Source organism: Strigops habroptila, chromosome 7, assembly GCF_004027225.2.
Source record: "Strigops habroptila isolate Jane chromosome 7, bStrHab1.2.pri, whole genome shotgun sequence".
Lineage (NCBI taxonomy): Eukaryota > Metazoa > Chordata > Aves > Psittaciformes > Psittacidae > Strigops > Strigops habroptila.
Window position 1 is genome coordinate 23,934,922 of NC_044283.2, and position 60,948 is coordinate 23,995,869.

The following is a 60,948-nucleotide window of genomic DNA, read 5'->3' on the forward strand; positions in this document are numbered from 1 at the left end:
GCAATTTAGTATCTTCAGATGCTAATTCAATTCTGTTTTGGAAAGATGCAAAATGAGGACAAAAAGTAAATGTAAATCCGTTTGTAGCTTTGGTGACCTCCCACTGAATCTGGGACTTGATATTGAAACTTAAGTTTCTCAAGACTAATTACTGATTTGGGGAATCTAATTGCCTTACTGGGCTATATAATTCCAAGGTTTTTTGAGACTGTAAGCAGAAAATTAGGTGCATACATTCTGTTTTATAATTAATCTCTAATTGAAACAAAAATTAATCTTTTTGTTTTCTTTTCCAGATTGCTATGTGAGAATGGGACAGGAATGAAAAATCCTCATTTTCTAAGTTAAAACAGTACAAATCACAAATGACCTCCCCACCTCTTTTTTCCTACTGGTATTTCTCCATTTGCTCCTAGAAGCTAAAGGCACAACCTGTTGCTGTTATTGGCCAGAAACAGAATCTCAAATAACTCTATTAAGCAAATATATAATATTAATGGTCACACAGTGAGGAAAGCTTTTCACCTCATGAACCTGGTTATAACATATATAGCTTATAAATAAGGGTATATTGCATAGCAAGCATACTTCTTATCACAGAGCATTCAGGTACTTTGAACCAAGCCTAAATCAGCATAGGTTCTCTGAACCTAATGGAGATGTGCTAGTTGAAATTAGTTGAAATAGGTTGAAGCAACTCTCTGACAACAGCAGAATCATAACCCTCCTGTCTCTTTCCAAGGGACTTCCCAGGGCTCAAACAGTATGATTTACCTTTCTATAGGAGGCCCAGGCAATCCTTATACTGCATTTGCAAAGCTTTTTGGTCACAGCCATACTGCTGACAAACGCATTATTTACACTGACTGGTCTGATAAGAGAATGTAAACACCTTAAAAGTGCCATTCCTCTTGCACAATTGGCTCCTGGCTGCTGAATCAGCGCTCTGGGGACAGCACTTCCTGCCAGCTACCCAGCCTGTTGTTCAGCCCACACCTATCTGTGCTTCCATCGCACCATCTCTCTTTTTCAGTGCTCCACATGAGCCTCCGAGAGCCTAGCAAAGCCTTTTGCCAGTCAGCACAAAATTGACATGCTCCTTTTGTAAACCCAGTATCTCATAAACTAACAAATCAGAAGATGAGCCAGCAGTGATTAACACATGCTCCTTTTCACCAGGGCAGGAATAACTGGTGAGAATCCTCACTGTGCACACATTTTCTTTCAAGTCAACTGCACTGGTTTTGAATTACCAAACCAACCCCCCCTGATTAAAATATGAAGAATCCTAGTAATAACTATTGATTTGCTTGGAGTATTTTTTGTTTAAGTTTGTAGGTTCTTGCAAAACCCCAATTACTCCAGACAGTAAACCACTGTATGATTGGGGCAGAGACAGACATATTGCAAAACACACAGCACCACCTAAAATCCTTCATCCATAGTGGGCAAAAATCAATGGATTTGAACCATGGATAAAGTTTTCTCTTTGATTAACTTGTAAGAGATAACAGCAAAGCTGATGAAATGATCTGACAAGTGTTTGCAACAATATTATTGTATTCTATAAGTTGCCTCTCCACAAGCGTCAGCACATCCCTACACCATAGCTACTGTGCAGGCTGCAAGGCAGTAATGTTCAGTCTGGGTGCTGTTAACTGGTTAAAATGCCTGCTAAAAACAGATTGCACTTAAACCATTTGGTGAGTGCTCATTGCAGCTGTGTGATGGGAGGGTGCAGAGAGGACAGAGCCAGGCTCTGCTTGGAGATATACAGGGGCAGGATGAGACACACATGCTGTAACATGGGAAATATCAATTAGATACAAGGGAAATATTTCCACTGGGAGGGGACCAAGCACTAGCACAGGTTGCCCAGAGAGGCTGTGGAGTCTCCATCGTTGGAGATCTTTAAACATGGCCTGAGCAACCTGCTCCAGCTGACCTGCTCTGGGCAGGCAGGGGTTGGACTAGATGATATCCAAAGGTCCAACCTCAATTATCCTGTGATGCTGTGAGCCTTTGGCCACTTACTGTATTTCAGTTGAGGGAGCACTAGTTAACAGGTTATGAGGATTTTCACATCAGTGTAACTATCAAGGGAAAGTAGCAATAAAGAATGAAACAAAATTCAGAGACAACAAAACAACTATTTTCTACAGAAAAAGAAATGAGAAATGTAGAGGTTGGAGAGGTTCTCCCCAACCAAATTACCAGCTGGCAGCACAGCTCCTCAGGAAATGGAGTTCATTTAGACCAGGGGCATTTCCAGCACACCAGAGTCTGTTTTCAACCAGATATGAGAGGAAAAATACAGATGATATCTTTTACAGGAAAAATCAAAAATATTTCAGTTAGTAAAAACTGTTAATACTGTTCAAAGATTCTCACATAATACACACGTATACATACATGCACGCGTATTAAAAAAATAAAATAAAATTGAAAGAGAACAATACCAACACTGAAAATTCAGGAAAAGCAATGTAGGAGAATCAAAACAAAACAAAAAGAATATCCAAATGGTATCTCACATTTCAATTTGGAATTTCTTTGAAATTTTCCCATTCAAAAAGCCAGTTGTTTTCAACATTCTGCTTTGTGAAGTACATTTTGCACCTAGTGGAGCTGCATTTTCCAAAGGGAAATTCCCATTTCAGAACATTACACCAGATCTCTTCAGCTATTCTTCCAACAGCTGGTATCTTTGAGGAATATGGGCTTTCCTCACCCATACAACTTCATTTTTCCTGAGACAGGATTTTCCTTTCCTCACAATAAAGCGGTCAATTCTTCACATTTGATACACATTCCTGTAGTGTTTTACAAAAAGACATCTACAGATTTCACTGCCCTGTTTCTTTCCGGACCACCCTAACAAACAACTTCTGCTTTATTTTTAGAAGTAGCCCTTCTTGCTGGCTTTTATTTTCCTGTGCAGCCCTAACATGATTTACTGTAGTTCAAATTTAACTATTAGTTTGCTGCACTGTACACCTGATACTATGGCATGAATAATACTTACCTATTTCTCTCTCTCTCTTTGGGTATTTAATGTCCCTCATCACTTAGGCTATTTGAGTATTCCAAACATTGACAAACAGAAAGAACATAAATAATGCAACTTTCTTACTTCGAAGTGTGGAGGACAGGTAATAAGATTAGCTTCCCAGCGATCCCAGCAATCAGTCCTTTCTGCATTAAAAGCTGTGACACTGCATTATGTTCCTGGGTGTGAGCATATAACATTTATGGAGATGAGTTACAGCCAAGAAAGGAGCTTTGTACTTCTAGTGATATAATGCCACTAAAGGTCATGTTAGAAGAACCAAAGAACTCTGCATTACAAAGTTATAAAGAACCCTGATGTTTCAAACTGATGGCAGAGAAAAATGAGACTGTTTGAGGCTACCACACAGTTAGCATACGAGGCAGCTGCAGCTTCACCGTTGGTCAGGAAAAGGTTAAGATTTTCTGGAAGTGGCGTGTCCACAGATGGCAAATTCCTCTTTCTGTTCAAATGAGACTGTCAAAACCAAAACAACCTCTTTCCCAGAGAAAGCAAGCTAATTTTCCACAAATTCAACCCTTACTTCTTCCTCCATTTCCTCAGCTGTTGGTTCACTGCCAGCTCACTGCATCCTCAGCTCCCAGTGGTTCTCAGAAAAGATCGTGTTTGTTGCTTGCTGCTGTTTCCCAGCCCTGGTTACCCTACTCTTGCAGTGGACATTACATCCCCTTTTCCCCTGCTCTCATTGCTACTTTTCCCTCTTGCCCACGTGGTTCCATCCCCAGGTTGCAGTATCATGCCCTGTTTGAGCAAAAGACACTGCCTCTCCCTATAAAACCTGACTCATTCACACCTCTGAACTCTTGAAGTTAATTGCCTCAGGGGTTTATTTATCTCGACAGCATCAAGCTAAGCCCATTCTCCTGATGATTCAGCTTCAGATCTATGTATTACCAGCTGCTTTTGCAGATCTTGTTTTTCTGTGATGGTCTTCATTTGCTTCACTGGGATCTTCTTTAACCTCAGCAGACTTCAGGAACCATGGTTGGTAGGCTTTGGTTTTTTTCTTTCTTTACCTTCAGCCTTCCTCCAAGGCTCAAAAGGCTTCTCTTACTTTCTCCCTGTTTTTATTCTTATCATGTAAGAATTAACTGTACCTCACTAGTAGGAGCTCAACCATCAGAGTTAAATATCTTAACTAACCCCTGTATCCTTCTCTGAACTCTCATCTGTGAGAATGTAGATGTACAAATTTGCCATTTCTATGAACTTGAAACTTTCTCAGAAGCAGGCCCATTTCTCCAGGAGGTGTTCTAATTCTGTTCATATTCTTTGGTTCTGGGGTATCAATAACTTATACATTACTGCACTTCCAGTCAAAGTTTCATACTTTCACACAGTTATACAAATAGAGTTTTTATATTCTAATGAATTATGTAAAAATATGCCCAAGAATATAAATAGCCTTTATTAGGTGAACAAGCCAGCAGGAAAACAGAATTTTGCTTATCATAACTTGATGTGGAAAAACACATTCATATGAGAAGGCCAAATTTTCCATGAATTTCCAGGAAATTCCTGAATCTCAGACTTTTCTGCAGGTCCTGGCTGATGTGCATGCAGATGGGCACTTAGCTCATATCTGCATACACGAATCAGATGGCAAAACTGGAGCTGCACACTGGTGTGGCAAGGAGGGACTGCTGGTGGTGTGGCTGGCTCTAGTGTTTTCATCATTTTCAAGCAATATAACCTCATATAATTGCTTTGTTTTGAACACATACAAAAACTACAGCAAGAGCTGAGGAAGAAGATTCCCGGCCTCTGAACAGCCAAATGATTTGTTCCTGCAAAGGAAACATAGCAGATAGCCACCTACACAGCCTTTCAAGCCACCTCATTTCAGCCCTGTGCTAACCCATTGGATATGCCACTTTCAAGCATTTATTCTGTCTGTAATTCCCATGCACTACACTCACAGTGGCTCCTTTTCTAGTCTCTCTCTCCAGCTAAATACAGCCAGATAACAGAGTCAAGACAACTATACTATAAGAACCATGTAATGGGTATGCACACAAAGGCTTATTATTTGTTTTAGCTCAACGTTGTACTTGTTTAGCTGATAAGTAATTTAGGGGTGCATATATACAGAGACTTCGTGTGCTTCGGAGATCAGTTAAACTGTAGGCCTCTCCAAAAAGTTGTGCTTTCAGTATCAGGAAGCTAGGGCCAACTCTGGTCTTAGAGCACCTAAGGCACTTGTAACAGAATCTTCTGTGAGAAGATCCTACACAAGGCACCTACATCCAGGAAAAGATAAATACTTCCCATAGGAACCCTGCAAAATCCTTTAGTGATGAAATATTATCACATATTTTCTAAGTATATGGCACATGAAAATTATTACTTCATCATCTTTTCCTACTGCCTCTCTATGCTTTTAACTCCTCTTTCGCCCTCCTAATTCCCACCCTCCCTAATCAACACCTCTCCCAAAATCAGTGATCTCTGCCAGTGCCTGACCACCCAAAGTGCCTCACCACCCAACGTGCCCTGTGTACCGTGCCTTAGCTGACTGGTTCACTGATTACTGTGCCAATTACTCCCGCTTAGTGGGCAAAAGGAAGGGAAAGTGATCTCTTGTTTTGCTAATCATGATTCCAATTATGCAAACAGGATCCACTAGCGTTTCTCTTACACGTTTTCATGGTAATAGCCATGAATTTTCACATAGCCTTTGAGAAAGCTGTGCTGCCTGGCTAAATATTTCATTATAAATACCATCTAGAGCTGTTGATACCTGCGCTTTCCCAACAAAATCAAGGGTGAAATCTAGCTTGCTCAGTCTCAGCTAAGGAGTAATCTGTTTGCCTAGCACTCAAATGAAGTCAAGCCAGCCAGTTTTTACATCAGGAAATCCTTACAAAACATGCCTCTAGAAATTCCCAGGAGTTTCTTGGTTGTTAAATTGAACTATACCATGACAAATTGGTACTTTTAAACAAAACGCATTCTCATAATTCTTACATTTCTGTACATAAATGTTAAATGAGAACAATGTGGCGAAATTCCAGGTAGCTTGCTGGAAAGCAGAAGGGTTAATTAATCCTCAGTGTAGTTTCAATCATGAACAAATACAAATGTTTAAAGAACTCCAGGGTTTAGGTTTCAGCAGAGGCTGCTACAGTACAGCAAGGCTACAGTGCTCTTCATCAGCATCTGGCGCTCCCCAGGGATTTTTCTGTATAAATCTCAAAATTTAGGATTTGAGTTTTATTCACATGATGGGGCTTAAGCTGAAGGGCTGAGCCAAGCTTACCAAGATGTCAGGGCACCCTTCTAGCTTCAGCTCCTCATTTCTCCCCTCTTTCCTATCTCTCCAGCATCTGATTTCTTTTCCCTTAAGAGACCCCTGTTGTAAGTCCTACGCCAGACACAGGCCATGACCCCCAATCTGGCATTTCTTCCCACTGCTCACCCAAGGGTGTGCTCCACAGCAGGAATTTGCCTGTTAAACACTGTGTCCAAAGAGACCTGTGACATGAAAAAGCCTTACTCTTCTGCCATGGTTTCCCATTCTAGGCACTATATTTTCACAAAAATCTGACTTGTTTATAGAAAAAAACAGGCATTTTGCTCATTATAATTGGATAAACATTTAGTGAGAGATCATCATTTCTAGGAGACCTGCATATTGATAGTTCTGATCCTACACCAATCAGGCACGTCAGTATCCGCTGCTGTCTGTTAGGGTGCATGGCATATGAGAAATCAGACCCGCAGCTCCGGTACTGGGGAGCTCAATACTGAGTACGTGATTCAAGGACTCGTGCAGTGAGCGTGACAAGCACAATGACTTACAGAACAAGGTGGCACACCCAGTATCAATGTTTAAAGAGCTGAAACCTGATCTGATACCTTTGCAGAAGGACAGAGAGGTAAAGGACTATTAATATGTATTAGGAAAGGGATGTAAATTAGAGCTGTGAAATCTTTCCTTGTAGAATAAAATGGTGAGACAGGCCACAGCCAAAACTATAGAGCTGAGTTTTGCATTTCTCTGGTATGGGAAACTAGAACCTCGAATACAACTGCACCTAAATCCAGAGATTAGGACTTTGGACTCGATATAATCTTTCCATCTTTGTACGTTTTTCAAAACAATGTTCGGATTTGATCTAACATAAATTCTGACCCACACACAAAATCTCAATTCAGGCTCAACTCTACTGAAATGAGTTACCCAACTTACGCCATTCAAATCCAAATTTGTCCAAATTCCTAGGAAGTTCAACTTCAGCTAAACTGATAAGTTCTACAGTGAAGTTCAGATTCAGATGCCTGAAATGTCTGGAGAAATTAGGATACCTAGAGTAAGAGGGAAACACAAGGATGGAAATAAGAAGCAAAATAGTGAGAACAGCTGACTGCCAAGAGAGGAATGACACACTGAGAGGGGAAAGGAGACACTTGCATAGCTCTGTTCACACTTCCATCACGACATCAGGACATAAAAGCCAGTTCTAGTGGAAACCGTGGAGATGGGTAGGCATGCAATGTTGACCTATCTCCATGGCTCGATCTAATGTCCATTCCAGTACATCTTGATTTTCAGGTAGACTTGCTGGAATGGGAACACTCCCATCCTAAGCAGCAAGGCTAGGACTGGAGCTGACTTGCGCTTCTCTTAGAAACAGTGGCACCTGACCGCTTCCACCTTGTGAGCAGGTATCTGGAATTTTAGATGGCTGATACACTGGCATGATTGTGTAGATATGACACAATGGAGTAACAGGCCCAAGCAGAAGTAATTTAAATCAGTACCAGTGACATCTCTTCAGCTGATTCTCATATCAAAACAAAACTTTGGTTTAAATGTAGCACTTCTAAACTGAAATGGTAAAATACTTACTCCAGCCCTGAGGTCATCTCCATAAATGGACCCACATGTGGAATATTGCTGTTTCAGCTTTGCTATTCTTGATAAAGAAGGAAACCACAAATCCTTGCTTGTTCTGTACCACAGAAAGACAGAAAGAAAAACACCTGGCAATGCTCAGTGACCACTTGATCTGCAAGCACAACCTGAGATGAATGCAAAAGTTGGTAAGAAATAAATCTGAAACAATGCTGTTCCATTCTTCGCAAGACCAAAGGTATAAACCTCCTCACACACAGTGTCCTCTTGATCTGTAAATCCACATGGGTTCTTGAAGTCAGTAGAAACTGCTTCGTGTTAATGCTCACTCTTGACTCTTGTGCACTCACTACCAAAAGTAACTTCCTTTGGTGCTGCACAGAACCAAAAAGGTCATTATTCAAACAAGAGAGGTACATCAAAGACACGTGCAAACAGCACCTTGCCACTACTTTACAAGGGCAGTGACTTTGCAGAAATTACATAAAATTATTGTGCCAAACTCAACACGATTTTGCGGGGTTGGTCCTTTTCCATTATCCACATTTTTGTTTACCTTATCGTGTGCATGTGTGAAAACTGCACACACAGCCACAGGTGCAGTTACAGCTCTGTGCAAAGCTTTGACACACATGAGCCAAGGACAGATTCCAGTGAGACCCACACAAAGCAGTGATGGTTGTGCTGCAGAAGCACTCAGGGGTAACAGCAGGGCCATGCAAGGAAAGGCAGCCCAGGCTACACGTCAGAGATGCCTGATAGGGTAAAGAGGTTGGAAATCTCAGTCTGGCTCTGTAATCAGCTAAGACTTGCATGGGGCTGCAGTGAACAGAAAATTGGAATGAATAAGGTCTCCCACAAAACAGAGAGGAAATCCTAGCAGTGTTTAAAAACTTCATGAAAAGGAGAAAGCAGAAGCAGTAGCTACAGAAGCAAATGAGATCAATAGTGGAGATTTTTTTAAGGTGGAAGAGACAAAAGCTTGCTTGTATTATAGGGCAAAAAACAGCAGAGCAAAAAGAAAAGAAAAGAGGAAAGTAGAAGAAAGTAGGTATGGGAGGGGTTCAGGCAGAGATCTGCCTCCAGCAGGAGCATATTCCCTGCCTCTCACCCCATGCACACTTTTACCAGCCAAAGGGTGCCTGTAGCTTGTACAACACTACCATATTCCCTGGACAGCAACTTGACTACTGCCTGATCATATTCCTCATTAACCATATGTGCTTTTAGGACCTTTTGGCTGGCCAGATCTACCCACATAACATTGTTGAAGTGGGTCAAGGAGCTATAATGACAAATCTAAGCTTGGCTCTTGCATCTGTGAGTGTGGGCACATAAAAACTTAGGGCATGACAACAGGCCCAGGCCTGTGCTCAACATACACTAAATTTTTTGAAGCATTTTTTCCCCAAATTGATTGCATAGCCCAGGAAATGAACACCGGTCTCCAGGGCATTATGCTGGGACCTACAGTGCATTTTTTCTTCCCTGCCACAGGCATGGTAATTTCTAGATCTATGCATGACTGCTCGCATAGTGAACTGCACACCTTGACATTACCCACACAGCAAATGCTGGGAAGTATCTTCTGAGTTAAAACATTAACCATTCTTTGACAGGCCTGTAAGGACTTAAGGTGCAGCTTGCTTTCCTTTTGTGAGACATTCAGCCCTTGGCTAAAACCCAACATTCTGTCAGATGTAATCAATGCTCACTTGGGTATACAAGACTTCGAGGTTGTTGGGCATCCCGGAGAATTGGGGACAAAAATCCAAGGATAGACGTTCCTTGGGAAATCATTTCACATTACCTTTAAAATTATAGAGCAAATGGCAACAATAAAACAGGTAATAAATTACTATCAGAACCAGAGCCCCATATCTTCCTATAAGCAAACATCTGAGTGAGACCAAACTACCGGCAGTGCAATAAAACACAAAGGGTGTGGAGTTTGTGTAACATGAAGACATAATTTCTGCTTCATGAATCTACTTATAGAAAAGAGGAATGAATTTCTGGGAAGTAAGCAAGTTTGTTTAAACAGAAAATAAACTTTAAAGAAAATTATAAAAAGGGGAGAGTAAATGCAGAGATTACTTTGTTTTGAACTCTGTACAATTGCTCAATAAAAGTGCCTGCTATTCAAATTTCATTTTTGGTTTAAACATTATAGTTTCCTTTGCTACTCTTGCAAAATGCTGTCCTTATCCTGGAGGCACTTCCGTTGTTACTCTTTTCCTTAGGCTCTGACTTTGAGGCACCACAGGGACACCAGAGTTCATTCCCACAGATTAACTTCCAGGACTGGGGGTTGCTTATAGCTTATCGGAGGGTGTGGAATGATGTTTTTCAGATATGGACACCAAGGTTTTCCTGCAAAAACAGCACAGGTTAGCTCAAAGTTGGAGAAACTGGCTGTGTCACTACTGCAGGAAAAAATAAAAAAATCCTGTTCTTCATTATTTCTTCTAAAACTACAGTATAAATTTCAGCTATTTTTTATTTAAAATTGCACATTTTTAAAGCTATGGGGGTAGCTGGCGAGTCAGACATTGCTTTCTCTCTGCCTCTGATTGCAATTCCTCAATCCTCTTCAGCAAGGTGTATCAGACATTTACCAACCAAAGAAAGAGATGTAGAGGCGAAAGATGGCATTTCTATTTACTCACATGCTCTTTTTGGGAAGGAGAAGGTGAGATTCTCTGGAAGAAGGTACGCTTCAGCAATACATACTCTTCTTTTTAAACTGGTATGATTTCAATTTTTATCAAATGTCATAGCCGTATTTTACCCACAATTTCTTTATTCTCCTGAGAGCTGAACCAGCTGATGTTTATGGCCTTGACTGTTAGCATGCTGTATGTGATTGATACATCTTAATTCACATATGCACTCTGAACACAGTGGGAAGGATTGACAGAAGGAAAAGCAATTTTTAACAATTAAACTTCCTATGGCTTTTAGTGGAACTAGCTCCCATTGGGGCCCTACCTTCTTCCCCTGCCTTTGAAAATCCAAACCAATATTAATATTTAACAGTTTTTATAGCAACCCTTATTCTAAGCTTTTAACATTCTCTAAGCAGGTTAATGAATCAAGCCTTTTAATATCCAAGAAAGACAAGTGGCATTTGCACACAACAGATCCCAAAGACTTCAAGAAGATTAAAATCCAAAGCCCACTGGAGCCAGAGGAAAGACATGGACTGACAGCAGGGACATCAGGATCATGGTTTTGGCCAGCCACTGCACTGAAAGCTGGAAAGAAAGGAAACTCCCCTATTTACTCACGGGCCTGTCCTTCCCATATGAACATCGTACTTACTTGGAGCCTGTCCTGGCTTCAGCTGGGATAGAATTAATTTTCTTCCTAGTAGCTGGTGCTGTGCTGTGTTTTGGATTTACTAGGAAAATAATGTTGATAACACACCAATGTTTTAGTTGTTGCTAAGTAGCACTTACCCTGGTCAAGGACTTTTCGGTTTCCCATGCTCTGCCAGTGCGGAGAGGCACAAGAATCTCGGATGGAGCAGAGACAGAACACCTGACCCAAACTAGCCAAAGGGGTAACCCAGACCATAGAGCACCATGCTCAGTATATAAACTGGGGGGGGGAGAAGGGGAAGGAGGGGTGGCCAGGAGCCACTGACCGCTGCTCGGAGACAGGCTGGGCATGGGTCAGAGGGTGGTGAGCAATTGTATTGTGCATCACTTGGGGTTGGTTTGTTTGTTTTACTCCTCTCTCTCTATTTCTTATTATTATTGTTGCTGCTGCTGTTGTTATATTTTACTTTATTTCAAGTATTAAACTGTTCCTATCTCAACACAATGGTTTTACGTTTTTTCTGATTCTCCCCATCCCACCTGGGAGGGGGAGAGTGAGCAAGCATCTGTGTGGTACTTAGTTGCTGGCTGGTCTTCAGACACAACAGAGCACAAAATGTTTCTGGAAACTTGGGCATTGTTTTGGTCTGGTTAATATTGCTTTTTATAAAGTTTTTTATCATGCTTTTCAAACAGTGTTAGCACTAAAATGACCCGCCACCTTTTATTTTTAAAGAAGTATTAGTGGTCAGATTCCTAGGAATAACTATTGAAGCCAGAGGGCATGTGGTAGCCAAAGATCCTCTACACTTGGATAACCAAGTACTTCTATAAAACATTGCTTCAAGTACAAAAAATGTGGTAGATAAGGCATTGCTGGATGACAGTTACATTTTCCTCAAAGTATGAAAAACAATGTCGTAGTTCCCAAAGGCCCTATCTCTGTAGGCTTGAAATATAGGGAGAAAAAAAAATGTAAGCACAGTTTTCCATTTCTCAAGAACTGCCAGTAATAAAAAGACAATGGATAAGCCTTTCTTGCACTGTATACAATATTTTTGCATCTTCATGAATGTTTTGTATACAAAGTACGCATGCACACAAATACACAGAGATGTCAAAAAAGGAATGCCATAAATGCAACCACAGAGTTGAGAAATCAAACATTTCAAAGGCAGGAAAATGCAGCCTTAAAATAAAATGCTCTCCCTGAACTTTACTCTCCCGTATTTATTCTAAGATATTGGATTTGTTATAGAAATGACCAGGAGAAATATTGGTGATTTCAACAGCACAAACAACATAAATCCACTTTTTGTACAACTCAGCATAATATTCTCTACCAAAAGTAATGTTTAGCCCATCCAGATCTATAGGCTGGTGAAGTACAGCTCAGCTAGTTTTCTGCAAACTTGACATACTTGAATTGCAAAGGTCTATTAATTAAGCTAACTTTGGTTAAACTGCCTTATTGCTCAGCTATCCTTGCACAAAAAATGTGGTTTTATCTAGGGAAAAGTTATTTAATGCATTTGGAATGAAAAATGCAGTAAATGAATGCATTTTCCTTGCTGCAATGAGAAAAACTATGAAATCAAATTAAATTTGGTAAAATTGTGCTCAGCTGGGATAAGGATTTAGAAATTTAAGCTGAACATCTCCCTTTAGTACTCGATATTATTATGAATATATTTTTTAACCCACTCAAATGCTAATGCTCTCATAAATTAGGCAACACACACTTCAAATACATATAATTTTTCTTTATGTGAAATACAAATAATAATAATGAATTAATTAAATCTCTGCATTGTATCAAACCCTGACACTTCATGAAACGCTTTACAAATTCAGCACTGCACAAAGTGCTACTGTAGGTTAAAATTAAATGAAATGTAATATTAATTCCTGCACCGAGGGATTAGAAACAAGAATTTCTGCAGCATGGTGGAGGTTATCAACTGGAAACACAGAAGAGAAGACTGTGGATACCAGGATCACAGGATGCCCATTAGACGCAAATGTAATTATGAATTAAGTAATATGGTCCTGGGATATTTCAGACAAAACGTTTTTACTAGAAATTGAATAACATTATGGCAATGTGCAAAGCCCTGCTGCACCTTCATCTGAAATATTTTGCATACAATTCTGATCACCCATTGTTCAGGAGGAATGAATTGAGGATGCGAAGACACTGCAGATGACTGGCATGAGCCAAAGAACAAGTAGGCTACCACACATAAGAATACAATAGCCTCATTTGTTTAACCTAGTGAAATGAAGGTCAAATAGGGATACAGAATAAAATCCAGAAAGCTAAAATAACTTTTTCAGCTACTGGGTAATGCTGACACTTGATGGAAATTAGAATTACAAAAATTTCACAATAATGTGGATTTTTAACCAGCAAAGAAATAGGGTTCTGAAACAGACAATAGGGAAAGTGGAAACAGAAACCTGACTGGTTTTACAGAGAAACTTGATTAACTTGTGAAAGGGATTGTACAATACAATTATCTGCAACAGGTGAGACATTGACTTGATAATCCAAAAGGTCCTTTTGAATTGTATCATCCTACCTGATAGGTATTAATCCTAAGGGATAGTATGCCCCACAGGTTTTCTGGGGTTCAGGCACCCATAGAAGACTGGGCATCACTAATGTTTCAAGGACTGCAACAAAGAACAGGAACTACCACTTCAACACCACTTTTTAATTTAAATCAAGAGCTCTCAGGCAATGCCTACTCACGATCACTATTTTCCTGAAAACGCTCTAGGTTACTACAGCTACAGATGCACAGCTGGCAGTCATCACTGACGAAAGCACCTTCAAGTTCATAGGTTATCCAAGCCCATGCTGTGCCTGGTCTTGCCCTCATCCCTGCCCAGGCTCCTCTGCTGAGCACTGCCCAGTGACACATCCCTGCTGCAAATGGTCACACGTTGAGAACTCGGAGAGCTGGAAACCCTGCACAAACTGTGCAGCAAACCCAAAGGGCTGTGTGAGGAACCAGCAGCGTTCAAGCAGCTAGGATTTGGAAATCTGGCTCTCAGTAAGAGGACAGTTTGTTAACATGAGCTGTGGGTCCCAGAGCGTTCCAAGCCTGACTCTTTGACTTCAGCCTGTTTTCATCAAAGACCATCTTTTCAGATGGATGGGATGGTCCCAACCGGGGGCTGCCTTCAGGTGCATCTGCAACCTTGTGACCACAACGATTTGGAAAACTGTAGCTATTGTATACTGAAAGGAAGCCTTGCCCACCTACAGCCATCACCTGCTATTCCTCCTGCAATCTCATTAAGCTGTGTTTTGCTTTGCTGACACCAATGCTGCCAGAGATCAGCTGGCGAAGGAGACTGTATTAGTAATGTGGCTGGCACTTTGCCTCCTGCAGCTGAGATCACTTTGAGCACTGACTCTCTACTGGTCCACTCAGACGGATGGCCCAAATCTCTCTCCCGCTGTTCAGCTTCCCAAGATGTAGTGTGCTTGCAACTGGGATATTGCACTGCCTTGCTCCATAGCAGTGATAATATCTATAATTACTATTTTTCTTGCCTTATATCTTCTTTTCCCTAGCCAGCTACCTGAGCTGTTGAAATAGTTGGTGAGCCTGTGTACCCTTCTATTCCTAAAGCTCCAAGCAGCCCCATTACCCATTCATCTTCACTCATGGTAATATCTCCACTTTGCTGGAAAATTTTTACTTAAATTGTTTCTAATTTGGGTTAGAATCTTGTTTTCCAGGCATTTTCTTGTGAAACACTCACATCTCTCAGTCACACGGACCTTTTTATCTTGGAGATCGGAGATGTGAAGTGCAAACTCTGTTTTCTTTGCATACTGCATAAACAACCCTAAATGTAGCAAGCACGATGGGATCAACTTCACTTCACCTTAGCCACCTAAAATTCAGCCTCACTCAATCATCTAGATTCCTTATACAATGACTGGAAAGGGGAAATTTCTTTTAGAAGAAAAATTTCACTCACGCTGACACATGGGGAGGTCTCACCCTCTGGAGAGGTCTTTCTCCACCAAATGCAGAGCATGTCTAGGACACCTAACACTCAGAAAACTAAAGGTAGATGAGACTGATGATTGATGTTTTACGTCTTGACAGTATTTTGTAAACAGAAACTAATTATTTCTGGCTCTTAAAAGCTAAGTAAAATTTCTAGCCCATTTCAGAGAAGGTAAATAGAAGCACATAGAGAATATATGACCTGTCAAAAGCCAGACCGGCAATCACTGTCAAAGTCACAGGAAGAAAACAGGAGATCCTCAATCACAGTCCTGTCCTAAGACCATTAAACCATGCCTGTTTCAACAAACATCTTTCTACAAACGTCCTTCTACTTGTTGCCAGCAAACATCTCAATAGCAGTTTTACATGGGTTATTAATTGTTTGTAGTGCCTTGCCTTTGAATAGCAATAAAAAGTGGTCACACACAAAGGATTCTCTGGAACTGGGTGTCTGTCTTCTAACCCCTTCAAGCCAGCTTGAACAAAGGAGCCAAGCGCAGCATCCAGAGCAGTTCCAACTGATTCTACGCTGCTCTGGATTCAGTAAAATTCTAGTGGAGACACAGCTGTACCAAAAGTTTTTGGGTTTGCTTTTCCCCTCCCCCTCCCCCCCAGGAAAGAAAAGATATGAGCAAAACAAATCTTTCCTCTGATCATAACTGTGGAAGGCTTACCAGCTCCAATAATATTTTCTACTGTAGAGCAGACCTCCAGTCTTCACAGGTGCTATGTCATCTCCTATCCATAAAAGTCAAGCCAACGAACCTTCAAGATCACAGGTTATCCAGACTACTATAAATATATATCTATGTGTGTACCTGTATTAATATATGGACATATGCATATTTGGGTGTACCCAGGAGTGTTTGCATGTGCATGCAGACAATTTTATAATTTTTAGGAATTAATTCTTGATATTTAAATATTTGGTCTTACTAATAATGTATCACCTCACCAGAAATTTGTATGCGCCCATATGGGAACTCTAAAGAGATTTTTTTCACTTTATCAAGCCAGACCCAGCCTTCAGAGCACTGAAGAGACCCACAACACCAGGAAGGGAGAGGTATGGGTATAAAGCCAGGGTAAATAATTACTGGTGCAATGTAGTTGTAAATTCACTGGCAAATACCCACTGTCTAGTCCATCAAGCTGCTGAACTCCCCATGGGCTGCGGAGGGCATGCACAGAGCAGTTCAGCTGTGTCGTACAAGAGGCTGCATGGGAGTCCCGAATTCTTACTGCCAGCTTATCAGAAACAACCCTAAGAGAAAGAGAAGGATTTGCTCTTTTTCAAACAGTTCAGTAACTGAGAGCAGAAAATAGCGGGGTTTTTTGTGGTAAAAGTAGCAGTATATCCTGCACTCACTTTGCTACTGTGCAGAAAGAGAAAACAAAGCAATAGCATTTTAATTTCAGGTTGTAAATGCTATACCCTGCTCTGCACACCCCAATCTTCATGCTGAGGAAAAGCTGCAGCAAGCCAGAAAGGAGCTCTTTTCAATGAGCAGAAACAAAACTGAGGAAACTGGAAATCTACATTATTTACTGCATCTAAACCTCTTTCTTACGATAAGCAACAGCCCCGGCCAGCAAGCCGCAAACCAAAAGACACCTTAATAGTCCAGGAAGTTCAGATATCTTTGAGTTAAATATTGAGCAATGCAGGTGCAGGCTGCAGATGGGAGGTTTGGGTGTGAAAGCATGCCAAGTGCATAAACAAAACTCTATTGAAGGAAGCCAATTTTAAGATCTCAGTCTGAATTCATTGCACATAGATGGCAGGAATTCCACAGATACCCTGTCTGAGAAACAAGAGTTTTCAAGGTTCCTCAGTGTGCAAGCCACTGGCATAAAAAGGAACCTGCTTTCCTTTCCACAATTACAGCTATCATTAGGCATGCCCAAATATACCTTCTGTTAAATATGTGGGGGCAAATAACTTCTTCATGCAATTCAGCTGAAGTGAGCAAGGAATTAAGTCTGTATTCAGGGAATCAATGTTTTTTCAAGATTTGTGTCTAATTATTTTAGAATATAAGAACTAAAGATTTTGCTGAAAGCAAGGAGGCAGACCATCTGTGTTTGAATTATTTCCACCTTACTTCTTCCACTCATCTTTTGTACACTTTGTGTTCCCCTCTCCACTGGGATATGCAAGCCATTTTTTAAGACTGAAAGAAATCCTGGGTTAGTGTGTTCTCCTCTATCTGTACAGAAACAGGAGCTCTAGTCTATAAAATTTACATAAGTTCAAGCAATAAATGAAATTATAAAAAAAATGCTGGGAGGGGGGTATTTGGAGAGAAATCAGCTTGGCCTGAAAAGACTGGATGCTAATGTGCAGACAGACTTTACCATGTCTTCAAACCTTGAATTCTGCAAAACAGCCCAATTAATAGTCCACCATCTAAGGAGAAAAGATATCACAAGGAAAATACAAAGCTGACATAGCATCTTCTTAAAGTAAATGATCCTTGCTTGGCTACACAGCAATGTTCAAGCAATGCCTACCACAAGTCTTAAAAATGGCAACCACCCCAGAGAAATCCACCTTGTGTGACATACTCCACTGAAGGCTCAATGGCCTTATGGTGAACCTACTGGCTGAGGGTTTCCTTGACCAGGGTTTTTGAAGAAAAAAAAATAATCATCTGGACATTTTCTTCTTCAACTGCACAATGTATCTCTATTTACCATGAATTTTAAAGTGAAAAAGCTGTAACGCCAGCTTGCCTTACTAATGCCTGGCTCCATAGCGACATAAAATGACTTGTTTGATTCTTAAGTTGTTTTCTCTTAGCTTTGTTGAGATGTTTACTAATAAAAAAAAGAAGCCAATATCCAGTTCTTACTCCATCATGCTATAGGTGACTATAGGTAAACTACAGGTGATAACAACATAGGTGACTGCTCCCTGCAAAGCTTAGTGAACAACAACCCTACCAAAGTAGCCCCTTGCATTTCCTTGGAACCACTGACATGAATATTGCCATTTTTGGATCTGGACTATTGTTCATACAGTGCTTTTGATACAGAAAGCTTTATGCATATGCTAACTATTCTGCTACTGTTGACACATACTTAAAACAGAGATCTTATGATGTATTCTTCATGTCTCACATTTCTTTGCTTAGGTTCTAGTTCTTCCTAACCTTTACAGCCAGTATTTTAAGTGTTCACATTATTAGTTATTATACCAAAATATTTGCAGTATATTAGATTAGGCACATACGTAAGTTTTTTACAAAATCCAGGATACTTATTAATTCACAAAGACTGAAATTCTCTCTTCTCAAGTATGCCTTTGAAATTACTCCTAAACATTTACTCCAACTTAAGGATGTAAATGGGATTTATGCAGGAAATGGGCTGTTGCTGGCTGTTTACACATGGGTGAATTTTGTCCAGTGGGTGTGTATGTTGATTTTCCACTCTAGAATTTCTGATCCTCCCAATTCTTCATTACTACCTGCCAAAATCACTGTTGTTAGTTTTGGGTTTTTGTACATTTCAAGTCAGTTTTATGAACTTCATGGTCAAAACATTCCACACCTGATCCTTTTTCCATTCACCTTTAACTCTTTTCCCCAGCCTTGATCACCACTGCTTAAGAAGGTTTCAATCAATCAGTGAATCAGTGACCTTTTTATTAATTACTCATGTAACTAAAAGCTAGTTTGTTAATGGAGTAAGTCTTGGAGTACCGTGGATTAACTTTCTGGAGTTCTGTGCGAAAAGTCTGTCACTGAGTACTTCTCTGAGTCAATAGCGCCTGTGTAAGAAGTTCTAACTTTCTCGAGTGCTTATTTCTGAGAACTTCCAACCCCAAAGGACCAATGTTTATCTCTGCAACAGTTTTCTTTGGAAAGATTTGAGGATTTAAAGGCTTCAGATTTAGAGTCAAAATCTGCATCAAGTAAATAGCCCTTTTTGAGAGAAGCATCCATTTGCATTTTTAATTATACAATTATTTTCTCCAAAGCAATAAAATTATCTGCTTCTGAATATGAATGTTATTTTACCTGTGATAATTTTTAAAATATTATTTCCTTAAAGTTCCTGACCCTTAAGTTTAAGCAGATTTTCTATTTCCACTTTACATCTTCAATAACTGAGACATTTTATTATCCTCTCTGAAAGCCAAGAAGTAAAAATCTGATTTGAGACTTCTGTATTCTGAATTTATACTTAACCTGCCATAAGCACACTCTAAAGAGAGATGTAACTTTGTGCCAGAATGTAAACCTATAATTATATCACATTTCCTCTTCAAATGTCAAGCATTCAAACACAGTAGGTGGAAAAAAAATTGAAAAAAAAAAAAGAAGTAAGTTGCGTTGGAAGCGAGAGCCATGAGGGTTATCCAAGAAAAATACCTCTTTTCTGTAGAAAACTGGAGGCTTCACAAGCCCCAAACTCTACATTTCCAGCTGTTCATGGAGTATGCGGCTGACCAGTAGCAGTTTGTCCAGGCCTTTTATTAGAAGCATGCACAATATATTGCCTTCTCCTGATGCTCTCTGCAAAGGCTCCATGAAGAGGAGAGGTGGCAACAGGCACAACAGTACAGGCCAACAGAAGATTTTGGATATTGTATGTCCCAAAAAGACAACAGAGCAGATTGGATGCCTGCAGAAGTAAAACCAGCACAAATGCCCTTTGAAAGTGTGTTCACAGAATAAGCATGAAGAAATGTGAATGCACACTTTTTTGTGCTCAACAATGAATACTGAGCATTTAAGAGTACTTTAAATCATGTTTCAGAATTGCTAGAGCAGATTTTTATGTGGTACCTCTAAATAACTGTTCACCAAAGGTTGAATTTCTCCACTGATGTGAACCTGCTTTGGCCATGCATCACCAAAGGTTTTGGTGGAGTTCTTTTGAGATCTTTTGATCACCATAGAGGTAGCTCTGCTGCTCCTAAGTGATCCAAAGAAGCGTGAAGAGAGCATGTCTTCAGTGTAAACAGAGGAGGGTAAACTTGGCTGAAAAGCCATCCTCATATTCTTCTAATCTTGGTCTTCTCAGTGCCATGTAATTCAGACATCCCAAACCGACTCTTCAGCTGGCATGTGAGCAGCAGTGCTCTCTCAGCACCAGTACACTTTAAAGTACAGCCATTATTAATGTCCCCATGGCTCTTCCCACTCCCATCCCTAGTGAAACCTCTTACCAAGCTTCTGAAAGCATGACTGGAAAGTGGCCACATGGCTGTCTTCCCCCGTTCCCATTCCAGATCAATTGTCTCCTCTCTAAAGACCTTCTCCTCTCTTCCACCTCTCTTGCAGACTGTGAAAGGAGACTATAGGGATAAAGATCTCATCTATGGTTTATATAGATCCAGCAACCCATGTTTTGCTGCCTGTGTGACACAGGAGAGGCAAGATCTCATTTCTGGATAGTTTTCAGTAACTTTTTCCTGTTTCGGGAACTGTTTTATTTCTGTTTAAGTGTTACTATAGATACTGGAATTCAGCCTTGCAAAGTTACATAACCAGCCTCAGCAGAGGCAAGGGCAAGGACGTCAGGAGGGACATAACATCCTCCTATGTGAACCCTATGCAGAGGAGAGCGTTCGAAGAAAGAGCACTGGGAAGGAAAGGTAACCTTCACACCTCTCTCCAGGCCTGGGAGGCTGCATGGCTGCCCTCAGGCCCATAAGGGACTGAACATGGCTGAAGCATCTGGGAATGATTGGGTGAAGCTAGTCATAGGACAGTCACTAAAAATATTAAATGGGTAATAGCAGATTTTGTTCAGACGTCAAGAGATGGCAACATATACAAGCAGACATTCCACAGCTTGGAATCAGGAATGAAGGTACCTTGCATTTGTCTGGACTGTTCAGGGATGTGCACAGAAACCAACCCACCTTGGAAGAAGCTAACTCCTGTCCCAGAGTGCTGGTGTGGCCACACACCCTGGCTAAGTAGCCCAAAAAGGAGAGCTAGTCAGTTGTCATGTCAGCACTGTCTCAATGCCCAAGACCTGCAGTGGTGGCTGGCTAAGCACAGTTCAGAATTCACCAGCTTGCTCAGAGCAAACTGAGCACTTACCTAATACAGTGCTATGCTCATGGCCTCAGGCCTTTTCCTGTTACTCACGAATATTTATTTCCCGTATGGAAGGGAAAAAGAAGTTTTTAAACTAACTTGCAAATGTGTAAATACGTTTGGCTTTTTCACCATCATGTTCATAATTTTGGAAATTACTTAGGAAAAGTCCACTATTCTCTATTGCTCCACCAAATACAACTGAATTCCAAGTGGACACTGCATGTAATAAGGGAACAGGTGGTTCAGTGATTTCCCAATGTTTTCAACAAAGCTGGGTTCAGATCTTGACTCCTTGAAACATCAAAGTCTATGTCCATATTTTCAAACCAAGATAGGCATTTGAACGTTTAACAGAGAATCTACTTATTCAGACACTGTCATTTTTACCCTTCCCTGCTAATATTACCTCTGTTTTCCATGAGTGAAACGGTGATCCTGCTTCCTTATTTCACAGAGATGCAGCAAAGAGAAATTCCCTTAGCGAGTATGTGATACTTATCATCAAAGTTTGAAGAACAAGACAGCTGAAATGGAGATTCCCTACATCGCAGCCATATAAAATGCCCAACTGTTTTTCATTTAACCTAGCGTCAGTTGTAATCTCACCTTTCTTGACAACTACTATGAATGCTCCTTTTACAGTCAGTACAGATGCTGATGCTACTGCTTCAGTGAAACAAGAAGAGAGCTCAACAAGGCAGAGACATCAGGCATTTAGGACCAGAAGTGAGTAAGAATTAACATCACACGGCAATATAGGTAGGCAGAGTTTGTGAACAGAAGCCCTGTTTCACCTTCCCTGTTTTTTTGCATATACCTGCATAGATCACACACCTCCTCAAGTACTGGATACTGGAGCTTTTATCCCATGTGTACTTTTTAATTAAACAGAGGCCATTTAGATACTCTTTGACGATCCAAATATTTGCAAGCTACATGTGCGGTACTGTACTTGAAACAGTCTCTTACACCATTCTAAGCAAGTGTACAGTTAGTCCACTTAAGTTAGTAGAGTCTTCCCAAATCGTGAAAACAGGTCAGACACAGGTCCATTGCACTCGCACACTTAAAGGACAGGGTTTATGTAAATATAGAAAGATATTAAATCATACAGCACTGAGAAGGCAAGTAGGTGGTCATGACTCCAGTGCTTGTAGTGCATACATATATATACAAACATTTCAATTCTATTTCCTTCTTCAGCCACCAGAAACAATTTAAAAAAAAAAAGCCAAACCAAAACCAAACCAGTTTGCCTTGAGAGATGCCAATGGAGAACAATTTCTAGGATGTACTGACTCCCACACTTTCTCACAATCTGATTCCTTCAAAAGCATCTCAAGATGCACACTAACAACCTGAAGACTTAAAAAGGACCTGGTCATTTTTGAAAATATAATGCTAACATGAAGTGTTGTAGATTAAGGAACAGAAATGGTAAGTCTTAAAGCTTAGACTGGAAAATGTTTTTCTGGTGCTGGTTTTATCTGATTAATGAAAGATTTCAAAGGTGTTTGGCAAAACACACTGTACAAATACTTTTCCTATTGTACTGAAAAACTATGAGCACAACTGGAAGACTTGCACATATTGTGAAATAGTTTCTTTGCTTTCACGTCATTTTAATGTCACTCAATGTTTCTTAATGAAATCCTGAACAATAAACTGATTTGTAGGCAGGATATCTACGTAGTACTCCCCCTGCCTTTGGATGTTCTGAATGCCACACCCCCTTCTATCCCAGCCCCTTTTCTTTTACAATCCCACAGACTGTGCTTGAATTCTAACTACTATCAGAGAATATCAAAGAAATTCAGGCCACTTTAGCCAATCAGTTCAGTTTGGCTCTTTGCTCAGAAATGCCAGTGTGACCTTACCTTTTGCTGGATCTGTAAATAAGTAATTATTTGGCTTGCTTATTAAGGTAACACACCCTAGCTAGGATGAAAAACCAGACCTACAAGATAGTCCTCATCTCAAGTTTCTGCTGGCTGTACTGTCTCAAAGTATTTACCCATATTGTATTAGTGAAATTTCATCCACACTTCATACTGTAGTTGGAAGTGTGAGGAGGCACGGGTGGTCAAAGCAATAGTCATCAACAGTTGTTTTCTCTCATTAATTTATGAGATTACAATCTTGTTCTGCAGATAGAAAGATATCTGTCCCTTACTACAGAAACTGTATTGCTAAGTATGTAATTAAAATTTTCTGTCAAATCACTTTTCATTAAAATATGTGGATCAATAATGGTATTACTAGGTGTCTCTGTAGAAGGCAAAGAATTACATTTCATACAAGGGGATTGTATTTCACACTATAGTTGATATCACCCAGAACATTCATCTCTTTTTTTATACATTGAAATTCTAAATAACATCCCTTTATAAAAGTAATTTGGGAATATCATGAAAAAAGCAGTTACATTAAAAAAAATGAAACATTTTGATATAAGAAATAAAATATATTTTTAAAATGATGTATTTTCCCAAACACTTTTTTGCTTTTAATAGTTAGAATAGGCGGTAAAGAAAAAAATAATAAAAAATTATGGTATTGCTGGCAAAAATAGAGAACAGCACCTGTTCTCTGTTTTTAACCAACAGATATCATTCGCGCTGGAATATATATTCTACATACAGGTATGGAAGATGGTAGCCACTGGCCATTCCTTTACTTTGTTGTTAATGTCTGCATTATGGTAATTTTAACTGGCAATTTGTTTTCATTCAGGTTTTCTATTTAACAAGTACAACATTTTATAGGTAGTGGCTGCCATGAACAGCCTGATTTTAAAGCACATAATGATTCTTATCTTCCCCTACAGGTGGTAATTAATGCAGAATCACAGAATCACAACATTGATCAGATTGGTAGGGACCTCAGGAGGTCATTTAGCCCAATCTGCTGTTAGGTTCAGCTCTGAATTCAGAACAGATTTGTCCACTCAGATACCCAAAACCTTGCTGAAAAGATTTAAGAGTCCCTGTGGGCAACCTGTTCCAAAACTTCATGGCAAAAGACTGTTTTGTTCTTGTTTTGGCTGGAACATCTTGCCCCCCTCACCTCCTACTCCCATGGCTTTATGACCACTGCCTCCCATTCTCACACTGTGCTCCTCAGCTTCAGCTTCTCAGTAACCATCCTGTAGGTGCTGGGGGTGGGGGCTGCTGTTAGGTTGCCCTGATGCCATTTCTTCTTCAGGCTGTCACAGCCTTCACTGAAATACATTTTTAATACAGTGATATTCTTAATATACAAAAAACCCCAAAATAGCTAAAGATGGCAGCTAGTCATAACTGGTCAGACTCTGCACAGCTTTTTTCAAACAGCAAGGGAAGGAATCAACATCTTGCCAACTTCAGTACATCTCTTCAGTCAAGGAATTAAATTCTACACTTTGTCTGGTAAGTCATTTCCGGACCTCTCAATTCAGCAAAGAAATGTGCTAACTTTCCAGTAAGTATTTAATGACATTAAAGTAAAAGAGATACAACGTTTTTCAGTTCTACATTAACTTTTCAAATTCTGCTAGTATACATTACTCATGCAATACCAGCTTTGCAAGGGGGGAAAAAAATGCATGCTTTTGGAGGCTGTTTTGAATATTGCGCAGTATGAGTCACTTGTGACTGTGGAAATTACAGAAAGTCAATGGAGTTATGTCAGACCTGAATTGGACTCTTGACAGTACATCCTAAACTACACAAGCAAACAAACTCCCCAAATGTGGAAGGAGAAAAAAAAATGCAAAAATGGGTTCTAGCATCTTCCATATTTTAAGACACCTCTTAATCATCCAAATTAGACCCAAAGTTGTTCCTCCATTCTAGCAGGACTCCTAAAAACCTGTGATCTCTGGATATATGAGACCTCCAGAGGTCAGTCTGTGTCCTACCTAAATTACATAAAACTGAAGCCATACATAACAAAACATGACAAAATGGGGAAAGAAATGCTTTAATTAAACCAAAAAAAACCCAAAAAAAAAAAAAAAAAACCAAACAAAAAAAAAACCACAAAAAAAAAAAAAAAAAAAAAAAAAAAACAAAAAAACCCCAAACCCATATTATTTTAAAATTTATCTATTTTCCCATCTGTCAAGCAAATAAATAAGAACTGGAGGTACAACAACCTTAAATACAGGCTACTATAGTTAGCCTTAACTATCTCCTGGAAGATCCAAGATCTCTTTTTCTCCTAGGAGTAATCTCGCATCACATCCACTGAGTTGCCCAACTGAGCAAAGTCAAAGTGACTTTTACATGATATGGACCCTCTACACACATAAATAGATACACCTAAATTACTTTTTGCACAGCAAAGTCAACTATCATCTATTAATGATTTTACTTTTTGTCAAGATTTTTTGTGAATAGCAAAGAGCAGAATTACTTCTCTGGACTTCCCATTGATTCAACACATTCACAGTGTGTTTTAGAACACAGAGCAAATCTTTATACAGTGAAAGTCAACAGCTATGTAAGCAGACTAGTTTACATTTTATATCCAGTGAACTGACATGAACAAAGTAGTTCACTTCTTAGCCATGTTTCCCATTGCTTTCTGTTGGGAAGGAACAGTGGACTGAGACTAAAGGCAACAGAACTTTTATAACCAAATCACTGACTGCATTTATTTTATGACAAATCACATCATCTTTCTGTTTTCTGTTCTACACTCTGAGGAGAAATTCCAGTCTCAGTACTGAGGAAAATGCCATTATAGTAATAAAGCTCAAGAACAGTAGTAAGAGACAAAGCATCTACACAGATGGCAAGACTGTTCTCAATTACACCAACATCCACACATCCTCTTGAGTTCACATCAGTACAAATTTGATGAGAATTTGGTCTCCAGACCCAACAATCTCAACACATACCTATCTGCTATTACTTCCAAATTTGCTACTATTCTTTCTGCTATTACTTCCAAATTTGCTGCTATTCTTTCTGCTATGGAAATCACAAGCGTCCCTCAACTAGATTTGAACATCAATACTTAATACAATAGCCCTTCTATACTTCAAATGATGAAATTCAAGCCCAGCAGCCTTCAGTAGCAGTTACACGTGCAACAGAAACATCCTTGTTCTTCAGAATATCAACTTATAACAAAAAATTCAAAACACACACCCCCCAGTCCCCAAATGTTGTCACTGTAATTTTGATTGCTGCAGCGAACTTGAGAGCTGACCCTCAGAGGGCTGTTTTTTTATTAAAAGCAGTCATGTGCGACTCAGTGGTTTTTAAACAGAAAGAGCAGCCATCCATCCTTTCCTTGTGTGAGGCTGGGAACACAAAAGAGCCTTGTGTTGTGGTGTCTGAAATTTGTTTCTGCGCAAAATGAGAATTCATTTCAGGGGTGAGGAGCTACAGCAATTGTCTTGGTCCTCGGGCCACGGGAAGGGGCAGGTGGGGAGGAGGAACCTGGTCCAGGGCAGTCAGCAGGACTCATCATCCAGCGCGCGGGCAGGCGGGAGGCAGGGAGGGGTTCATACATTCACCTCTGCCCTAGGGCCCATGCACCTCAACAGCAGCTCTGCCCAAGCTCTGTCAGTGGTTTCCTCTTGCCCGCACCTGAGCGACAGAGCCGCAGAGCCTGGCAGCTCGCCACCACCTTGCCCTTCCTCCCAGCAAACAAGAAGGTCCCAATTATATGCAAACAGGCGCGTTGACTCACGTGTTGCTCATGTGCAGAGTGGCTACAAGATGAGAGTTCCACTGTTCCAATGCGGGAAGTTCCAATGCAATAAAAGCACATCTTATGTGGTACTGTAAGGTTTTTAATACCTGCAAAAGCCTTTCCTGGGGACTAGTGAGTTGACGCTACTCACACAGCTCCCACAGCAGCAGGGGAATTGTCTGCCAAAAGACAGGGCTGAGTCACAGAATTCACAGGAGGGTATGTCTATGCTATAGTCACAACTGATGGGACTGCAATACCACATAAACATAGCTGGGCAAGCTTTAAATTAGCTAGCCTGGCCACCGGTAGTAGTCTAGCCATTGAGTTCAGGCCAGCCTAACCACTCAAGTATTTACCCAGCTTTTTGGGCATGTTTTCCAGCCAGCCCTGAGTTCCACACTGCCACAGCTGGATTGGTACCAGCTCCCCAGTTGACTAGTTTAAAACCAGCTCAGGTATGTCTGTGACTGCAGCGTAGACATACCTAAGCTTCTAAATCATTTAAATTCCTATTTAAACTCCTACTGTCTCAACTTCCACATTTCTAAAAACTTGGAATTACAACACTGGCCTGTATAGTCACTGTACTATCGAGATTAAACATTTGGGGTGCAATAAATATCATCTGAAGTGTGAAATTTATGGTTCTTCCAAGATGTGAACTGTGTTTAACAAAAATTATGAATATTGCTGGCTATGTGATGACCTCTCTCTCATTCATTCCAGAAGCAGTTCAGTGAGCACCAGATGTATGAGGTGACTATCTGACCTGAAAATCTGCAGAACACAGTAAGTGTATACATGGATATTCAAATACCTCAAACATGTATAGGCCTTACCCTTTCTCTGTGGACTAAGGGAAAAGCCCACTGATTCCAATGGACATTTTCCCTGCATAAATACCACTCACTGACTATATAGTATATTTTGTAATGCAGAGCAACTTGGAAGAAATGCCAGCTTAATGCTTGCATTGCTTTAGGACCAGCAAACCACTACAACTTCACCCCATAATTTGAATTAAGGACTGAAAAAGTACACAAAATTCTTAACTTCTTCTTTAATTTCTGGAAAGCAGAATATGGTTTTTACTTTTAAAAGCTGTAAATTTGTGTACAATTTAAGTAACATTCATCACAGTGGTAATTTAGCTGATTGTAGCAAAGGTTCATTTTGCCATGGCTGGATTTGGTCCTTTAACAGACACCTGAATATATTAAACCTTTTCATTTATTATTTTAATACCAATTTGTTCATGCCAAAGATCTATACACTCTCCCCACTCTACGTACTGTCTCTCGTCTGCTTATACCAGAAATTCGTATGCGCCAGCACTCTCCCTAATGCCTGATAGTGTGGATCCTCAATGTCGCATCACGTCAAACACTCCATCTCATGGCAAGGGCTCATGCCCTGTGCTACAAAAAAAAGGACAGCCGAGCAATATTCTTTATTCTTTCAATACCGAGGACTTGCATACCACTTCTCTTCCTTCTGTTTTGAGAGAGAAGTCATTCAACATGTCAACATTTGAAATGCTGTGGTGATGATGGGCAGAGCAGAGATGGAGGAGGTGTTGGGCTGGAAGATCTTAAGGGCTGCCATCAGCCGGCCCTTTGATCTAGAAATACTTCCAGACCTGGTTAAAACTGCTAGGTCTGCTAACCAGATGGCAAGGACTCCTTGTGTTCCCAGCTTCTCCCTCCTGGTTTTTCAATTCCCATTAAAATCAATGAGATTCTGCTCCCGTCAGAATTTGAACATCCCTTCAAATTTTTCACTTGTTAAAGTATGAAAACCAAGCACAGGGAGCCAACGAAATGCTGACAGGTGTACAGTCTTGCTTGGCACCGCAAAAGCATCATTCACAACCCTCCCTTTCCTTGCATTTGCCAGTACAAATGCAAAGTGACTTCACAAGAAAACAGTAAAATTGCACTGGATTAAAACAGGTTCATCTGAGGCCAGAACGAGGTAATAGCTAACAGGAAAACTCGGGGACTTCACCAGAAGCAGCATGATAGCTACTACTAAATATTTTGGCATTTCTCACTGTTTGACATCAAAACAGCTCTGCCTCTGACCTAAGAGTTCTAGTTAGCTATGGAATCTCTGCTACTTCCCAGAGTAAAAGAATGCAAAACTGGGACACAGCTACTTTATCTCAAGCATGTTCATGCAAGAAAACTAAAGCATCTCCTTTTCACAGCCCCAGTGAAATGTTTTGTGTCCATGTGTATGTTCTAACACAGCAATTCTGTTTATTTTATAGGCTTATAATAAAAAAATGACACTTTATGAGCTACATGATAGTATTTCAACAATACTTTGTTGTGACATGATATGGTGTAATTACTTAGCAGGAGATACTACAATTTATTGTTATGTTATTGAGTCATATCCTTCAGGGCTTCAGACTGGTGTCTTAGTTTGCTTTTTGAAGCCATACAGACTTCAGCCTACAGTCAAGGGAAGCATTAAAACATCTCAGAAATAAAGACATACACATAGCAGCGTGTTGGAAAACACTTCCCTGGTCCTTTCGCCTTCCTTCTTTGTTTTGCTTTTACATCATTATTCACTGGGTTAATAATAATGAAAGAGAACAGAAATTTTCACTCCAAAATGCAAAAAAAGGGAAAGGTATGTTACATTAGGGTCCTATTCAGGCAGTTACATACACAGACACATCCTACGGGAGATGCTCAGCACCTACCGAGTTTACCCCTGAGAGGAAGCATGTAATAAGAGCCCGAGAGGATGACCTCTCCACCATCCACAAGCATCATTGCTGGCTTTTCATCTGCCCACAGCTTGTGCTGCAGGACAAGGCCTTGCCAAGCACAGCCTTTGCCTCTTCCTTGGCGTCATTTTTAGGTACCATAGTCAGGAAAGGACATAATTTTATATGGCGCACTGTAACAACTGTAAGCACAATACAGAGAATTGGTGTCAGCACCTTTCCCTAACCAAGGGAGCTGAGACAGTAGGGCAGGATGTTTGGGATTTTTCATAGAGCATTTCTCCGAGTGAATTTCCCCGGTCTATAGTGGGTACGGAGATAAGCAGCTCCCGTTTCACAGGCGGTAAAAACTCCGTCTCGAGCAGCAAGCGCAGTCTTGGACAAGCTGAGCCTCCCCACCGCCACGTCGTGCCCGGAGCCTCTGCGCCTCGGGACGGCAGCGAACAGTGCTGCGGGCCCGGGACGGTCCTCCTCGGCCCAGCCAACCCCCAGGGAGGCCGCCGCCGCTGCCCCGCTCCTGCCCCTCCAGCTGCCAGCGGAGCCCGGGGCGGGCGAGGGCTGGGACGGACGCACGCACACCTGCCCCGGTGCCAGCTGCGGCGCTGGGCCGGCGGGGGAGCCGCGGGGGGCCGGCCTGCCCCGGGGACACCGCCTCCTCCTCCGGGAGGCCGAGGCGAGGGGAGCTGGCAGCGCTTCTCGCCGCCTGTCCCCTTCCCTCCCGTGCGGAGCCTCTCCCCGGCGGGAGGCGGGAGCGCACCCGGGCACGACGGGCTGATCAGAACCATAACCCCCCCGGCATGGGCCTCAAGCAGCCGGCAGCCTCAGTCCCGGCGGCCGGGGCGGGCGAGCCGCCAAGCCCGGGAGGAGGCGGGCAGGCACCTCTGCCTCACGCCCGCCGCGCTCCGGTCGCCGGTCCGCACCGCGGGGCCTCGCCCTGGCCCGGCCTCGCCACCTCCCCGGCGCGACGGGGCGCGGCGCGGGCAGCCCCGCGGCGGCAGGGCCGGGGGAACAGCCGCCCGGCTCCGCGCCGCCTCGCTCCCTTTCCCAGCCCCCGCCGGCGAAGCCAGCTCGGCGGCAGCGCCCCAGAGCGAGCACCTCCCTTCCTTCCCCCCGGGCGCTGGGTGTTGCTGTTGTTTTGCTGCCGCCGCCGCAGGTCGCCCGGGGTGGACGCGGAGGGAGGGAGGGGAACGGGTGCGCTCGGGGCCGGCTGCCAGGCGCACGCCTCTGCCTGACATACGGGCGGGGAGGAGGAGCTGGACGGGCAGGTTTGTCAGCGGGGCGGCGGCGGCCCCGCTCCTCGCCCCTCCACGGGCTGCTGGGGATAATTAGTATCTGTGCGAGTCTGTCTGCCCCCGAGAGGCAGGGCGGGCGGCGCGGAGTCAGTGCGTGCCCGGCTGTTTGTGCGCGGTGACTCGCCCCGGCCCCTCGGCGGAGCCTCCACCCCGCGGGCGGGGAACCGCCCGGCCCGCCCGGCCGCGCTCCCCGCCGTGACCCTCCCACCGCCACTCACCCCGCCGGCCCGGGGAGCCTGGCAGGGCGAGCGGCGCCGGCGTCATGTGACAGCGCGGCCCGGTGCCAGCAGCCCGGGGGGAAGGCAGGCGAGCGGGCGGGCGGAGGGCGGGAGGCAGGGCGGCGGGCGGGCGGGCGGCTCCTCCTCGCACACAGAGCCGGAGCCACCGCGGAGGCGCTTCAGCCGCGGAGACGCGGGACACGCCGGCCTCGGTGCCTCCGGAGCGCCCCCAGCCCCCCCCACCCAGCGCGACCCCCAGCACTGCGGGAGTCCTCCGCACCGCACCACCCGCCGAGCGTAAGTGTGAGGGCGGGGGGGGGGCCGGGCCGGGCTGTGCCGGCTGCGGGATGGAGGTGCCGGAGGAGGAAAGTTTCCCGGCGCTCCGAGCGGAGCGGAGCGGAGCCCGGGGCAGCGGGGAGCGGGACGCCGCAGCCGGACCGGGGGGCGGCGGGGACAGGGTGTCCGTCGTTCCGCAGCTGCGGGGAGCAGGAGGCGTCCCGCGGCTCACAGCGAGGCTCTCTCTCCGCGGCGCCTGTGAAACTTCCTGCGTGGCCGCCGGCGCGGTGAGGCGGCGGGAGCAGGCGGGGGGGGGGCAGCCGCTGTCCGTCGCGCCCGTCTGGGCGAGCAGCGCACCTGTGTGGCCGGCGGCGCCGCTCGGGACCGGGGCTTCCCGCCCCCGCGGCGCCCTCCCCCGCTGGCCGCTCTCCCTCCCTGGCGGGGGCGCCTGGGGCCTCCCGGCCGCCGGCCCCTGGCGGGAGGGCCTGCGCGCCGCCCGCCCCTCGGGGCCAACCGAGCTCGGCCGCGGCCCCCGGCTTCCCGCCGGCTGTGACAGGCTCGTCTTTGGGTAGGGGCTGAAGTGTCATCGGATCCCGCACGGGATGTCGTGCCGGACGAAACTGAGGCGAAAAGTATAGCGGGTGCCCTCGGCTCTGAGGGCGGCGGGGAGATGCCAGGGCAGGAGCTCGCCTCTTGGCCGTGTCCCACCAGCGGCGCGAAGCTGTTCGGCGGCGCCGTGTCCCCAGTTTAACTCCCGGTCAAGGATGAGTCAAGTAGAGGATGAGACCGGCTGTCAAAAATCTATCCCTCGTACTGTCATCTAACCTTAGCAGCACTTAGCCATGGTGCAGGCGAAGGTAAAACGCGTAGCGCCTAGGACAGCACGGCTAACTCCACTCTAGTGTGGAATTAGAAACAACGACCGTAATTAGCTTCCCTTTTCTGGATGCCGTTTGGGCTTTTTATTTTGATATTTTTGGTTGTTTTTAACCCGAAATGGGAATAGGAGTTACTTGCTTTGGACATTTGTAAGGTGAGTGCCTGGCACAGCTAGGGGATCCCTAGAAAAGGAAGGTTCAGCAACAGGAGCCCACACTGGCAGATCACAGCACCTAACCCGAGATTGGGAGAAAAGCCTATTTCAGCATAGCTCAAGTGGTCATTCAAGAAGTATATGAAAAAAAATACATCACATTTGCTCCCCTGGTGATTTGAGCACTGTACCTGCACTGTCTGCTGTATTTTATTTGCTTCCTCACCTTTGAAAACTCAGGAAGTGTCACTATTTGTGGAGCTGAACTCTGAAGGTTTTATTGTTGGGAAAAGCTGAATTTGGGTGGCTGATAGGACAGCTCTGAAGACTTGACTTTATTTGAACTAACATCCATAAATGTTCATTACTTGTACTGAAAACAAAGGATTACATGGCTGCTCACTGGTGACTTTTCCACAGAGTACTGTTAAGATACACTGTCTTGATAATTGCATGAGGAGCTGCTGCTTGTGTGAGAGGAATCACATCTGGATTTGATATTCCTGCCTGACCCAGAAGAGACTTATTTCAAACTAACTTTCCTCTTGTATTTTTAAGAATATTTTGTCTAGTATCAAAATACAAAAAACCTGAAGCTGACTTGAGTGGACTTTTTTTATTTTTTCCCAAGCAGGCAAATACTTTTTCCCCCTCTGCACACCCTGTTACTGCTGTGTCCTAGACCTCAAGGAAGACCAGGGTTAAGGGCAAGGGGGGAAAAACAAAGATACTAAATGGTGTCTCTCACTTCCCTCCTCTTAAGAGGAGCAAGATCTCCTCTTAAGTAGCAGAGCTGCGAGCCCTTGGGTACTGTGAGGATTTGACCCAGGCAACACGTTTAGCCCAAGCCAAGAGTGTTCAGGTAAATAATTAGGTAAACATGAGTGAGATTAATCAAAGGCTCAGAGATAACAGAGTTACACAACCACCAAATTACTTATATTTCTAGATATTCAGTGTGAAGAAAGTAAGGAACTGATACAATCGGCATAAAACCTACACCCACATGTTGCTGTGTAGATGCTGTACTAGTCAGTTGTCACCTCATGTGCGTTGTTAAACTCCAGCCATGAACCCTATAGCAATTATTAGTGTTACTGTGGTACTTGTCCACATAATTTCGTGTAACACATTCTCACATTGGATAATATTAGATGTCTCACCCGTAGTATATAAATAAACAATTCAAAGTATGTAAGAGTATTTGAATATGAGAGTATTTGAAATCACAGCTTTGAAGGAAAATGTATATTGAAGTTACTCTCTTGCATGACATCTAGACAAGGTGTGCTTTTCCTCTGCCTTATGTTGTCATATTTTTTCATTTATTCACCTGTATGTTTGGGTGCTTCAAAATTTAAAATATTCAGGGAAAATCAGGTCCTGAGATGAAGTCTGAACATGAAACAGGGATGTAGAAGGCTAAGCATGTGATGGGTTAAAAAAATATTAGTGAGTGCACTGGGTGATGTTGGTGCTCAGCTACTGAGCAGTACCGAACACAAAGTGAGACATGGTCCAGGAGCAACCCCTAGCTTTACAGATCACTCCTGCAGTGGTCTGATCCCCTTGGCTCTGCCTGCGAAGAAGGTGCTCACTGTTGGGCTGGGTGCTGCCTGTTTGATGTCATGAAGCTGTAGCTCTGTTTAGCTTCCGGCATTCTGTAAATACAGTAATAAACCAACTGGTCTTAGGGAAGGTTTCAGCTAATCGTCATGACCTGTGGTGTCTAAAAATCTCCTGCTCCCTTATGTTAAGGGAGCCTGTTTGTAAATAGGGCAGGTCCCCTGCATAAGGACAGTGTTTTTATTCACACCCAATGAACAAACACCTCCACCCACTGTTGTTGTTTTAAAAGACTCCAGCTGCTCATGAATATAGGGTCAGGGAGGGCCGCCTAAATGTTTCTCTGTGCTTTCTCCCCAGCACAGCCAGCAGAGCTGTTTCCTGTTCTTTGTTTCAAGGCTGGGGTTTGCGTCACACATTCCAAGTGGCATATGTGGTGCTCTTTCCTGTTTCAGGCTGTTTTCTGGCAGATCGGTAGCCTCGTGCAGGCCCCTTGTCACTGCCCCTCAACTCCCAATCCCCACCCAATGAGTTATCATGTCTCTACACACTCACGATTGCTTAAGATGCCTGTGTTATGTCATAACGAGGTTTCCAAGTTAACCTTTAACGCACACCCTCGGCTCCAATATAGTTATGGGGTGAACTGGAGAGCTTCACTCGCTTTGCTGAGAACTTACATCTCTAGAAAGTTGTGAGCCAGTTTTCTGCTCTCACTTGGTCATCAGCTGATCTGGAATAGCTCCATTAAAGTCAGGGAGCTACACTGGTGTAAAAAGAGTGTGAGAAGAGAATTCACATCCTTGTGTAGGCTCACAGTTGTAAGAGTTTTGGCTTCTGACCTTACCCAACCTGAATGGCCCACCCTAAGCACTCTGTATTTCCAAATCTCGAAAGGAATAGGTGTTTTCTTCTGATACAAACTAGAAGATTCACTGTCTTCCCGATGTAATACAGAAGATGAGGCACTGCTGGCTAACTTTTCTTTGGAATAAATAGGTATGGCTGTCCCACATCTTGCATGTTTGAAGGCATAAAGATAATTTTTTTACTCCTGTTTTTATATTTGTCTTCTCCCCCGACCCTGTTGCAGGCAGACATAAACATCGAGAGGAAATTCAGAAAGAGAACATATATCTTTCTGTTGCTTTGGATCTGACGGAAGAAGAGCTAAAGGACCTAAGCCAAAGCTCATTGAAATCAAAAGAAAGACTTGCATTAACTTCAATGGGCTTTGAATCCGGCCCTGGATGAAAATGCAAGATGGAGTGTTTATTCTTCTCTGTCCCTTAGGGGCTGGAATATGCATGGTTTCTGTACACACCGAAATACTTCCAGCCTTTCATTTTACCCATTTTTTTATTTCACTCATTTTTAAAGTAATCTTTTAGTTCCCGCTGTTGCTTTTTGGGATGCTAAAAGTTAGCTGTTTGTGATCATTGCAGGTATCTTTTAAGAAGTATCTGAACTACATGCTGTAAACTTTCTCTTTCAGGGCTTAATTGTATGTGAAAAATAATTTTTACTGAATTATGTGCACATCCTTACATAAACTTGTTTTTTGTCTGTTCAGAAATCCAGACAACGAGAAGTATTTGTCCACACAGTTTTGGTAAGTTGTCGATTATTTTCATTTGTCACTCTCAGTTGTTTTTACTTGTTTTTCTATTACCATGCATGAGTTTATCCATTAAAACCTGATTAAATGTCTTAATTCCAGTACTAGTAATTTGCACAGGATTTCAAACATACTTAATTTTTTTTTCCCCGTGACAGAGGAAAAGTGTTGAATTTAACAGCCTTTCATATTGGAAACTGGTGTATAATAAATGCAGTAAATTTTGTGGTTCACACCTTTTTGTAGCCAGAAGTTGTACAAAATCAGGGATTGAGATTAAAATTATAATAGTTTTGTAAACCAACTTTTTAATATTAATTAGCACTGCTAACAAGAGGTCTTTTAGAGTTCTTTCATGCTGGCAGCATTGAAGCTTTGTGTTTTCATTCTGAGTCTGGCTGCTTCCAATCCAGAATATGAAGTTTGTCAGAGCTGGTTTTACAAGAGTTTTAACCCTTCCCTCTTAAGCATTCACTTGATGCCGAGGCTTCCTTTGAGGGTTTTGTAGCCACAGTTGGTATCTCCCAGGGGAAGGAAATGTAAGTGTAGATTAGCCAAATGGAAAGATAAAGCTCTAACAGGTTTTTAATAGTAAACTAAGTCAGAATGGAAACCCCCCCCCCCCAAATATATGGTCTGCCTATCATGCAGTCAGTGTGTATTACCAACAAACTAACTTGATCCACACAGGCATGACAGACTTTCCACTAAGCAGCTTTGAAGACTGTTTCATTTGTACCCACTACACCATCCAGCCCTTCTGTTTTTATTTATTCCACTTCCGTAGGTACATAGAAGTTCATCGACATTTGCCCTGTATTCAGACCCTCAGTCAAATTAATCCTTTAGGCTATTATTCATAAATATATACTTTCTTTAGGATTAGATTTTTTTTCCTTCTTCCCCATACTATCAAAAATGTTCATTCTGTTTCGTATGTTTCATGAAATAGCAGAACCCTTTACATGAGAACAGTATTTTCTGTTGTTCTTCCTTCATAATAAAAAGATAGGATTTATATTTCTCTTTATAGATTACCTTCAAAATTAACCTCTTAAGAAAAACACAACAAAAAAAGTTCAGTTTGGAAGGGAAAGATTATCATACCATTCCACGTACTTCACTTGTTTTCAAAAGTCCGATCTTTTATCCTTACTAGACTGTTTCTCCTTCTAAGAAGTAGCCCGAAACAGGAAACCAGACAGCAGTCTGCTGTGATAAGGGAGAATATTGTCTAATGGAGGTGCCTCGAGCTTTTCTTTCCCTCTCCCTTAGGTTCAGTAAATGTAGAAGTGAAGGTTGAACAGGGTTTACATGGGCCCTGTTTTTCCTTGACAGAGAAGACATTTTCTTAATGAGCACTGCAAGAACATTTTTGCCCCGATTTGCCAAAAAAATACGAGAAGGCCATTTCCAGGCATGTGGCTTCAAAGAGCATGCAACACTATTGTAAATTTAATGGAAATACTGGTTAGTCTGCTACACAGCTGATAAATTATTGTGTCAAAGCAGTTCTAGGTCAAGGTGACGTCAGCAAAGTTACGATGCCCAAGTTGTGCAAAAAAGCCCAGATTTTTCAGCCTGCTTGCAGTCCTGAAAGGAGGAAGGTAAAAGATTTTCAAGTCAGTAAAAAGCAAAAATAGCTTCAAATACTGAATAACAAAATCCTATAGAAATATGATTTAACTTCATGCCTATCAGGTAAAACTTTCAGCAGAAGAATTTTGCCCATGTAAAAATTTTCTTTTTACATGATATCCTAACTTTTTCAAGAGTTACTGCCGTTTCCCAGTGGAAATCCAGTGAATAAACAAACACAGAAGGCTGCCGATCAGTGAAATGTTTTCTTGGTGTACTAGTTCTTCATGATTCTCCCTCTGATTTGTTCTTCGTGGGCAGTCCCTTCCCCCAGCACCATGTCTGGGCCTTTGCTCCTTCCCCTGCGCTTGCTTTGACTGAGTCTGACTGCTGCGCTGAGCTGGAGAGTTTCTTTGCTGGCTGCTATTTTGGGGCCCTTTGCAGTTAAGCACTTGCTTACTTCCCATTAACGTTAATGGAACTTTAGAAATACTTTAATGCTGACTCAGGTCTTGATGAGCAACTGGTACAGTAAATGCTAACACATCTTGTTACTAGCCCTGGAGGACACTTCTTGCACCTCTTCTAGGGAATCCTGGTCTCAAAAACTAGTTTTTCTCTGTCAAACTGTCTTTCAAGTTTGCACTGAAGAAGACTTCACTCTGGTTCGGAAAACCTCCCCACCCTTTGGGTTTCATCATGGAGAGTCTTGTCATGTTATCATTTTCCTTATTATCACGGGAAGTTTGACTCCAGGCTCACAGAAGTAATAGTTTCAGAGCAACAGCCTAAGTCCCAAATAGGGCTTGGACTGAAGAGCTTTGGCCACATGACTTAAGTTGGCTGCTAGATACCAACCGTGCTGCAAGAGTTGCGGTGTCTTTGCAGAGGGCACTCATGCAGTGCTAATTTAGCAGATATCATTACATTATTCTGTAATTATACCAACAATAATAATCATACCTTGAAGCTTCGAGACAAAGCTTCACAGTACCACGAGGCAGCATTACTTGCTTCCCTCAGGCACAAAGACAGAGAAAGCAAGCCCCTTGCATGCTTTCATGCAGAGTGAAGAGAGGCAGAATTTATGGTCACCACCCTGCTGTCCACAACAAGAGTCAGGATACTGGCTACTCTTCCAGGTATTCAGTGAGAGCAAAGGCTCTGTGTTAGAGGGAGGCTTTGTAGTTGTTGGATGTGCACAGTCAAAACTACCCCTCCACCCCACCCTTTCCTTTCATAACAGGTCTGCAGAGTTGGTGGACCTTGAAGGTAGATGTATGAAGCTGCTGGTAGTAGCCGCAATGCCATTGCTCTTCTCCAGCTGCTCTACAGTGTAGATGTGTAGTCTGGCTCCATTCTTTAACCGCTTTGCTTGTTTCATCCAGGGTAGGTAATATGTACAAGTCCTTACTGTCAGTATACACATTGAGTACCTTCAAGCGTTCATTTACTTTTAATTATGTCTCTGAAACAGTAAACCATACCTGTCAGGAAGTTAGTATCACAAAGTCTTCAATCCTGACAAGGCGACGATCCCTACTGGTGATGAACTTCCCTTTTGGAAGGGATACTTCCCTGCATATTGGATCATAAAGGCAGAGTTCGTGTTTTTTCTGGCTTGCTGTCTTCACTGGACTTAAGATAGATAGGAATATACTAAAGGAGTTCATCTGGACTTTACCTTGCACCTGTCCTTATTTGCATACAAAACCTAATTGCATCATTTGTCCTTCTGAAGAACAGGGTGTGAGCAAAATTTTATCAAAAGCCATGTCCTGTTTGGACAAGTTGGACTGACTTGGCAGAGGTCCACAGGGTGGAGTGAATGGGAGGAGGCAAGAAAGTAAAACTGGGTGGCTTGTTAGCAGAAAAAGAGAGGGAGAGCAAAAAAAAAGAGAGGGTGGAATGTTTGCCTACCAGATTGTAGTTAATTATTTAGTTTCAGATTGCATGCATTTTAAATTCTTCTAACCCACATGAAAAAAACCCTTTAATGCAAAACAGTTTATCTAATAACATGAAAGACAAAGGCCCTTATTTTTTAATACGCTTAAAATGAATATATTGTCCCCTCACTGTTTTTTCCAGGGTACCTCAGGAATGAGAGAGCCTATTTTGATTTTCCAGAAATTAGTTGTATTTAGTAAACAATTTGTGGGCTTCCAAACAAGTACATTGTGAAATCAGTGTGTAAAGTAGAACCCAACTGTTTTTTCATTCCTCTGTAATAGAAACAGATAAGACTGTTTACCTTCCCTATTGCCCCCTTCTCAAATGTTTAGGAGAGAGAGATGGGAGGTTTTGAGTTAGTGGGCATGATTTTACAAATAGCCTAGGAAAAACTACTGCAACTTAGTAGAATTAGCATGCTTTATTTGTGTGGGAGTTGGGTGTGCATGTAATTACTTGTGAATGTGGTCCAAGCAATCAATTTGGAATATTATTTTTAAATACAAAGAGAATTGTTTTGTGAGTTTATTTGCAGCCTTCGGAAAGTGTGCTTCTGAGCTAAACTTTAAATGCCAGACCCAAAGCTGGTTTATACTGACTCTGTAGCAACTCCACCAGTTTCCACCAAATAAGAATCTGACCCTCTGATCTGGACCAACATTGTGTATTGATTATTTTTCCTTTCTTGAAAATCGGTTTCCAGTCACTATCAATGGGGAAAAGAAACACTTAAGAGTTAACGTGGTAAAGAAGTGCTTGATTTCTGTACTATGATGCAGCAATAAAAGTTAACATTTACTTTTGCTGTTCTTAGATGACTATACCTGAGGACAACTGAGAATTACTTTTCACTTTTATTTAGTGCGGTACACTTTATGTTATCTATGTCGGTCTAACTCCTACACAGTAATTCAGAGCTCTCTCAGGAAACACTCAAATGTGTAGCGTGACAGTGAAATGTGTATCAGGTGTCTTTCACACACTTTCTTGGAGTAAAAAGTGAAAAGGAGTAACTTAAACTGGAGAAAATAGATTTTAAAACAGCAACGGCAAAAAGAATAGCCTGGGAGCATGACTGCTTACGTAGAACAAACTCCTTCCTTCTGTTTCTTTCCTTCCGTTTCCTTCTCTTTCTTCCCCCTCTTCTCCTCCTCTCTTCTCTTGCTTCTTCCTTCACTAAAGTACACATTGGTGTGTCACTTTATCTGTGCACATACAAACTAAAAATTGGAAGTTTCTGGGAACCTGAAAGCAAGTGGTTCCAAATTTTAATAAATGAGGTCGGAGAGGCTCCATTTGACTGTAAACATTTTTATGTCTGAAAGTATAACTTTTTTTCTGTTTTCACAACGCATATATATATGTGTGTAGGAACATGTGTGAGACATTTCATGCATAGATATGTGGATATATTTCTGGGAAGACAGTCTTCTGAAACATTAGTTCAAGCTGTGTGAAATGTTAAAAACCTGAAAAAGTAAACCATTCAAAGAAGAACATTATAATCAATAACCTTCTCCCAAACATACTTTAAGTATTAAATTAAAAATTTACAAAATTATCACAACCTTTGGCAAATAGTGCCATCTCACTCAACTGCTTCTGAAATAAAACTGTGTGTTAAGTTTAAGCTAGAAATTACATTGAGCTGCTCTATTTGTTTCACCTTTTTTTTTTTTTTTGTGATTTGGTTCTGTCAGGCCTTTGACTTTTGTAAAAAGAAGTAGGAAGATAGTTTCATTTACTTGTGATACTTGTTTCCTTTATTCAAAATGTACACCGTGGTAATATGTTTCCAAAAGTCTTTAAACTTTATTCATATATCTGGATAATTAATGATAGACTTGTAACAACTCATGCCATCTTTCTCTGGCAGCTCTTAACAAATTTTTATCTGTAAGTACACAGGATTGTTAACTGTAAAATTGTTCATTAGTGTGGGCTTATTAGAATTGTTTTAATTTGAGCAGGTACATCGTAAAATTTTCATTTAAATTTCTGGAAGAATTTTCCAGCCACAACTACACATCTGTTGTTGAGCCTTTAGCCTACTTCCGCAGGGTGAAACTGGATGATGTGCTCTGGCTGTATTTGTTTCTTTCCAGTGCCATCTACTGGTCAAAATTGAATTTGTGTAGTTTTTTATTTTTCTAAATAAGCTAGAATTGGACAAGTGAGATTGAACACACTGTAGAAGAAACAACTGAAGCTGCACAGAATACAACCAGGTCTTTTGAAGAGCTTTTGTTTTGCACAGTTAGCACAAGTTGTTATTGAATTGTCAGTAAATCTATTATCTCAGGGAAGTAACTAATGTATTATTTGTGTTAAGTCATTGCAGCATGGTGAATGTACCTCTCCAAATTAGTGCTAGATCTTAATCTTTGTTTCGTGTTGATTTCAATGTCACTGTATGTGAAAGTTTCAACTTTTCTACCAGAACTCTTAGAAAAGCAATATGCTCTCCAGAATCAGTTCACTTTGTTGATACAAGATAATTCTGAATACGAGGTAATGCTGATGAGAAATGCCTAGTCTAGACGGTGATGTGTTTACACACTGACACTAGTGAAAGCAACAATTCTGTGATCTTTGTATGCTGAGATGCACAATAAAAATTCAACTTAACTTTCGTTAAGGTGAGCAGATGTCCCTTTGTTTCCACAGCAATTGAGAAAGAACAAGCTTGCAACTGAAATATTTAAATGAAGCTCAGTCGAATATTTAAGAAGCTGTTTAGAGATGGATAAATACATTAATCTGACAAAATAGTACTTTCTCTACAATTCGAAAGTTGAGTAGGAGATTTCCTGTAGCTTTCTAACACCTTGTCTTTCCCCTGCAGGCCAGGACATCAGAGGCATCAGAACAGGTGAATAAAAAAGATGCTAATGTTTGACCCAGTCCCTATCAAGCAAGAAGCCATGGAGCCTGTTTCAGCGGTAAGACTTCTATAATACATTAACTTTCGTAGTGACTCCATAGTTTTTCCGCCTTTAAATGAATCCTAAGACTTCTCTAAGCTTTGGGCTGGCTTAGGAAAGGCTGTGAAGCTATATTTTGTTTCTAGGGCAATGAAATTCACATTCTAGGGAAACTTTTTCTGTAGTTTTTGAACATATTGCCCCTAAATGATGTGCCCCATTACCTCTGCTCGTGTCCCCACACCCAGAGCAGAGGATTTAACATCCAAGTTATCTCGGCCATTGCAGTGTAAATATGATCTCTGTAGCTCATGGTGCTGATGGATGCAGGCTGAAATTGTGAAAGTCTGAAATGGTGCCAGACTTCACAGCAAAGTGGCAAGAGCCTGTGTTTTTAACGTTACTTCTTTGAACTACATGAACGGCTTCTCACTGTCCCCTTTTCTGTTTCTCTCTTGGTCTTGACAACATGCTTGGGCTAACTCTGTGTTCTAAACAACATAAAATTAATCCTGACCAAAAAAAAAATAGTTTTTGGTTTTTCGAGGTTTTGGTTTTGGTATTTTTTTGTAGTTTTGCTGGGCAGGATGAGTGCATTACCCTGCCATGTGAACAGATGAGAACCAGGGCAGTGGAGGAGGAATGGGGAAAAAAGGAGAAAGGCAGACTTCTTAATTGGTTTAATTTTCTGTCAGCTTGGTGTGTAGGGTCATTTCAGAGCAGAGTCTGACAAGAAGAGTAGCAGGAACATGTAGCTGGGGGTGGGACAGTGGGAATTGTGATGATTTAGGCTGCCAGGGAAATAGAGCCTTAGGAAGCAGTTTCATGTATACTTCACCTACTCAACTGCCGGCTGCTGCTGAAAAGGAAGGATCAGGCTTTTCTTCCTCCTTTCCAGTTTCTGTCTCCTTTGTATGGCATGAAGCAATTGTGTGGCCACAGAGTGATTTGGATCCTTTGGATCAGCTCATTGGATGGTCAGAATTGCTAACCCACCAAAAATACCCTTATTTTTCAGTCAGATCAGGAAGCTGATCTGACTCATTCTGTGCAGCTGCTCAATGCTGGAGCAAGGGGAGGGCAAGGGAATGGGACCTCCCCTTTCAGCAGCCCCCTGCAATAAGATCAGGTTAAGTGCAACATGAAACCACACCCCTAGAGAGGCTGATCAATTAAAAGGGTGAAGTCAGTGTGCATAAGTAGAGTGCATTAAACTCATGCTCTGAATGGCGTCTTCTAGTGAAGAGTTTGCTTCCTGTTTTATTTGAAATGTAGAGTAATTGTCATCAATTTAAATGCATCTGCAAGCAGTCGTTTTCGTCAGTGCTATTAATAACACTTTCTGAGAGTTAAGTTTATGTGCATTTTAAAGTTACAGTTTGACTTTCATAGGGTTTATTTACTTGAGAGGCATGACAGAAAAATAACCGACCTATCACTAGGAGCATCTGACAAATTACAGTACATAGGTCAAGAAAGAGCCTTAGTATTGGCCAGGTTGTCTGTCACTTCAATCACAATTATTGCATAACTTGATTAAGATAAGTGGTGATTACCTACAGTTATCCAAGGGTATCTAATGGTATCTATCAAAGGCAGAAAATGGGCCACTTTTACAATAGTGTCATTACACAAACAACAGGAAATCATTATGGGGACACTGCGGGCTATCTTTTGTACACATGCGCCTTCATCTCCCAAAGAAGGTTCTGCAGTCACTTGGGATGATGCACAGGAGAGACACAAGATCCTGCCCCAGACAGCCAAGTGCTTCTGCAAGATGGACAGGGTTGGTCCCTCAACAGGCTGACCAGGAGAGGAGTGAGCAGTCTTCCCCAGACTGGCAGATGAAGGAAAAGCTGCAGTGGGAAGAAGAAGGGACCAGTTCTGAGCCAAGTGCATTGCAAGGCTTATTCTATACCACATGCTTCTTGCAGAGGTGTGGTACCTTCCATGCATTGGACCTCTGGAGTCATCTTGGGTGTTCTTATAACTCAGTGTCATCACTGTGACCAGCCATTAGGGACTATTCAGAGCATTTTACCAAATCTGCATGCTTTCTTTTTTGTTATTGCATAATGAAAAAAAAAAAAGGCAGGAAAGGAGAAGCAGAAAGTCCAGGGAAAAGGACATTTTTCAAGCAAGGTCCCCCTCACGGAGATTACTCTAGATTCCCTTGGACTGAGGAGTATGTGTGTTTCAGCTTGTGTACACACACAGGCTGTTTAGCCCCAAGCCCTCGAGGTCCTGGCTTCCCTGGCACTTCTTGGTCTTGGAGCTTCCTTGGAGCCCTGCCACCACAGCTCCCCAGCAGTAACTGCTCTGGAGACACCTTTAAAGGGAGGAATCATGGTATGTAGAGAACATACGAGAAGATAGCAGCCACTGAGTGTGTTAGTTTTCTTGACCTTCTTTTGAGGAGGTGGAAGGTGAGAGAAACGGTTAGTGTGATGTTTTGGAGGTGCTGAGCATAGCATTCGGTTCTCCGCAGGCTGACAAAACTCAGAAATCCAAAATGAAGATTTATTTGCATTGTATCTTTCATTCTGATAGTGTGATTAGAGGCCAAACAAAAAAACTGAGCTCCTTGGGAATTAGTCATTATTTCTCCTGAGCATACACTGTCCATAGGTATAAAGTCTGTCTTTCAAAAATCCTGCTGGTTGAGATGGGAGAAGGAAACAAATTACAGTTTTGACACTACTATATTTCAGGGCGTGTGGCTGAAAGGATTAACTATACTTCTCAGGTGACTGAAGCTCGCACCCACAGTATTTCATCACTCTACCAACAGCTCATGCTATTTATTGAATTATCGAACACATCTTATGATGGTTCTTAATGAACTAGTGACAAAGTCATCTGAGCCCTACCTAAGTACTTGCTGCGAGGACTTTTTAAACTTTTGGACTAATACCAGTTGCCATTTAGTGAAAGAAGTTGCTTTTGGATGTGTTACCCTTTCTCTTTGAATTGAAACAATCAGCCTTTCTCTGTGCTTCCATCAGTCCCAAAACTATTTGTTTCACCCATTTTTAAAGATAGCTGTGCGCTACATGAGGGATTGAACTCCTAAGTAGTGTACTGGAATACAAATTTTATGTGGTAAGAATGCTTTTTTGTGTATTAACTACTATTTGGATTAAATACTATTCATCCTCTTACATGATGCTGATTTGGCAAATAGTGTAAGTAGGTAAGCAGATTCTTCACCTGTTTATGTTTTTTGAAGAGGCTGGCTAAATTTTAACATTCAAGTCATAGGGTTATGTAGTTTGTAAAAGACTTGGTGAATTGCTTCAAATTCTGTTTGCCTGTACAACAAAGATGATGTTTCACTGTGGCAGTATAATCAAATTTAGCAAATTATATCAGATTAGTGCTTGGTTATGTCTCCTTGTGGAAGCAGCAGTATTCTGGGTGGTGATAGATGTGCTTGTGACGTACGTGGCCAGTCTTTATCATTGATAGATTGTCAAGAGAAAAAGCATGATGATTCTTTCTTTTGGATTCATCGATTTAATTGTATGGGCCACCTGGATATGACTTAAAAATACTAGAAGTTCCTTTAGTTTATTTTCTAGTTTCTTTGTGACTTCAGTGCTCTGGGTTTTATTATGGACAAACAGCTAGGAAAAGTAAATTAATTGCTTTTAAGACCCAAAGAGGGGAAATGATGATAGCAAACATAAAAAAAAGAGCTAGATGGAGACTGTAAAGGAGTAAATGTTGAAATACAATCCTGCATTTTTATGGTGAAATACCATAGTGACATGCCATTCTGCGCAGGGATGTTTAAGAAAGCAGAATTTACAGGCAAGTGGGAATTTGTTGGGAGTTTTTTTCAATCTAAGTCAGACCAAACTCCTGTATACACTGTTAATTCCCACAGTAGAAATCCAAGGAAAATGTATGAGCTTAAGTATTTTAGGCAAATAAAAGAATTACACTAGATTTCCTATTGTTCCACCTAGAACGTAAGTTCTAGGACAGGTGAGAAAAGACTGCTTCTGCAGGCTATGAAGTACAGTCCTGCTTCCTGCAGTTGGTGGCATTTAGAAAACTAGAGGTAGTTGGACTTTCTTTGGTTTGCAATTGTTAATGCCTCCCTATTTACATAGAAGTGTGAAGTCTTTCTTATTTTCCCATCCCATATCCCCCAAGGGGTACTTCCCTGGCAAAGAAAGGGAAAGTCACTTACCAAATTTGGAAACAGTCATTCGTATCAACCTAATGGCAATTGCTGTGTCCCACGGAGCTAGAAACAGAACCTTTGCTACGCTAAAAGATAGAGGAAGCTCAACTTCAGAACCAGGAGGTAGATCTGAGTGTGACTTAATTCCAAACGAACAGGATTTCAACTACACTTCGCTGTCAGTTTTTCCACCAAACAGTGTCTGACTGACAGCAAATACTCTCTTTTTCATTGTTCCAGCATTCTTCTCAACTTTTTCACTCTTTTCCTTCCCAACACAGATAATTTGTCACACCACATTTTTCTATCACGACTTTATCTGCAGTTCAGATAGATAGAAACAGCAATTCAAATTGCAGAAGGAAGAAAAGTTTAGAAAAATCATTCGGCTTCCCCAAACTGCCAGAAAAATTAGCTGATGTTAAATCTGCACCAGCTGAATTACAACAGTGAAAAACTTTTATGCAAAATAATGCAAAGCATATGGGGTAAAATACCAAGTCCCTACAATACTCACTTGTTAAAACATCATTATTTTCTTCCTAATTCTTGGAAAGTATTTCTTGCTTTTCTGAACATGCTTTACTTAACTGTTCTAGTTTACAGTTCTTTGCACAGCATTTTAATAGTTTGATATTTTTTCAACACGCACATCTGGTGTTACTTGAAGACTTGAAAGAGGATAACTGTTTATATAGAAAGATTACAGCTTGGAGATGCTTCATTCTTTAATAGAGTCATTGCCCAAATCCCTATGATTTAAATTGCATAGTCTTTTTCCTTTCTAGTGTTCTTGCAATGGAAGAAATGTTTGTAGGTAGTGATCTTGTGATCATCCCTGACAAACCTGCAGCTCTTTAAGTGCACTGTAAGTGCTGAGTGGTGGAACACTTACAGTTTGTTGAAGCTGAGTAGACTTTGTACTGTAAACCAATAAGGTAATTTTAACAGAAGTACTTAATATCTCCTAAGTGTTTAAATTCTGATCTTTTTGCCTATGCCTGAAACTTGATCAGATTTAGGAGATACTAAATACTGTTAAATATTAAACTCCATCAATATTCAGTTGCCTTCATCACTTTGAATGCTAATCATTTCATTGCTTGCCTCAGCAGTGGTGGCAAATCTGTAGAACTTTTTTTAGCCAGCACAGCTTGCAATAATTGCATTTTAATAGAATTTTGAGGAACCAATTACCATCAAAGATGAACATTTGTATAGATTGAATTTGTAAGACTAGTCAGAAAGAGCATAAAGTTTCAGAGGTTTTAATGTAATACTTACTGTTTCAAGATTAATCACCATTGTGTATGCTACTTTATTTGAGCACTTTATGGAATAGGTGACTCAGCATTGTTGTTTTACCATAGCGTTATGAATGCAGCAGGAAAATTTAATATTTTCTAAACTCACTGTTTCAAAACAGTAACTGAAAAGAAGAAAATGCATTTGTGTCATCTGCAAAAATATTTTTAGTTAACTTTGACATTTAAAATCAACTGACTGGCTCTTACAGGGAAGACAGGTGAGAAACCAGGAAGATGTATTGCTACAAGTTTTCACCCCAGGAAAAAATAATTGAAATGTCATGGAAATGATTGTATAAAAATATAATCATTTTATATTTCCAATCTGTTTCTACCATTTGAATATTTTTTTAAACCCTCTCATCAGAGTCTTCTTGGTGCCAAAGAATTCGGCAGGTTTTTAATATTAGTGCGAAACTACTTAGCCTTGATGTGAATTCTTACTTTCCTGGAATCCAAGGATCGCATTTTATTTCAAAAAAATTACAACATCTAAAGGCTAAAAAACTGTAGATTGCGTTTTCTATGTCTGTCTCCTCTGTTAGAACATCACATTGGTTTCCATTGCAAGTTACCTGTTAGTAAACAATCTCAATTTTCAGCTGAGCTTTAAATGCAAAATTGATTTGGATAGTTGTTTAATAACACTGTACTCTGCAGTGAATGGTAATACTTCTTAGTTTGCAAAAATTACTTTCACTAAAAAGTAGAGATCATCACATAGGTCAAGATTAGCTCTGTGGTTTATATGATCTTGTAGTGAGAACTGATAGCTACCACTAACAGGAATATTCTTCAAACACACCAAATGTTTATCCTTGTAGTAGTTTTCCAAAATCAGACTGGCTGGTTAGCTGTTTTATTTCTTTAAGAAAAAGAAAGGGAGGGGGGCAGTGTTTAGAATTTAGCTTTTGCACTCTTGAGTTTCTCAAGAGTTTCTCACCTATTGCTTATATAGTGCAGCTGTGTATTTTTTATTGTTCATGGGGTTCAGGTACAAAACTTCTTGCTTCAGTGATGATTGTTTTCCAACTAACCAGTTGATTGGGACCCATTACTTGCAATTCTAAGTCAAATTTAGTTCCTGTCTTGCTTGACTTCATGATCCTCAGTATATAGTTATATGCTGAACATAGATAGCACCATGTATCTCCCCCGTCAGTTAAGTTATGTGCAGCTTAGTATATGAAAACCAGGTTTTACAGGAGAAAGAGTTCAGTAAGCCTTGAGGATTTGTTTTCATCATCTGTTCTACAATGCTTCTGAAACAGTGAATCAGTACTTGAATAACTTCCTTTGTGTGAAATCTTAGGCTTTATTTAATTCACTTATATTTAGAAAGTACATTGAAGTGCTTTCTTGAAACTCTCATTTTGGTCAGTTTTATTAACTGCCTTTCTTTTTCAGCAGTAATTGTGTGTGTTGATTTATTATTTTCTTTAATTCTTTTTCCACTCCTTCTGACAGTCATACCCGTCCAATTACATGGACCAAATGAAGCCAAACAAGTACAGCGTCATTTATTCTACACCGGGTATGTTGCACAATAAATTCTACTCAAGCCCCGAAGGACTATCAAATGGAATCCAGATGGAGCCAGTAGACCTTACGGTGAACAAACGGAGCTCACCACCTTCAACTGGAAGTTCTCCTTCCCCTCTAAAATTCCAGACTGTACACAGGAGAACTTCACCTGGATTGACTCTGTCCTCACCCAGCTCACCTCTCAGTAAATTTACACCGTCACCTCCCGGAGTACAGCCTATTTCCATGCCAATAACAATCCCACCTGTAATGGCTGCTGCTCTTTCACGCCATGGACTGAGAAGCCCTGGAATACTCCCGGTTATACAGCCTGTTGTGGTCCAGCCAGTTCCTTTTATGTACGCTCCCCATCTTCAGCAGCCCATCATGGTGTCAACAGTTCTTGCAGATGAGATGGAAACTCCAAGTAGTATGCCAGGTTGGTGCTGTCAGAGTTTTCTTCTTACACCATCTCATCCTGGAAAATAACTATATCCAAGCCCTTTTTTGTGTGTTATTCACATTTTAGGAAATGAAACATAATTCCTGTTGTTCTAAAGTATACAGGCATAGAATTTACTTTGTAAATATTTTATCAAACTTATCAAGGTTGTATTCTGATTTATACCTGCAAAAGCTGTTTATCTGCTGAGACTTGGACTGATAAAAATGCTGGACTGATGAAAATGAATAGAATTGTTCTGAATTATAGTTCATCAGGAGATAGACTAAAACGGGAAGATTTTGTACTTTAGCATAAATTGTTGCACTAAATATCAAGCTGGGGGATTTCTTTTGTTTTAACTATTGATTTTTATATATATTATTTCTATAACTTCCCGTGGTTTTGATGTGTTGCCTGCCTTCTCCTACCCGCCCCGATACAGTGCCTGTCATTGAGTCTTATGAGAAGCCTACACTGAAGAAGACAATCAAAGTAGAGCCAGGAAGTGAACCACAGAAGACTGACTTTTATCCTGAACAAATGTCCCCTCCAATGATGACCTCATTGTCTCCCCAGCAAGTAATGTTGCAAGAGTAAGTAGCTAACAGTAGTCCCAAGATCAGCAGAAGAATGAAAAGCAGTTCATTGCCACAGTTACCAATTTTGAGGAGTGGGAGGGGGTGTTACTGTGCTTTAGAACATGTGATAAAATATAGAAAAACATCCTTTCCCCTCCACTGCGAAATGTGATTTCAACTGTTTTTTCCTCTCTTTAGCAATACAGGAGTTGATATGTATTTTACATTGCAGCCACATAGATCTGCCATTTATATAATGTTTCTAAAGTAATGCTAGTCCCAGTCGTACAGTTCACTGAAAGTAGGGCTGTCAGCATGCCAGTGATACCTGTTTACGTAAAATCAGCAGCAAACTGGAAAGAAGCTGTAAAGACATTTTCTGCTGATCTCAGTGTTAGCTGAAATACCTTTCTCTGAAAAGATTCTTACGACTTTCTTTTCGTGGAGGACTTCTTTCTCTTTTAATAACTTTCGGCTGTTTGTTGGAAAGAACCCCCTCAGGCCTACAAGTTCTCTATATATCCAGTGAAATTCCATGTTTACCTGAGGCCATTGTTCTGTGGGTGGTTTTTTTGGCAGCTCAAGTAGTTCCTGAAGCTTGCTCTCCTCCCAGCCACTTATTTCCACCCCAGTACCAAGTTATTGTGCTGGTACAACTGTTACTGGGGCTACTGCACGAACTGGATCACAGATCTTTAGGCTTTAGAACTGTTCTGTTTGCAGAAGGCAGAGCAAGGGCTAGAAAGAAGTGAGGTCTGGGCAGAGACTTTTTAATTGGAAATATTGTAAGTTTCTCAGGAAGTATGTGAGGAGCCGTGGGCACCCTTCCATTTCCTGTTTTCCTATGGAAAATTCTGTCAACTTACCAAAATCATGGAATGACCCAGAGCCCGCCTCATCCTTCTGCAGGCAGTGCTCTGGGCAGGCATGCAGGCTGCTGGCGTGGCTCTGTCAGGAGCTGAAGTTAGGAACTGAGCTTGGCTCGTGGTACATGACTTCAGAATCCATTTCTGCCCTTTCTTCCTGCTCACCATCACCCTCAGAGTGGTTGTAGGAGACCTCACCTCCTAGAGTGGGGAAAAAGGGCTCCAAGTCAGACGCCCAAAACCAGTATGTGAGTGTGGAGTTCCAGAGAAAACATGGAACAGGCGCTCTGCTGCACTTCCTTCACAAGTCAGCCTGTTCCTCCTGCTTACAACCATTCCCAGGTTAGAAGGCGCACCATGGCTCCAGGGCTAACTACATTCTACACAGCCATCTTGTGGGCACCCTTCCTTGTTTTCAGGTCTCTAACCAACTTAGATACAGCTTGTAGAGTGCATGCACTTTGCAATTAACTAGTGGCCAGCTAGCTTTTATAAACTGTATGCTGTTTATTTAAAAGTAACCTTACAGGTTTTATTACAATAAACATACAATAAAATAGTAAACATCTGTGTTTACTGGGTGGTTACCTATCTTCTGTAATGGACCTGCCACACAAGGGAGTCAGGTCTGTACGTACTTGGAACTAACTTCTGCTAGGTCAGGACTATCAGATGGCTCCGTTTACTTCTGCTCTTTGTTAGGCCTCTTTAACAAGAGCAAACCAGTAAGTGCTGTTCCTGGCTGATACCACACCCTTCCTCCAGGGCTGAGACTTCTGCAGACTTGTCACCTGCATTAGTGATTTGCATTATTTGCCAATGAGTCCAGTTTCCACAGGAAACCCATCCGCTGAGCAAAGAATATGAAATTTGGTATAATGTAGGTAGCGTTGAATAGTCCATGTTCCCAAAGCATCTCCTCTGCTTGTCCATGCAGAGCATTGTTTATGGAGACCCTGTCCTGGGTAGCGGCTTAAATTGCTTCCTAGCTGTCCTACAGGGCTGCAGTTTTTGCTAGTTCCTAAAGCCAGCCCTTTCAACTTCATGTTCTGCTGTATTCACAACAAGAAGTTTGTAAATGACAGGTTTTATCTTTCTATCTTTTAAAAAAATACACAGACAAATCACACAAGTTAGAAGGCGAGGAACCTAGACCTTTATAAAATCTCCTCTTGTCTCACGGTTTCATCAGCCTTTCTCTCTCTGCATTCTGAGCTGTAGTTTGGCAATGATTTTTTACCATTTCTCATAGGTTCCAACTGCCCAAAGTGCACTAATAAGCTACAATAAAGGGACATAGGAAACTTTCAGTCTCACTTTCAAATGACTAATCTTGCTTTACTGTTAGTTTTAGGCATACACGCATGTATATATATGTGTGTGTATATATATGATGGTAGTGGCATTTCTGTAGGGATTGCTGGACTTTCTAGTATGTCTGATAATAGAAGTAACTATGCAGTTATTTCTAAAATCAAACTTGAGGTGATAATCTCTGACCAGATACAAGAAGCCTCATTAACACTTTATTTTCTTGCAAGTCCAAGTGTTGAAGTCTGACTCAAGCTGACAACATAATGTGGTCCATTGATAAGGAGAAAAAGCTGTTGAAATTATAACATGATTTTTGGAAGATACTGATTAAATAATGGCACTTAAATGGTTAGACTTACATGAATTTGTATCTGGTTGTGTAAGAGGGAATGAAAGACTTGGAGCTGTGCTTTTATTATTGGCCCTTATTTATTTACCTCTGATTTTTGACACCTTAGCCATTTTTTAAAACTGCCACACCCTACCTGGTTATTGATAACACTCTGTGTTTTGCCAGCCTCCTTTTCTCTGAGGGGAAAAGGAGACAGAGAGAAATCCTCAGCACTTTCTTTACACGCTCTTAGATTGAAAACCATGACAAATGGTGTACAGCCAGTATCCTTTTTCTCCCTTTTTCCAGATGTTACCATGTCCAGGACTAGCCTCTACACACAGGCATTTAAATCAAATCTGTTTGCTGTCCTAAGCCAGAGCTTCTCCAGAAAGACTAGTATGCAACAGTGTTAAAATGGAGCATTGCTTTAGAGAAGCATTTCTTTGGAAGCTAAAAGCTTTCCTTTCTTTTTTGAGAGTACGTCCATCTGTGTCTAACATCACTGTCTGGGATTTCCTGCCATTACAATATTTTTAGCTAGATTTAACATGCGCTTGAAGAACACATCACTCAACAGCCACAGAAACTCCAAAGAAAAAGAATTTGGCTCCCAATTTCAAGCTTGTAACTCTAATGTAAGAATTAATAACAGAATTAAACCTTTCCCACATCGGTAATTCCCATCCTGCTGCTGTGGAGAACAACAGAATATTTTTTTTTCTTGTTAAACCACGCACAGGATTTTCTGTCTTTAGCACATGCCCTTTATTTTGAGGAGAGAAGTAGGTACTCAGTGTTTCTGAAAATCAGGCCCTAAAGGAACTTGGTTTAAGTCATTAATATAACCTAGTGCATTGTAGTTATAAAACATAATTCAATCAGTAAAGAAATGTGAAATACAGTAACTGGGGAAAGACAGGAGTTCTAGAAAGCTTATTTCTGTCACATGGAGGAGCTGGTTTTGCAACAAGGAATGGTGATACCTGCATATCATGTACTAAATCGAAAGCAAAAAAATACATTAAAAGCACTGGTACAGATCTGCTAACAGATTGAAAAACGCAGCTTTTTGAGGCTGCAGGATTTGTAATGCCACTGACCATTTTGATGAACTTACTTCCTTTTCTAATATTGACCTCGAAGAAACAACCAAGGTTGTCCCTGGTTCTGCAGTAGGGGTGTTGTTCAAACCTCAATATCCACAGGCAGTGACACCCATTAAGAAGCTGGATGGGTTTTCACATGCGTGAATGTGTGTGGTTTTGTTTGTTACAGAAGTCCATATGTAGTTAGTACATGTCTTACCTGCAGTGTACCTGTGGGCTTCAAAAGCAAAAAATGATGTTTGTGAAGGTGGAGGGACAACTGCAGACATCCTGTGGGTGTGCCACTCAGGCCGAACTCTACTTTTAGGAACTGACATCAGTGGTACAGGGAGGCCGCACCCTCCTGCCAGCACCAAACAGGAAACTCTTAATTACTCTCTAAAGGAGTAGCTGGAACAATGAAGATTGAGTTCTGCTTAGAAAGCCTAAAGATACAATTTCTTTAATAATATGGAATAGCTGTTTCCAATTAGAAGCGAATTAGTTGCATTTGAAGGAAGAAGAAAAATTGTGAACAAATACAAGAAAAGTTCACTATGAACTCGGTTTGAGAAATTTTACTTTGGAAAAACAGGAATTTGAAGGGTTTTTTCCTTCATAAGTTTTAAAAAAAAGCTAGGGAGTAGTGAAAATGGCTACATCATGCCACAAAGTGAGTAAACATTTTAAAACATTGGTGCTAGAATACACAAAATTTGCTAAACCCTCTTGAATTTTTCGACATGCATGTAATGCTGTTCTTTCTGCCAAGAGACAGAGTGGTAGTGAATAAAGAGCTCTGTCATGAATCATCTGAGCTGAGGTTTGCTGTGCTGAATGTTTTTCATTTCTAACATGCAGTTTGACTTTGCAGGAATCACCCTTCAGTTATAGTTCAGCCAGGAAAGAGACCTTTACCTGTGGAATCTCCAGACACACAAAGAAAACGCAGAATACATCGGTGTGATTACGAAGGCTGCAACAAAGTCTACACTAAAAGCTCCCATCTGAAAGCTCACAGAAGAACCCATACAGGTTTGAGCATTGCTGTGCTTTTCTTTCATCAAGTCTATGGTAAAACAGTACACTACACTTTTAGTTTGTGCTAATGGCCAGGTGAGCACAGGTGTAAATAACAAAATGACAGAAGCTAGATCTGGCATTGCTCTGAATGTAATTGTAGGCTAAGCAAAAGATGGAGGCTGTAGCAGGAAAAATCCACAACAGGAGACTGTAAGCCAAAGCAGGATCATGGTGTGTGATGGTATACTTTACATTCGCTGGCTCTTTGCTCATTTTCTGTCCAGTTGCTTGCGGATTGCTCAATCTGCACACCCTGTAAACACCAAATCAGTTCAACTTGCAGTACCTCACCTCTTACCTCACTGTTAAATTTGACTGAGACTTCCGTGGGAGTAACCCATTTGCAAAAGCCCGGGCCATGTGCCAAATACACACACATCTGCTTCATGTGGACATGCTAACGCCTGGTTCAGTAGTTCTTTTTCTGAGTGAGTGTTCAGTAAACACATCCCCATCTTTGTTCTCCGTAGAAATACTCATCTTGGCATTGCTGAATGAATATACATCAAAGTTTTTTACAAAGGTACAGGACACTTTTAGGTAAAATGGAGCCCCATTTTACCTGTCTTACATCAAGACAGCCCTTTACCTATTGGGCAACATGATAGTATTAAGGAGAAGGATCACATGTTACAAAGTAATGATTGAGAGAGGCTTTAAGTTGAACTACTTGTGATAGTGGTGCCGGTTACTTACACTACAGTAACTTTAAGAAGTCACAACAAGATCTCTCTGCTGTGCTTTATGGTAGCACCATTCCTTTCCCCCAACTAATCTAGAATATGGGGTCCTGGTTTTGAAAATACTTGAACAGATGCTTAAACCTTCACACTTCTGGGCTTGGTGAGACAAAACAAGTGCTAATATGGCAAGGAGAGGAACAGAGAGACAATAAAAAAGTAAGTTGTGGCAGGAAACAATTTTTGATCTGTTGCTTTCAACTAGACAGCTTCTAGCACAGAGTGCTCTGCAGCCTGCTGCTGTTCGGAGGGAGGCATTTTGAGTAAGCATTAAAGTACTTGCTGAAATTTGACAAGGCAAGAGGATGAACTTGTCAGATATGTAACTGCTGTGTTTGTGTCTTAAATCCCCACTTCTGTGTTTCTTTTTCCAGGTGAAAAACCATACAAGTGCACTTGGGAGGGATGCACGTGGAAGTTTGCCCGTTCTGATGAACTAACGCGGCATTTCCGCAAGCATACCGGCATCAAACCTTTTCAGTGCCCAGACTGTGACCGTAGCTTTTCACGTTCGGACCACCTTGCTCTCCACAGAAAACGCCACATGCTAGTCTGAATGTCTTCTGCCCCTGACTCCTGTCACACTTCTTTTTTTTACACATGCATTTTAATTTGGATTCAGCTGGTCTGAATCTCTGAATTTATACCATTAAAAGCTTACCTATGGTCAGTAACAGATGTTATCTAACCCTTCTATGTCCTTGCCACGGGTCAGACCTAAAGAATGTGAACACTTCTTGTTTTCTTTCTTCTGGGGATGCTAAGCAAACCCTTTCTGCAGTATGTTTAATGTATTCCATTGTGAATAAGGGAATTTTGTAAACTAACAGCTTTTGTTGGTTTCTTCATATAATCAACCCAGCATATACTGATAAAGTAGTAAATGTTATTGAATATCCAAAATGCTAGTCCTTGCCAGAGACTTTTATTTATGATGTGCCCTGTAAGGGATGCAATCATTTTATGCTCAACAATGCAATGAATGGACTCTCCCAGCCATGTTGATTTCTGCAATATGGTTGATAAAACAGTTTCAGAAAGAAACCTGATTTAGAAGTCCCTTCTGCCCAAACAGTAAATAATATCATAGAAATAAATCTAAGCAATGAAATTACTTTACAGAAAGATTGAGTCATAGTATCATTTACCTCAGTGAAGAAGAAAAATTGGCAGGAATTGCTCCATACATAATATTGTGCATCTAAACCAATGTCCTCTGTATTATAGTGTAGTATATATCCTTGGTTTTATTGCGTCATGCCCTGGTGGATTTGTTAAATGAAGACCTTGTGTGACACTGTATGTCTGGTTTCTGTGCAAGTGTATGGATGGAACGCACATGGTACTCTCCTGTGATATGGCATTAAATGATACTCATAGAAACCTACCACACCTCATTTCAGGGATATAGACTATCCCTGTGCAATTACTGTCCTACATTTCCTCTAAATAATTTTTTCTTTTTGCTGTACCTCAGAAAATAGCAATCGTTTCATCAAAAGTGCTCTGAACTGTATTGTTGCAAGTGCCACTTTAATACACCCAGTATGTAACATTAGTAATCTACAATACTTTTATGAGAAGATGGCATCAGATATGAAGTGCTTCTGATGATAAATTGAGTCATGTATCTGCTTTGGATAAAAACATACACCAAATCATCCATTTGATAACTCTGATTTGTGACTCTGGTAGTCTCTCAGAGGTAAGTAGACGAAGCTTCCCCGTGGATGTGTCTGTTGCATTAAAATATCACATCAGCAAGTCTTAACCCCCCAAGTCAGTGAGCAATGCAACTTGATAGATAAAATAAACAACTCAAGCAACCTGCAGTTGACCCTAGAAATGTTCCTGTCTCTGGGAGCCCACTGAAAGAAGGTTTGTGTCTTTATTAGCTGGCACTGCAAGGAAACGGGATGTATTTCTCTAGGGTGTTGCACACCAGTGCGTTTTTATTCTTTCCCCTACGTAAGGTAAACACCATTCCCTGCACATTAAATATACTGAAGTCAGGTTTCTGTTTCTCTTGGAAAAACCTGCTGGAAAATGGAGGGGTGATGGGACGAGGAGTTTCATAAGACTCTCCAGGAGGAGGCAGGTGGAGTGTCCTTCTGCGGGTGAGTGTATTGGAGCAGGTATATATACATCCCATGGAGTTCAATGGCAAAATGAGATAATCTAGCAGATGGAAGAGTGTGAGTGCAGAGAGCCTTCCCTTGGTGGTGGGAGTTTACCAACTGTTCTGCTGACATCCGCATAGCCGTAGAATTGGAGAAGGAGAGGATCTGTACTTACAGCGAAAAACGCTCCCACAGCAGTTGCTGTGAAATACAAAGTATTGCTCCAGTTTAACAAATCTTACATGTGGGAATACGGAACTGGTAATTTAACTCATAGAACATGTGCTCTATGAAGGGGAGAACAGGGATTTGCAAAGCAGGGCTGGGAACATCACTGCAAAGGTTTTGTGAGGAAGAACTGTTACAGCACTGTACATCCTCCCCGCTTCACTAGGACTGAGGGGAGTTACTGCAGATCGATGTTGTAACTGGTCCTCATCTGCTTGGCTATGGAGCTGAAAAACCTGGGAGATGAATTGGTCTGCTTTGGGTAGGCCCGGTCACTGCTAACACTGAGGAGCTTGCAGGGAAGAGAGTGACATTAGTGAGCAGCTGTTCTAGAGTGGGGCTTTGGTTGGACATGTCTATTGTCAGCAGTAGGAGACTCGACGTCCTTCCATAGGCGCTGTGTGTTGTTGGACTTCATCAGTGCCAACACGTCACTGACAGAGACTGCATGGAGCCCCTGTAGCACCAGGCACAAGCCTACAGAAATTGAGCATCCTGGGATGAAAACAATTCTCTATTATGTTCTAGGGAGAAAAGCAGGCGAGATCCTATAAAAAATAAGCAGCTTAATGGCAACTGGTCCCGTTTTTAGCATAACAAATGAAAATGCATATAATTTGAGATGCTTAAGGAACATTTCTTTCCAATGCTCTGTTTCTCTTTTAAAGCTTTCACAAAATATTTTTTTATCTATTTGTTCTTTTTTTTTTTTTTTTTTTAATTAGAAATCTAAAATCAAGTACCCTAAAGCAGAACTTCTTTGTAACTGAGAGTTACTTTGCAGAATTTAGTCTAGGTTGTTTGCCATATCTATTCATTAGCCTGTCTACCCTGACAATCTTTATGCTAACAGTGGGGACAAATGCAGTGGCAATTCAATAGAACTATTATCCATGTGCCTTGTGATTCAGGACAACAGAAATTTAAATATTAAATATAAATATTTGAGATTATTTCATGTAATTGGCTTGCTTATAGGATTTTTCACTTGTCTGTGATGTCTCTGGGGGATGTTGAAGTCACAAACAAATATGCTTTCATCTTTCTGCTGAAAATGTGAATTTACATCTTAACTGGCTCATTGGTTCATTTTAGCAAACTCCGATTTGAGGGGTATCTATCTTGCAATTTTAAAATATACACAACTAAACTTCCATCTTTGCCCTAGAGAGAAGCCGGTTTAAATACAAAGATAGAAAACCCTAATCCTGCAGAACATGCACATTTAAAAACTCCACCTTTTCCCCAAGCAGTATTGCAGTGTGTAACAGGTAATACTGCTTTACTAAAATGTGCCTGTTTAAGCCATTTGACTATAATAAATTACTAAGTTTCTAAGACAATCACAAAAAGCTAAGCCGGTATTAATGTTTGTGGGTCTGTTCAAATATACACCGCCGTTCTGCAGCGATATTTGTAATGCCACATCTTGTCCAAATATGTTGTTGTCTCTGACAAGGTTAGCAACATGTAGATGAATACAAATCCTTTCTATAAAAAAATTGCAATGCATTTTACATATCTTAAGAGGGCTACACCAGTTTTCATTATATTTTACAGATATTAGCACTTTTTAAAGAATGTACTTTTAATATTAGAGGGTCAAAATAATCTTTCTGCTTAGCATCTCTCACCCGCAGCTATAGCAGGGGTATTATATTTACTTTAATACCTGTATAAACTATGCAGAAATTTTTAAATAAAGTGTAATATATTTTATAAGCTAATAAGACTGAATGGGTAATTAAAGGTTTCTAGCGTGCGTTACTATAACTTGCAAATACGGAGACATTTTGTTAGTCTTTTCTTACTAAAGATGTGAATGTTTAACATACTTTCACTGTTTCTACTTTGGTAGTCCAATGGGAATTCAGTAATGACATTTTGTCATGTTGAACTGTGAACATAATTTGTACTGTACAGTCCTCATGCTCTATTTAGTATACAGTGCATATGTATTATACTTGTTAATAAAACCCTCAGTATCATTTGTGGTCCTGTCATCATGCGCTGTGCGACAGAGAGCCATGGCACAGGGCAGGGTCACAGGGATGCCCAGGCATCCCTGCCTGCTCCAGGCAGTCCCCAGCTTTTCAGGTGGCCCTTCTGCAGCGTCGGTACACACCTCCCCTGGGTACTTGCCCCACACACCACCAAGGGCAGGAGCAGGCAGGACAGGAGCACAAGGCATTGGAGGCTCTGCCTGTGAGCAAGTAACAAGCGATAGAAGAGGTAATGGCCTCAAGTTGCACCAGGGGAAGTTTAGATTGCATATTAGGAAACATTTCTTCACCAAAAGGGTGATCAGGCATTAGAACAGGCTGCCCAGGGAAGTGGTGGAATCACCGTCTCTGGAAGTGTTCACAAACCGTGTAGATGAGGCCTCAGTGACATGGCTTAGTGGTGGACTTCGCAGTCCTAGGGTAACGGTTGGACTTGATCTTACATGTCTTCTCCAGCCTAGTTGATTCTATCATTCTAGCTCCTGTGCCCAGCAGCGCACTTAGTGGTGAACTCACAAAAGTAGTAGTTTACTTGCTTCTAATTAGAGCATTCTGATCAGCCCATTGGCAGGGCTGGAGCACCAAACCCGTAAGTCTGCATTTTTTATCACTTGCAAAGCAGGGCCTGCTCCTTCCGCCATGCTCTTCCCCACAGCGCTTGCACGGGCCAGGGTGCCGGAGCAGACACAGGCTGCCAACACATCAATGCACACGAATACTGCTCACCTTCAGGCACCCCTATGGGCTTTGCTGAGAGACGATAATGTGGAGAGCTGGCAAAACAAGTTCATTTATTTCTTCACACCTTTCCAGCTGCCTAAAAGGAGTGAGCCCAGCTGAATTTGCTATGCATCTCTTCACACTTTCTGTTCCTGCATCAGAATGTTGGT

General features: G+C 41.4%; 1 protein-coding gene across 3 annotated transcripts; it reads left to right on the plus strand.

The window, feature by feature from the left end:
* The first annotated feature begins 31,409 nt into the window (after window positions 1-31,409).
* Window positions 31,410-59,281, plus strand: KLF3 (Kruppel like factor 3). 3 transcript variants are annotated; one of them, XM_030491831.1, is made up of 8 exons: window positions 31,421-31,585; window positions 32,137-32,421; window positions 35,737-35,775; window positions 42,158-42,254; window positions 49,206-49,701; window positions 50,150-50,300; window positions 54,759-54,919; window positions 56,082-59,281. In XM_030491831.1, exons 4-8 carry the CDS (start codon window positions 42,198-42,200, stop codon window positions 56,261-56,263), a joined length of 1,047 nt encoding a protein of 348 aa, XP_030347691.1. In that variant the 5' UTR covers window positions 31,421-31,585; window positions 32,137-32,421; window positions 35,737-35,775; window positions 42,158-42,197; the 3' UTR covers window positions 56,264-59,281. The 3 variants fall into 3 exon arrangements, with proteins under 3 accessions (XP_030347689.1, XP_030347691.1, XP_030347688.1); XM_030491829.2 differs by lacking the exon at window positions 32,137-32,421 and having other exon boundaries at window positions 31,410-31,585; XM_030491828.2 differs by lacking the exon at window positions 31,421-31,585 and having other exon boundaries at window positions 32,076-32,421.
* The last annotated feature ends 1,667 nt before the right edge of the window (window positions 59,282-60,948 follow it).

Coding starts and splice junctions, on each gene's coding strand:
- KLF3 (XM_030491829.2), top strand. CDS start 42,198: ATGCTAATGTTTGACCCAGTCCCTATCAAGCAAGAAGCCATGGAGCCT. Junction 42,255..49,205: donor CCATGGAGCCTGTTTCAGCG/GTAAGACTTCTA, acceptor TCCTTCTGACAG/TCATACCCGTCCAATTACAT. Junction 50,301..54,758: donor CAGCAAGTAATGTTGCAAGA/GTAAGTAGCTAA, acceptor TTGACTTTGCAG/GAATCACCCTTCAGTTATAG.